Consider the following 72,089-nt stretch of genomic DNA (forward strand, 5'->3'; position numbering starts at 1 on the left):
TCATTCATTGCTTGTATGTCTATTCTAGCATCCTTAAAAATGTCTCAACCACCAAACCCCTACGCAGGTGGGATGCCAGGAAAGAGAACACCAGAGATGCCACCAAATCCATACCATGGGGGACATCCAGGTCAGAGGTCACCATGGGGTCATTCATCTCCACGGCACTTCAACCAATATTCCAATTCAAGGCAGGTCCACACATTAAATTTAATACGTACAGTATGTTTATCGGGTGGATGAGTTTAATTATTGAAATGTGAATGCGACAACCAGTGCACGTTTAATGATCTCAGTGGACTAAGAGTACCTAATAGTTCCAATTTAACTCTGTATGTGAAGTTATTCCACGTAAGTCTCCGAGGCAAGATTTGTAGTAATAATATTATTGGTTGCTTCTCCATGCAAAGCTGAAAAGTGATTCTAAATTTGCTGTGATTCTAACTGCCTGCTTTTTATTTTACAGACAGCATAGTCAGAGCATGCCAAGTAACCAGTGGGGATATTCCCCTCACCATTCTGGAGGAAGTCCTCACTTTACCCCACCACACAAGCCAAGTTACTCTCCTATCCCCATGCAGCCTTTCTCAACACCGTATTCCAACAACAGGGGTCAGAGAGGGCGACCTTCCATGGGTGCAGGTAATACACCGTATGGGGACAAAAGACAGGGACAGAAGACATTCCACAAAGACAGGAGGTTCTCAGGTGGCGGTGGTGGACGAGGAGGTCATAAGGTAGGGAAACAATGTTCTGCACTGTTTATGATGTTGCCTGTTAATAGGTTACATCGTAGAGATGTATGTAACATAATATATTAACTATAACTTAATTGTTATATTTTCCCCCACTTTCAGAGAGGATCAGATGCTCCCATTGAGCGATATGTAAAGGATGACATGTTGCAAAACCCCTGGGCTGAGCTGGAGAGAAGAGAGGGAAATCCCCCCGCTGCAACGTAGGTCGTCCGATACTTGAGGTTAGTCAACTATTTCTCCTTAAGTAGAAGAGAGAGACAGAGAAGAACAGAAAAGTCAAAATTAGCAAGCTAGTGCAACCATGATTCAGAACTAGATTTGTGCGTAAGAAATTTGACTGTTAACGAATGGTTTTCCCCAAAAAGAGTGAGAAACAGTTGTTATCGCCTGTTGTACTTACTGCTAAATCTCCTTTTTTATTTCTTTTATTTTTGCAGACACATAGTCAGAAATGTTCCTCAAGTGCTGAATTGTTAATAAATGTTAATTTTTAAAGAGTTCCAATACCGCCAGTTCTTATGAATCCTGGTGTAGTTCATACGAACCTGATGCTTCGTCAAGAATGTTTTCTCTAGATAGATATTTTGTTTTCACATGTCAGCTCTGCATATTCATAATCGAAGCTTCCTATCTTGTAAATTAATATCGTCTAGTTTAAAAGTGAGCATTTATAAGCATATTACTTGTATCCTCAGTTGTCAGAAAGGTGCAGAATGGGTTACGGCCAGATGCTCACATGTCTACACTGCTAGGTTACAATAAATGTGCATGAGAAAATGGAATGTATGTGGTTGTTGGGAGATTCGCTGTATCTATCCTAGTTGATACTTTACTTGAGTTAGCATACAGTATATGGTTTCAAGTTCTCAGGGTGGGTGGAAAATATTCTGCACTGGAAATTTATTGATATAGTTCACTCCTTGCTTACTTATCCTAACCTTAATACATATATGCACTCTGATCCTCCTAGCCCACCACAAAAACTGATAGCAGTTGTGCTCCCCCCTCCCCCCCCCCACCTAAATTGATCCACTTAAGGTCACTACCCACTTAAGTTCCTCTTCCTATCATCATGAAGACTGAAAACAACTTCCAAGTGCTCATATATTTGACAATTGCTTGAAGCCCGTTTGGGTTAGTGGTTTGGTTAAGATTCCTGATAACATTTTTCATCCCTCCATCAAGCACTCTGTGTGTGGAAATTAATGTAACTCTCTCTGTTAAACAATCCTCAAACAAAGATATAACAAATACATGAAACACATGTCTAATGTCAATTTTTATTATGATTACACAATCTTTCTGCACAGAGAATATGTATTAAGTTACTCTTTCTACTATATTAACTCCTTCAACACTTCTGTTAGTGCTTTAGTCAAGTCTTGCAACACCTTCCCAACAATTGTATCTATTCCTAGACTAATAAGATTCGTAGGATACGTATAAGATACAGGTCAATACTATGACAACCATTGGATCAAGCTGATCAGGCAACTGGATCAAGCTGATCAGGCAAGCACTTGATCTAGCTGATCAGGAAACCACTTGATCAGGCTGATCAGGTAACCACTGGATCAAGCTGATCAGGCAACTGGATCAAGCTGATCAGGCAACCACTGGATTAAGCTGATCAGGCAACTGGATCAAGCTGATCAGGAAACCACTTGATCAAGCAAGCACATGATCAGGCTTAGAAACTGCAAATAACATGTTTTGTGGCAGATAGTGATAGAGCCTTAAAGGGTAGGTATATGAAAGTCTAGGCACTTTAGTAAGCAAAATGTGAATTGATAGGAAACAAGCCAGCTGTTTGTTAAAGGTTAGTAATGAAGCACTGAAAGCTGAATTAATATAGTCAAATCAAGTAGAGTTATGATCTTTTCTGAAACAAAGAAAAGTTTGTGAAAGGACATTAGTGATGTTATCAGGTCTGAAAGATCTTAGTTATGAGTGAACTGGTACATGTTCTTGATATGGTCAATGTTCTGAATGCATCTTGACTTGGTACCTCAAGCTATTTAAAATGAAATTACGAGTAGGCCTACTAAATTTCTGTATACAAATATCTGATTTTTGTTAACTTTCTAGGAGACTTGCCCCTATGCATAGATGGAGCAGAACAGTTGAGGAAGATGCCATTGTTCATCACGGATGGATTTGAACCATCCACAGTCTAGCTGTGCCACCAGGGCGTGATATTATAGAGATGACACAAAGTCCTCAACAGTTCTATGGAAGGCCGAACGAGTCTTTTCTTGGATAGATCAGTTTGAGTTGGAGGCGATAATTCATGAAAGCTTGAGGTAAAACATCTTATTCAGCTAATTCTGATGTAATGAGATGGCATGTACACTGTGCTAAGTGGGATAAAAGAGTATGCTGAAATTTGGATATATGCACAAAACCTGGACAGTTCTATGGAAGGCCAAATGAGCATTGTGGGGATATTAGAACTTGAGATGATGACAAATTCAGAATGTGTTGACATAAAGTATCTCGTGCAAGCTTATTCTGATACATTGCAATGGGTTTCTCCATATGCACCAAGTGATACGAATGTTGTGTGGAAATCTGAGGAATCTACTTCCAAATCAGGCTTCCCAGCTTTGATTGAAATACATAGTTTGCTCAGTAAAACTAACGATGGTGTTTCTTGGGTTTTGTCGAGCAATCTATTGAATTGCTGATATTGTGGCTAAATTTAATAGATATTGGTTGGACATACTGTCCAGTATTCCCTACTGACTTTATGTTATCATTTAAGGGAAATATATTAATGAATTAAAGCTTTAATTTTTATTGCAAAGAATCTGTGAACAAAAATCTATTTCCAGAACCTGTTTATATGGCATGATAAGGAAAATGAATGTCATGTCCAACATTGAAAGGTGTGTACTTTTACTTGTTCTAAAACTAGTGGACAAAAGAAGAGATTTAGTTTTAGTGGGCTAAATATGTGTGGTTCTTGCACTTCACAGGAGGAAATTCATCTCAATTCAGAGAGTATTTTTAGAAATTATAGCACCTCCTGGACTAGCAATGACAACATTTCTTCTTCAAACATTTGTGATTTACAAATTTTGTCTAAAAGATCCTTTGCAAGTGCTGTGAACATGTTCTATTATGGTGCAGACATACTGGGTGTTTGACCTAATATTTATCCAAAACATTTCCTTGGGGGGGGGGGAGTGGGAGGGGTTTTGAAAGTTATGACTAGCCACTACAACATTTATAGCTGTCAATGTATTTAATTTTGAAGTGAAATGAACATATATATATGTAATTTGCTTCATTCACTATTTATAAGCTTAGTCTGACAGTTGTCAATTTTATTTTAGTCTTCCGTTTTGTCTGTACAGTTTAAACAGATGGCTTCGTTTACATTTTAACCAACTATCCTGTAATCAAACACTTGGCATGAAGTAAGACAAACACACATGTGGAAAAAGGATTTCACTACTCCCAATGAAAAAGTTTTTGTCCTACAAAATTGGAAGTTTCATTCATTTGCAAACCTGTTAAGTCCATGCCTAATTAAATCATTTTAAGATTCCTTTCAGTGGGCTTTTATAGTATTCTTTTTTAATTCTTGTAAATTTCCATCATAAGTTCAGTAGGCCTATAAGCAAAACCAAGTTGTGGCAAACGCAACATCAAAAAAATACATATTTTAACAAATTATCTCTGTGGATTCAGTGGATAACCTAAATGCTTAGCATGTTTAAGTTCTGAAATCTCACTGGATTGAGGGTTATGTTAGGTCCGTTTCCCCGGATATCTCCTCCTTTTTCCACCTAGTTTATCATAAACATGTAGCATGGTCCATTTACAAAATTCAACTTGACAACTAACGATAGACACAGAGGTACACAATATGGATGATTTAGTTTGCCTGGAGGACAGTATGTTTTTGTTGTCATCATGGGAATACCCTGATGATTTTAGTAATGTATGAATGTGGGTGAAATTAGTCTACATTATTTTCAACTTTTATTACTCTTCTATCATGGACCTACGAGATACTCATTACATAAACCTCATTTTGTTCTGCTGCATAACATTCTGCACAGCTTCTTAAGTTTGCGGTTGGATTAAACATTTGTGACAAAGCTATTTGTAACTAATAAATTCCACTATGATCACAGGGATTATATTAATTATAGTAATGTTTTGTTTTGATGTTCATCTTTTTAAAGGCTGTATCATGTAAATTGTTCTTGTTAGTTTGAATACATTTTAGCTTCCGTATATTTTATCACAATCTAGCAGTTATGTTGTAATTCTTTGCTATGTTGCATTAATACAGAGGCTCCCCATTTTTCATTATTGAATAATTCATGGTTTCTGATTGAATGATTCAAGAGTGTATTACATTCATTGGAGCAATATCATTGGACAGTGGATACCACTGAAATTAATCAAATATGTTAATAATCATGGATTGTCTTTCAAACCACATGAAATTGTTTCACTAGTGTGATATTTATATCCATTTACATATTTCTTTGGTAGAAAGGGTAGTCGAAAGGTGTTAAAATTGGAAAGGCAAACTGGAGAGCCAATAGGCTTTATGATTCGTTGCAACATTCTCTATGGGAAAAGCAAATGTAACACTGCATGCTAGATTTGACCTTTGAACTAACAGGTGACAACAAAGTACTGGTAATCACATATGTAAATTAAGAAAGATGTTACTATGAGCTTTACTTTGGAGTAAACTGTCTTTGCAAGGTTTTTAGACTTTGACCTCTAATGACACTTGACTTTAACAAAAGGTAACTACACTTCTCGACTCACTAAGCTATTACATGGATTTTATTGTAACTTCATTTGTAGTTCATGTGTACAAGGTTTTTTACTTTTACATCTGTTGGCACTAATGACCTGTGACCTTTAAGAAGCAGTCTCAAGGTGTTAAAGAAGAAAACAAGAAAGCCAACAGGCTTAGTGATTCCTTGCAACATTCTCTATGGGGAAGCTCAATGTAACACTGCATGCAAGATTTTAAGATTTTGACCTTAAATGACCTTTGCCCAACAGATAACAACTAAGTTTTGGTAATTACAAATCTAAATTAATTGATCTAAATTCCAGCTTTACTTTGGAGTAAAGAGTCCTTACAAGCTTTTTTGACTTCAAATGACCTTTGATTAGAACTAACAAGTTCTTGACTCACAAATTCTTATTGACATACCAGATATGAAGTTCATTCAAACTTTATTTTTAGCTACTGTTTACAAGGTTTGTTGGCCAGTAATGACCTGTGACCTTAGGAAAAACAATTTCTCTTATTCACAAAATAGGTTCCATATGCTAGGTATCAAGTTCACCCAAGTTTTTACTTTATGAATTTACCTTGTTTTACCAGTTTGACTTTTAACCTCTGGTGACCTCAAATGACCTTTGCACAAACAGTACGGTTTCATTTTAACAGGTTGTTTCAGATTCTCATTCCAAAACACCAACTATTCAGCAATGGTACATTGTCGTGATCAAACAGTCGCAATGGAAGAAGGGGACTGGGAGTGGATCAAATTAATTAAACCAAGGCTATATCTTGAGTGACCTTTCTTGTTTCTTAATTTGCTTGAAGTTGCATGTTTTGTGTACTAACAGACCCTTGGTATTAGACATTATTTGAAGTTTGCGGAAGGGGGACAGACTGAATTTGAATGTGGGTGGGGCAGGGAACGCATGTTTACACTAACGCCCCCCCCCCCTTATACATTGGAGGTTACAAATTAGAAATACCACATTAGAAGGCTATTGCACTCCTCTCTCAACTTCAGATGGAATATTTTGCTTTTAGCTACTCATACAGCAAATATTTTCATTGTTATTAAATACTGTTGCATACAAATCACAATTGGGCAAGCTTTATGTCTTTCACCTGTATCACTAAGTGTAGGAGATGGGCAGATGTTTTATACTATTAATCTACTATGTAGACAGGCCGTAGGTAACAAAGCCTTGATTTTCACTTTTAATTCTTGATAAAGTGCCAGTTAATGTTACTGATTGAGACATTTCCAAAATAGTGCAACTTAATACTGTTTTTTGTCTTCTTTTGACTGAGGGGGTGAGTTATTAGCAGTGCAGTTTTTCCTCAAACTTCATTTGTAGAAGTCTCGGTTTATCTTGTGTAAACTACTTTCTTTTCTAAACAAAACATTCTGCAAGAAATACTGAGAAAGCCAATCACTTTCACAAACACTGGAGTTTATATAACCTTTACATTAGCGATCACAAATTCCCAGTGTTTGTAGGGCAAGAACTGTGTGGGTTAGAGTTTGACACGAACCATGTGGGGCAGTTGTTGTACATACTGGTAAACCTGTAACAGACCCAACTTGGGACAATTAATGGGGCTCAACTCAAACAAGGCACAAGGAGAATGATTCAAATAACACAGAAAATGAATCATGGGCGGTACCCAGAAGCATACTTTGAAAGTAAAATGGTCGTTTCAAAACTTAGCAGTTCATAACAGTAGAATGTTTCATTTCCACAATTTTATGGGATTCTTGTCATTAACCTTTGTAAACTGATGGTTTCTCAATCCTTCATCTGAAATATTCTGCCATTTGAACTTAACTACATCTACAAAATCATTTTCACATCTTTTCCTTGATGTATCTCAAAGTCTATAATTGTCCTGAATGGTATTCCACTAAGCAATCAATCATAAAAAGTGGTATGCAGATATACCTTCAAATATTTGTTGCTTTTCCCTCATCAGATAAGCCAATGCATTCGAGTAGGTTCCACCATTGTCATTTGATTCTCTCACTCTGAAGGCCTAATAAAGGGACGGTCCTACGTCCTTAGAGGGCAAAATAATATATTCGGTCTCAAATTAAACACACTTTAAGGAAAAACAAACTATCAAAAATTAACTGGGTCAGAAGAAACAACTAAATTCAAACTCTTTTCTTGCATGTTCATAACATATGTTACAAAAATGATAATTCTGTGCTTCAAGTCACACTGTGAACACATAATTTTGTTAGGAAATAATTTGATTTGATACCTAAATAAGTCACTACAATGTGGATTGTTTGTCACATCTTTTTGAAGGAAGACAAGATCCATTTCAATCTTAGAGAACACTTTGATTTCCAAAGAATGCTTCTGTTTACACCCATTTATCTTATTAATTAGTTTACGACCCTACCTGTTGTCTCAGTTTTTTCCTCCATCTCAGTCCTCAAACCACACAAGACGAAAAAGATCCACTTTAAATAAAAGTCTTCTTTTATTTGACAATTAAACAAGATATTAATTCCAGAGTTCCATTTTAATGGCTTTTCTACATCCACATTCCATCCTGATCGTTGTTTCATCCGTGCCAGAGTCCACTTGAAGTGATAATAAACAGAGCCATTATCCCCCTTATCTGCCACCTCCGTCAGAAGGAACAACCTTGTGATGTCTTCAAATTTCCTCTTCAGACGAGTGGTTCAAAAACGGCATCCTCTCCTTGCCTCCTCTTAGCACAGCAAATCCTCAGAAATGTTGATAGTGTCTCGTTCAAAGCAGTATACACATGACAAATACATTCATCCTTTATAACATCCGCTTTCATATAGAAAAGTATACATTTAATTATCAGCAAAAGGAGAGCTTTGTACTCTTTAGAGGGGTTAGAAGGGAAATAACAGCTGATATCAATCATCAAAATGGGATAAATTTGACATGTTATTGGGAGATAAATACTAGCTAGGTTTAAAGGAACTTTGTGAGTCTGCTTAAACAGTCCCCCCCCCCCCCGCCCCTTCCTTTCCCTGCTTGTAATATTACAATTAAGCCTACAGATATTGTTAGCCAAATGAACAAACACTACAGATCCCAATTCTCAGTTTCGTTCCACGACAGCAAATTAAAATATAGCGATCAATTTGTTATCAATGCTCAGGTTTGTCAATGTTAATATTTCTTATCATATACAAGCAACATATTGCGATAAAGAGTTACATCATTTAGGAATAGCAAAGTCTGTGAAATGTATTAAGGCAAAAATTCCTACCATAGAATATAATAATAACAAAACTTAAGTTATGTACTTATAATAAAAGATTTTAATTTCGAATAATATTAATCAAGTTGACCACAGGAATATTCTTATACTTCACTTTTAGATCTAATAAACATGTTAATCAGGTGAAATTATTCTCATTAAACTTTGTTTGCATTAAAAACAGCTCACTGAAATCACCTGGACCTACAGTATGAGCAAATGTAATGTATTTCCACTTGATACAACCACAATTAGCGATAAGAACTTGACAATGTCAAAATAAATTAAAACACTATATCAGAATCATATAGTCCAATGGAACTCTACAATATCTTGTTATGAAGTAACTAAGCTATTAATCAGTTTAAATTTTCAGATCACAAAGATAATCCTACTGGCATCAAATTAGAAAGCCAATAAGCTTTGTGGTCCCTTGTCACATTATATATGAGAACACTCAACAATTTTTCAAGTTGATTATTGATTTCACAGGATATACAAGGTTTAATGGGGACCTGCAATGAGGATGGCCTAAAATTAGGCTCTACAAGCCTACAGTGGAGTCCACAATGATTTTAGACTTTGTTGACCTCAAATGACATTTGATTAATGTATGTCGTCCAGTTACAGAGTTGTTGACAATTAACAATTCATAATCATGGACGTTAAATATGAATGTAAGAGACTGACTTCGGTCAGCTTGCGGCTTTGATAAGCCAATGAGGCTTCTTCGCGAGTTCCTGCTTGCAGGAGGATCTAATATACATACATACATACATTTGCCATCCATAGGTAACAATAGGGTCCTTTGACTTCTCTAACAAAAAAAAACTAAAACTGCATCAGTGAAATCTATGCTTATAACAAGTGCTGACTAGTAGGCTGAAAGCCTCCGTTGTGGCAGCTGTTGTAAACATAGTTAGTCTCATGTATTAGAAGCTTTAAATACAACTATTACAAAACTGCAGTGTACATTGTGCACATAAGGTTCTCCTACTTAATTCCAATTATGAAGTTCATTAAAGCTTCACCTTTGCAACTATTACATGGTTTTCAGAATTAAACCAATGCAAACAATTGGATACTCCTGGTTTTTTTATCTTGTCGTTTGTTGACCTTTAATAACCTTTGACCTCTGCAGAATGCAATAGGGTGTTTTAAATTACCACGTAAATCAAAGGTTCACTTTTGGAGTTGTGTTTACAGTTTTCAGACTTTGACATCTGTTGACCTCAAATGATCTTTGACCTCCACAGACAAGACTAGTATTCAATAAGGTTGGTCAATATACCAAGTTAAAATTACATCCAGATATTTTTGAGCTCTCATGTTTACAAATTTTCAGATTTGACATCTGTTGACCTCAAATAACCTTGGTACAAATTGGTTTCATTCTGGACATCATATCAACCTAACAGGTAAACCTGTAACACTCCCCAGCCCTTTGTTTATACTATAACTTTGAAGTTAACTATCAATATTCCAGCACAGTTCATAAGTTATTTATCAGTCTGTAACACTGAAATAATGTACATACAGGGTAAGGTCTATCAGGAATTACATACTAAATGAGAATCAAAACTGTTTCGTTTTTTTCAATATTATTAAAGTTATATCCATAAAACTAAATGATATATATATATATATATATATCTAGGTCCTTTTAGTTTAAATTGACTATTATGTGCTTCCAACTATAACAATGTAAGAGTAACCTTCAATACATACACAATTCATGTAAGGGAACCGACAAAAAGTGCTTTTCAGTGAAACAAAGGAAACAAGACGCACACTTTTTTCTCTTGTATTTATCTTGATCATTACAAAGCTTTTTTAACACTGTTGCATCTTATGGTGTCAAGTCTGTCATGCTCAGCATGGGGGAAGTGCAGGGTGAAAAATGGGACAATGTTAAAGCATTTCCTAAGTTCAAAATTAAATCAACAAATCCATGTTACTAATTTTGACACCATTTCTTGGACAAACTGGACAGATTTGTGTCACTTTCAGTCCATCATTGCAACTTCAAGACTGATGTCAATCAGTCTAATTCATTCAAGCTTCCCCCAACCCACCCCCACCCCCAAAAAAAATTAATAATAATTTTAACATCTTAATTATATCATAACTTACTGAAATTTCCAAGAAGAGACAGATGTCATGTTGTCTTTTGTGAGAAACAACAAAACTAAGTTTGATAAATTCACTGCCACAATTTTTCCTTCTGACCTGTCCACATTATATATATATATATATATATATATATATATATATATACATGTACATATATATATATATATATATATAGCCAGCATTAAGCTACAAAGTATTTTTTTCCCGTCCCAAATGGTGCATGAGGCTGGTAAATTAGCATCATCACTCAATGACGTTTTGAAAATATCAAAAGTCTTGACTAAAACTGTTGCCTATTTGATTTCAGAGGGGAAAGGCCTCTTGTACCATATACAACATCTATTAAGACACAATGTTGTGACACAAATTCACAATGAAGTTTTGTGCAAATGTACCTGCTTGACAATTGTCACGTTGCAAACAAAACCAGCTGTTATAAACATCAACTTTAAAGAGAGAAAGCAAAAACAAGGGGGGGGGGGATGGGGATGTCAGAAAAAGGGCAAGAATTTACCAAATGCCTACAAAACTGACAAACATATTTTTTGATAATCAACCTGAAAAAAAAAAGTTATTTGATGCTTTGGTAACTCAAATGTGGATATATATAGAGGAAGGTATTACATCACATGGAAATCGCATCAGAAGAGTTCAGCTCATTTTAGATTTGTCTGTCAGGTATAGATTATGAAATATGGATCATGAAATATTGACTATAAAGAGAATATCATTCTCTAGGTGATTCTTGTAATAAATAGTTTCATTACATGTCTGATCAAATTTTTACTTTTGTAATGCATTTCAGAATAATAATCTATCAATATCTGTGTGCTACACTAAAAAATTTACCGTTGACACTGCTTCATGATCAACCATTTCTTTATAATCTCTTGAGAGGAAATAGCTGAAATAGACCAGGAGATCCATTTTGTTTTGTTCCATCAGGCACAGAAAATATACTTCCATTTGTAACTTATATCAAGAAGTACCTCACATGATATTTCCTCCAAGGTCTCAAACCTTGCAAAGTTTGCATTAGTACTTGCTTTCATGACATTAGAACCTAACACATTTCAAGACACTAAATATTGATCTTTTTTTGGAAGAGTTCTCACACTGTAGTCTGTAGCTATATGATCACAAATATCCTCTCTGGCCATGGTACTGCATAAATCATTTTCTACAGCTGGCAATACACAGAGAGCAAAATTGAAACATTTTCCCTTGTCGTCGAGAGTTAACCCTAGATGACATGATCTTCACATTTCTGAAAACCTTGTTCAAAATTCGTTTTTCCGTCAGCTCCAGTGTTCCTTTCAAGTATATTATATAAACACATCACTTTTAAATTGCTGACAGGTCACCTCCATCCTGTCCCGGGACCTGCCCCCAAGGATCGACCCCTCCCGTATTGTCTGGGCCCTACTGAACCCCTGCCAGCCATTCTACTATAGTTACCATCCATAACTGATCCTCCCCTCTCTGGCATTGACAACACTGGACCTCTATCCCTACTACTCATTGAAGACAGATCTGGTCTGCTGCCCCTGTCAGAATCATACCCATAATGCCTCTGCCTGTAACTAGAATCTTGTTCGGGCAAAGATCTCTCCCGGAAGGAGGAACTGTGGGAATTATCGTTAAAAGATTGTTCGGGTCTAGGGCCCCTTTCTTCACTGTCTATGGTGTTCCCCTCTTCCCTGTATGACGAAGATTGAGAAGGGGAGAGAGAGGCATCTTCTCCTAACCCGGACGGTTTACCCTGAAGCATTTGCATGAGGGCAGCTTTGACTCCAGGGGTAGCCAAGGAAAAGTCTGCCTCATGGGTAACGCCTGTACCCTGTTCGGGTGAATCTGGTGGAGGGGGTCCATCTGGGGTGGGGGGTTTCCACATACTACTACTACCTGATTGACTATACACCGAATCATCCCCCTCATCAATTCCTTCATACGTGTCTACCTGTTCGGACTGATTGGAATCGTAACTCATTTGAGTTTCGAATCCAGTGTTGGAGTGAGACCTCTGAAGGGAATCCTGTGACTCATCCTGTAGTACACTGCTTGTTCGGGACTCCTTATCACTATCAAGAAGAAACGGGATTGGGGCCTCTGTGGAACCAGCAGAATTCATTGGCTTACCAAATAGAGTGGAAACTGATTGTTGTAGGCTGCTCATGTTAGATCTCGAAGCTTCTTCTTTGGCGGAAGACGGGGCGTTGTCTGCCTTGGAGTGGGAACTCTTCTCAGCTTTGCCTGATGACTTGGAGGTTAGTATATCCATCAGATGAGCAGCTGCATTCGATTCAGCCTGCTTCTCTCCCTGCTTGCTGGCGGCAGCCGCTAAAATCAGCTGCATGTTCAAGTTTTTCAAGAGTTCAATGGTGGTGGGATCAACTTTGACATTCACTGCCTCTGCTAACTTGTTGATATCTAACGATGGCTGATCCTTGGACATGTTGATCAGGGTTAACAATTTGTCCTTGGTTGGTGGTTTCGCCTCAGAGCGAGGTTCCTTTTTGGAAACCGCAGCCTTCTGTGGCACGGGGGTCTCCTTAGTTTCCTCCACCGGCTTTGACTTTGAATGTGGCTGATCACCGCCACCACCAATCCCTGGTATCTCCACTTTATCATCGGTGGAGACCAACCCCAGCCCTGCTGCCTCTTTGCGAGCCTGCTTGGACAGGGTTGCCTCCGGCTGGCTACCTTGACCAGCTTGCTGTTGCTGCTGCTGCTGTTGCTGCTGCTGTTGTTGCTGTTGTCGCTCTTGGCGTCTACGTTTCTTGCTCCACATCTCATGACAATCCTGCCAATGTGGGAGGCTAGATAAGGGGATGCAAAGACATCAAGCAATAACAAAGAGAAACTTGGCAAGTTAAGGGGGGGGGGGATGAAGAAAAAAAGAGCATGTTACATCAATCTCATCATTATCATCCATCAAAATTTAATCAATAGTTATACAACTTTAAATTAATACTTACCACATGACAAGTCCTGCTCAGTGTACTGTACATGAGTCATTACAGAAGCTAGGATTCTCTTTTCTTTGGCTCTTTCAAAAGTACAATCAAAGGGGGCGTGAAAATATGACAACGGGTGTGATGTAAAACTCCATACAATCTATCCAGTCATATTTTGTTTACAGATATCAACATATACAACATAGACTTTAATAATCAGCAGTGGCTAGCCTGAAGTTCACCCCTTTTGTTAAAATGGAAGACCAACATAAAAAAACATAAAATATAAAAAATAGGGAAAAGTTTGTAACTCACTTTGGTGCTGGCATCTTGGTAACATCTACTCCTTTCAGCCATGAGCAATTCAATGCGTCGGTGGCCGTGATACGCTTCTCCGGATCCAGGACAAGCATCCGATCTAGTAAGTCCAGAGCCTGTTTTGGTAAACTACAAGAGGGCAGCAAATAGATAAAAATTTTAAATAAATATCAATACAACTACCATCCAAATGACCCATAATTTTACACAGTTCTGTACGTGTAGTTCTAAATTCAACTTCTATCAATCTCATAATGTAACCACTAACCATCAATACCAAAAGATGTCTTAATCTTAACATAACTAATTATCAAACAAATATTCTTTAAAATTGAATCACAAATCTTGCAAATTTTTTCATCTTGCAAATTTGTTGTTAATATCGGACAATATTGCTTGTTTGTGTGTGGAAACAGTGTAACAAACACATGCTCAACTAACTTAAAAGTCTCTCCAGTAATATCTCACAGATTGACATTTCTGTACATTAGGCTTGCAAAATCTTCATAATATAAATGTGCTTTGAGAAAAACCATCATGATATGTAGTCTATGAAGAGCAAATCCTCAAGAACCAACTTTTCATGACACAAATGGGAAATGTTAATGAAACCCACACATCATAAGTGACTTACAGACTAAATTCTTCTCTAAGTTTTCGTGTATAATTCTTCTTTGCCTTGAAGGTATGGAAGAGTGGAAGGTGGATGACATTCGGCCAGACAGCTGGTGTGGGGGAGCCACACAGCCGGCTGATTAACTCAAGCTGAGCCATCTCTTGCACTGCCTGTAAACAGTTAAAAAAGGACAAATGACATTTAACAACACCATGGAATAATGAGTGGATTTCTACCTCCAATACAGATCTTTCCCAGAACACTTCTGCACAGGACTACCTAACCTAATGGGCTTTTGTGCTGAAAAGTTGCCTTTATTAAAGCTTCATGTTGCATTATGGCATTAAAAGTTTACAAATAGCTTGAACTATTGCTGTCTGCTTCCATTTAAGACATAGAAGACTTTCTCAAACTTTCAGACACCTCTAGTGGCATTCTCATGAGAGGCAGCACCATTGTCACAGTTACAGTATACACCGACCAACAAAAGGTGGTCTCAGTGCTAAAACTTCACAAAGCATTTGAGATGGTCTTGGCACAAAGTGTGCAAGTCTAGCATACCACTTGTGCAACTAACCAATGGAGAATGAGATTGCACACATGGACTCGAAAGAGGATCAATAAAAACATGGATGATATTGGGGTGCTTTGTGACATACATTAATGTTGTTAGACTGTATGGGGAAGACATCTCCTGAACAACATTATCCATGTTAAGTAGTAAACACAGCTGTACAAAAAGGACTTACCTGAAAGATGGGTTTCCTGGTGAATAGTTCGCCCAGAATACACCCACAGCTCCACACATCTATCGCTGGGCCGTACCTCTCTTCTCCTAATAGTAACTCTGGCGGACGGTACCAGAGGGTTATGACCTTGTTCGTATAAGGCCTCGTTTTGTCATCTGCGTGATATAATCTGGCGAGTCCAAAATCTCCTAACTTGATCTGACCCTGTTTTGAAAAATCAAACAAGGTTCAAAGGTTGGCCGTATTCAAAACGACAAATTCATGTAGATGACATATATTTTGAGAGCGATACCACTCTGAAGAAGCTTCACTTCCTAACAAAATGGATCATCCAAATGTGAAAAAGAAATCTGCTATTTCAGGGAAATCAATACTACCAAAATCCCTACAAAGACAAACAGAAATTTAATTTAACCAACTACGAGGCACAAGATCATATATTCCAGGGTTACTCAGGATTTACAGGTTTTGTTTCCAAACTTTGAGAAATACTTTCAAAGAGAAAGTTATGATGGTTTATTTCAACCAGCTCCGCTTGTCAAATACCAGGTCTAACTTAAACAAGTTTCAGGCTGAGTTCAAATGTTTAAAAAGGCGGCTAAAAACAAAAACAATAGCTTACTCTATTGTTCAGAAGAATATTTGAGCACTTGATGTCTCTGTGTAGGAAATTCTTCTTATGGCAATAGCTGAGACCATCTAACAGCTGCTTCATGAAAGATTTGATGTTATCGTCTGAGAAGTTCACCAGACCAGATTCCAATATCCCCATCAAATCATGATCCATGTATTCAAATACTAAGTAAAAGGCACCTAAAACAAAGAACAAAACATGATTACACTCAGCGATTGTTGTGACAATCTTGTCAGATATTGTCAGAAATTATGCTCAAACTCTAGATCACAATTTGCATTCATTTGTGGGGAGTCTTGATATTACTATTAAAATTTGATAGCTAGCTGACTAGGCAAACTTCAATTCCAGACAAAATGCTAGGAATGTGAACATTTTCTGAATTTGCTGCAAGTGACTAATTACTACCATGAAAAAGGTGTCAGAATCAAAGGATTAATAGTAGGATTAATTAGCTTTAAGTTACATTCATTTGCTGGTACAGTCTGATTAAAGGCTACCATACTATACTTGTAGTTCAATGAATCCCATTCAACTATTAATAATGTTCGGTGACTTTCTCAAAACTGCCCAAAATTGGAGCAGCTGCTATTGTAAAGCTGTTATAGTTGCAATGTAAAGTCTATCGTCAAGGGTAGATGCAAAAGTACAAAAAACGTACTGTCACCTTGTTGTGGTATTAGTGTCAAAACAGATGCTTTCATATCTCTTCACTAAATATATCTGAAACTCTGTTTAGTGTCAAAATGATTTCAAGGTTGTTATTGTCATCCTAGTAGAGTCACTAACTGATTCCACTGTTACAACTCTAAGCAGTCAAACAAAATATACAAGCCTGTTCATTTCCCACTTAAAATGACTACAAACTACTGGTTTATTTGTAAAGGTAATTAATGACCATTAGCCACTGAGAACTAACTGTAGAAAACTATCATTTTTAATTCAAATTTCCACTTTAGGAATTTTGAAGATAACAAGGATGGCATGCAATCCTTAACTTCCAACTGTAAACCTGGTTTGTATTGTGTGCGTAATTACGTGTTATTTTTGTAATTTAGAAAGATCGACTGGAGTCGGTTGCGACGTCTAAAAGTTGGTCAAAAAGCTTAAATTATCAAGAAAAAACCAAACATACATACCTTTATCTTTCTTGAAATCCAATGCATCTTGTTTATCGGTAACTATCTCCTTAAGTTTCACTATGCTTGCATGATTTAATTGTCTAAGTATTTTGATTTCTCTGACTGCTGTAATTGGGAAACCTTCTTTCTCATTGTCCGTTCTCACTTTCTTTAAGGCAACTAATTCTCCTGGAAAACCAAATACAAACCAAAAGAGAAAAGTAAGTAAACAACTCCCTTTAATGAACAAACTGCATTAACTGGCAATATATCAATGGTATTATTAAAATACAATTGTATTTTGCTTTTCTAATACCCCTCCTCCCCCCCCCCCTCCCACCCAAAGAAAAAGAGTTCTTCAACAGCATTCTAGATCTAGTTTATCTAATTACCCTTAATTTCAAATGATCACAAATGGACAAGGAACAAACTATTCAAATTAATTAATGTTAATTATCCCTGTGACTTGAAACTATTTGACCTCTCCTGAGGTCAAATACAAACTCTCAACTCTGACAACTAAATCATATGCACTAGCATTTGTCCAGACCAGACAAGATGCTGCTGTCAACTGCTTGTTAACATTAGGGCAACGGTGGAGCTAAGGGGCAGGTATGTTGGCAAACATACCTCCCATCACGAACATAATGTTTTTCAATACACTGACACCCATTTTCGACAACACATAGTATCCCCTAATATTGATTCCCTCAAACACACGTCCCTACCCTTCCCCTGATCTTCAATATAAAGAGAAAGAAAAGGAGAAATTCTTACCAGTATCTTTGTCTCTTCCCTTATAGACCTGACCGTACGTGCCCTCTCCTACAGGGTTGATAATTTCGTACGTCTCCACCGATCTCTCACCCCACGACGCCGTGCTCCCGTACAGCTTTGCTCGTTTCTTGCGGATGGCCTCGCGCTTGACTCTGCCAACCTCAGATGTCTTGCCTTTTCCAAATGCCTTACCCCCCGGCGGTGTGGTCTGAGATGTCTGTTGAGGGGTCACCTTGGGGGAAGGGGTGGGCTTTTCTGATTTCACTCTTGGCGACTTTGTTGACTCAGACGGCTTCTTTTCTGCCACCGGTAAGGAAGGTGGCATCGGGAGGTCTGAAATCAAGGGCCTAGGTTTGGACTCTTCCTTCTTTAACTCCTTCTTGACCGGGGAATGGACGATAGGGGGCATCGGCAAATCAGAAATCAACTTCAGCGGAGAGTTGCTTCTCTTAATTACTGGTTTACTGTTCAGTGGTGACTGCTCCTTCTTCAGATCCTTCTTGATGATAAGGTTTGGCAACTTGTTCGAGGAGAGCGAGGACGATATGGGCTTTGGGGCTTCGGTGACAGTCCTTGCGGGAGACGATTCTATACTCGGTCCTTGGACCCGTTTCTTGGCTGCTGATGACTTGGTCATCTCCTTTAGTTGTTCTTCCAGCTGGAGATGTTGCTCGTCTTCCTCTTCTCCTGCCTCTTCTTCCTCCTCCTCCTCATCTTCCTCTTCCTCTTCTTCCTCATCGTCATCAACCTCCCCTTCTTCAGATTCATCGTCATCAATCACTTCCACCTCGTCACCGTTATCCTTGGCAAACTTTTGCTTTGCGCTGCTGGCCTTTGGAACGGGTACGGGAGAGGACTGAGCAGACTCGGACTTTTTCAACCGGGCCGTCTCTAGTCTCTCCCTGTGGTGCTTGCTCAATTCTGAAAACAGTCCCATGTGATACTTAGCACTGTCTAAATCTAGGCTACCACTACTGCCTCGTATATGGCGTGATCTAGGCTGCGGACTGTTCCGAGAGTTCGATCTAGATCGCGATTTGTTTCTCCTGGATACTTTGTGTTTGGAACTGCTAGATGACCTTGACCTTGACCTTCTCGATCTTTTTCTGAAAAAATGAAACATGAATTAAGAAATGAATGAGGTCACAATCATCAAGTCTGCTTAGTTTGGAAAGTTGGGCAATTTGCAAAAACTCAAAAAGTCACAATTAAACAGGCAAAAGTATTTGTAAATGCAATCACTATGACAGAAGCCCTGATTTCTCAAATTTAAAAATAGAATGAAAAATATGGTTCCGTGATAGAAACCATCAAAGTCTTCACAATTAGAGCAAAAGATCTGATATACAGAAAGTGAGTATGTTACCCAAATCCAAAGGCTTGGAGTGCTGAGTGAATATGTCTGTCATTTCTGGGTGGTTAGCTTATACATTCAAAGACTAACTATATCAATGAAGGTACAATATATGCACACCAAAATGTGCTCTGAAGGTCAGATCCCTCAATCCAAAACATGTTCCCTCCCTCTCCCTGTCACATACGTACATCATCAGTAAGCAATTACATTTGACAAAGCAAAGCAGTGAAAATTTCCACCAGAAAAGGAATTAATTAGTTTTACAACTACAAAATCAGTTAAAGACTGGGTAGTCACTGTCAACAATGCCTTCTCAAGTACGAAGTATGAAGAAAAAACATAGTCGTGCACTATTCACTCTGGTGGAATCATCCATGAACAGTGTGCTACCATGTAAGAGTGAATAATTTCTTCAGAATCACATCTGTGTTACTGTTGATAGCCAATTTGCAATTGATAAACCATGGGAGTGTTATCTTGACTATATCATGCATCAACCACATAGATCCTTGCCAGAATTATGTCATGACAAAGAAATTACATAAAGTTTAGAAACCTTGATGCTACCATGCAAAACTTGCTACTGGAATAACTATCATACGGAGCAAATGCTTTACTGCCAAGTAGGAATTTATCCAGTATCGCAGAGCAAAATTGACAAATTGATATACAACCTTGTACAAAGGTGTAAAGTAGCTGTTCAATGGGGACCACATGTAGTATTTTATAAGAAATATAGCTCAGAGGCTTCAAAACTGCTACACAAAATTTGAACACTCAATTATTCTGTGCATTACAACAAGTCCTTTGTTTTTATAATTTCGAGTACATTCATCATCTAGTGAAGAGAGGAAGTGAAGGAGATGACATCTTTAGCAACACACTTGGCAAAGCAAAAGCAAATTCTTTCACTTGCTTCCATAGCGTTACTTTACGTTACAAAAAACTATAATGTCAAATTCAAGTATTGCAGAAATTATTTTAAATATTGAGCTTCCTTTAACTACAGAGTGATTCCGTTATGAAGTGGAAAGAGGTGATTGCTGGATAATGGCCAAGCATCTCCCTTGTTTCAAACAAACAAACGAAAAAGCGATTGTCCTAACTTTGTGTTGTTTTAAATTTATGACAAACAATGGGTGTTTCCTTCTATGTCATTAAGGTGGAAAAGGCATTCATTGCTATAATTAAAAAAAAAACATTCTGTAATACTTTCTACAGAAATATATACTGTTGTGTCTGCACTTTTAAGGCACTTGGAGAAAAACAATTTTTTTTAACAAAGGCCTGCCAAATTCAATAAACTAATGTCATCATTAACTATGCTAAGACCAACGGGCTGTAAGAATTAACAAACAAAACAGCATACAAATAATGCAGCCTATGAAACATGACTACAACCAATGTTGTTCTTATGTCTGGGTGTGATTTTAAACCATTCAAAGGAATCTCTAGAACAGTTTACTAACATTGGTCAGTATTTCATATTTTTTATCAGGAAATTATGGCAAGATTTATTTTCATTAATGACTAGTCTACACTCATTTCAATAATGAATAGCAGATAATTAGGGAAAGTTCTGATTTGCTGTGAATTGCAGGTAATGAAGATATGGCATAACTTGTGTTATTTACAATCAAATAGAAAATCATTAATTTAATACTAAACAACATTTATAAATATGGTGAAAAAAATCATGGAAACTCAGTTTGATCAATAGCCATACTATTTCGCAAACAATATAGCAGCTCTAATGCATCATGATGATTTGCTAGCCAAACTAAGATAACAAACTTGTATAACAACAATGAATAGAATAAATTAATGGGTAGTTTGTTTTGCAGCAACGGATACAGATGTTAATGTTGCTCATCTCTGTGTCCAAGCAGTGATTGGTTTCCTTGATCAAACACAATGTGGCCAAGATATCTAACCGTCTGCAGAGTACTACAACCTTCATGGCAACATTAAGTGTCACTTGTTGCCTGCTAACTGAAGGTGACCAATAAAGCTAAATGATATTATCATAAACACATTTTCTAGTTAACTGAATTTAATTTGCATAATTAATTTTATTTTGCATAGCATGAAGAGCTGAATAACATGGTTCCTACAAAGAGCTGAGGACTAACTAAGCATGTCTTCATGATTTGTATAAAAAAAAATGAAATGGCAGTTAGCTACGATACCACAAAATGATTCCTTCATCAAACAAATATTTATACTACAGCGATTCAGCGAAGCTCAACACTGGACAGTGCCATTGTGTCGAGAAAGACCTGAGCCACGCAGCCTCGAACTGCCTATCACCAGGCAACATATTAGGTTATGTACACTTCACAATTTAATTTCGAAAATACAGGATGATGGGTTGCAATTGAAATATTCTCTCACAAAGCCTTGTAAAGGCACACATTCCACTAAAACAGAAAGCAAATTTTAATTCTGTTTTTACATATAGTTTGTGAAATGCATGTTCCCCCAACCTGATCTAGTCCCAATGGTACTCTTGTCAATGGAACTACCTTTCCCGAAATGCTCTTATACTGCAAAAGATTAGGTGGGTTATGAAATAAAATTTGTCAATGTTTTGGTATGCTGACCATTCTCCACTGTAGTGGTTGCCCCCTTTGGAGTATAAAAGTTGTTGAGAAAGTATGTGTTTAAAAGAGAGCAATTTATCTCTCATACGGTCATGCCCTACTGTAGCTGTAGTAGCAATTTGAAACATGTCTTTACCCTACAATGATAGCAAATTGTTCAAAGAAACACATCAATCAATACTGTAAGTTAGAGTTTATTTTTTAGCCTTTACTTAACAAAAGATACCTAGGTCTTTCTTCTTTTCAGGGGAGAGAAGGCCAGGAAAGGGACATGGGAAGGGATTATTTTGGATTACGGCTGCAAAATTTCACTTTCTGTGTAAAATGGTATAGTACGATGGTGAAGAGTCATCCAATTGCAATTGCTTTAATACTGTACTGTAGATAAAGCAAAATGGCTTTCCAGGTGTTGGGATGATTGTTACTTCATGTTGAGGCATAAGCTGTAACTGTATTGAATATGTTCTTGCTTATGATTTCTTACTGAAAAATACCTTTCGAGTGCAACACCTTGCCTACTATGCTGGGAGTTACAACCTCCCACCAGGTTACTGTACTCTAACAATGAGCCTACTGCAAACTTACAATTATAAAATCCATAGATTGAGGAAAGACATATAAAGCAAACAAGAAAACTGTCAAACTACTACTATGCACACAGTCTTGTGTTATTTCCAGATACTAACCTATGACTAGGGCTTCTGCTACTGGCATGCTTGCGTGATCTTCTGTACTCCGACCTACTGTCATAATAGTCTCCTTCTGGACTTGCACGCCTCTTGGGGCTCCGCTTGGGCATCAATTTAACAAGTTCTTGGGTCTTTTGTCTGTATGGCGAAGGAGATCGTGATCTCTTACGTTTACTACTTTTGCTTCGCTCGGGCTTATACTTAAAATCTGGATTGTCTGACATATCACGATATGCCTTTGGGGGTTCGGGACTAGGGCTTCGAGGGCGATAGGCCCTTGGGGGTGACCTGGCCCTGTGTCTTGACTTAGAGGAAGACCGGTGGGTGGAATGGGGGGAGTTGCGGACTGCCAGAGTTCGATACTGCTTTATGGCAGTTCCTGGCGACAAGCTGCGGACGTGTTTAATGACCTCTGGGTCAGGGGAGACCTGGTCAACGGACACTGGGCTCTCCGAATAGTCTTCTTCTTCGCTACTTATCGCATCGTACTCGACCAAAGGTTTCACTGGCACGTTCTCTCGCCGGGAGTCCAGGCGTGACTTCTCTCGCTTGTGCTTGTGTCTGGACTTTTTGTGTTTCCGTGGCTTCTCCGGCTGTGGACTCTCCATGCGATATGACCTGTGACCATGATGATGGTGCCCTGGTGATACTGGGCTATGCCTTCTGTGGGATGGCATCCTGTCCTTCAGTTCATAAGGTCAGATAACTGTAGAGACAAAGAAAGGGAAAAACCATGGGAATATTGCAGACAAATAAAACACTTACAAAGAAACATGATTTGACATATGAACTGTCTACTACACCATGTACTCAATACATCGATGTAATACGTAAAATATTACCATAAATGTAGTTTTTATTGATCAAGTATCATACCCTAATCTCTGGTGGGAGTAAGGCATCACATAATTAACTCGCAAGATTTGCATGTTAAACTTCAGTATTCTGCAGATCGTGCATATTTCAGCAAAATGCTTTCAATTGAGACCAAACATATCATTAAGTTACAGTACCATAGCTCACCTCATTCAAGTTTTTGTTTCACAGAAGAAATAGTGATTTTACTGAATTCTATGGAAACACCAAAATGGGTGACATAGGAACATTGGAGCCTTAATGCTTTTTATCAGACATTTTTCACCTTTCACTTGCAACAGCACCTTATTAACTTTCCTTCCTAACCATCTGACAATATCAGTTATCACTCAATTATTACAGAGTACTCTGTCCTTCTGTAACTATGTCAGAAAACAGATTCAGTTCAACATGTACAGCTCACAGAGGCATCATTTTAAGATTGAAAACCCCATTTTAAAGCCAACATTATTGATTGCATTTACAGTCACTTTCAGACAATTTACAGTTTTTTTTAGACCACTTTCATATGTTTATATGTTTCAGATGTGGACTTATTGATGTTGACTTTCAACTTATACTTATGTGACTTTTTGATGTTGACTTTTTGATGTTGACTTATCAGATGTTGACTTATAAAGCCAACCCCAATGGCGCTTCACTGTAGGTATTTTCATTCAAGTCAAACACCAATCTGTACAATTCACAAATCTAATCCCCACTAATTTCCTCTTCAGATTTTATGCAACTTTAGTATCTTTTCATTTTGGGCAGTGTTCATCATTAGGCAAGATCATATAGCCTTTAGTATATATATATAGCAAAATTTGATATCAACAAAGAACCCTCAATCAAATTTATTCCAAAGAATAGTTCCTTGATTGCACTTACATACAAGGCTATTACTGTAACCGATTGGGAAAATAACAATGCTACTTGAAGTCTTGTCGCGTTTTACGTGAAACTTCTTTGATGTAACAGTGCACACGCTTTTTGTTTTTCTACTATTAAATTAGTTTAAGCCATTATTCACTTCAGCAACATTGTTCATGCACTTTTGACCTACACAACAAGTCTAAAATTTAACCACTTTCCTTACAAGGTTTTCACCCTTTTAACCTCTGTTAACCTCAAATGCCCTTGACTTCCACAGATATCTTGTACTCAGTCTCACCAAGGTGGATCTACAGTACTGTACATTTGTGGTTCTGAACATTCTGAACATACTACTGAACATTTGTGGTTCATCCAAGCTTTATGTTTGGATTCAATGTGTAAACAATGTTCTCGCACTGTGACCTCTGGTTTTTCTAATTGAACTATGACCTTTACAGAAATCTTCTAGGGTTCCTGCAATTAGGTTGATCCACATACCAAGTATGACATTCATCCAAGCTTTTCTATTGGAGTGATCAAGGTTCAAGGACTTGACCTATGTTCACATCAAATGGTCTTTGAGTTTTGAGATGACAAAAACTATGTGGTTTCCAACTGACTTACTTGGATGACCATACCAACTATGAAGTTTAAAGCAGCACCACATTCAGAAATCTCGATTTACCAGGTATCAGACTTGAAACATTTTTACTTCAAATGAACTTTGACTCCATTAAAAACAATAGCCTTCTTCGACTTTGTAAGGTGGTTCTATTGTACATGACAAGTATGCAGTTTCATCCAAGCTATAGCCAGCTGTTAATTTTTTTGTGTTTATCAATTATCAAGCTTATTCATACTTATAAGCAAGTTCACAAGTTTAGTCTGATTCTGAGCTCTGCTGACTTCAAAAGTCCTTCAATTTCAACCAATTTCAGGAGGGTTCTTGTACTGAACATTGGGTGTGTATATCAAAGTAACACGTTCAGTTATCACGTATATACGTGGGCTTCACAAACACACATGCTATTATCATTGCTTCTTATATGGCACACAATCATAGCTTATTATCATGTATCTAATTATTTCAAGTGAATTTATTAGAAGTGAAGTGTTTATAAACTACTAAACAATTCGGTCCAATTCTGTTATGAGAAACATTTGGCTGCAAATTCCCATGAAATTTAGAAAATGGATCATCAGATCGAGTTCCCATTGTTACACACTGCAAACAAATCAGATCAGCTTAGCATACTGACACAATACAAACAGCATCAGGCATCTACTCAACTCACTCCATGCCCATGGTAACAATTTTGAATGATGCATTTCCTTCCTGTTACATTCTCATTACTAACAAAGCTGTTGTGATTCCCGGATGACGCACTATCTATTTTTGTCACATGCAAATTTGACTACTCATGTTGCATCACTTATACACAAAGGAAAAGTTGCTTCCTTCATCTGACCACTTCTTACCCCCCTTAGTCAGAAGTATTCACTTTGTTCAATGTATGGGCAACTCTACTTGTACCTAAAGTGTTATGTTTGCACTGGGATAACTTATGACTATGACCACAGGGATCAATGTTTATGCATAAATCTATATCCCTCGGTCTAAATAAAACTTTATGTGGTATGTACAACCATTTGTTTGATCCTAACCAGTCTTTAAATATTTACTTCAATAAACTGTAGAATTTTTATTCTACAGTTTACACAGATTCAATGTCATTTCAGTGGATTAAAATAAGAGAAAATGTTTTCACTCTTCAGGTTCAGGTCTTACTTTCCCTTACTGATAAAGTATGATGACTAGTGACAACACTAGACAACAACAAATTCAACTCAAAATGCAACTTTTAAAAGGTTCTTTCTCTACAGTATTGGGTAGTTTTCTTCAAGGTTACAAGTCTACAAGGTTATTGTCCCCAAATATATATGCTAGAAATTAAGTCAAATAATGGTTTCTAATGATTGTTGAACTCTGCCCGTTTTTGCCTGGGAATAATTTGATCTTTCAGAACTCACATAAGAGTTTTTTTGAAAATGTTATCATGCATTTGGTTAAATGATTCTGTGAACTTATACCAGCTCTTTATTTGCATACAAATTTCTAGCAATTTCACAATTTTATTTGAAGGTTATTCTAAAGGGAACTGGAATATGGGTATGAACGTTTAGACATATCGCTTCTCAATAAATGCTCAAGAAGTTGGTTGACTATGCTGTAAAGTGCTACAAGTCATTTTATCAGGCTTACAGGTTGATAACATTGTATAAAGTATAAAGAGAATGCACAATTTATCAATGAGCATCGTAAGAGGTTCGGTTTACTAGCACTGTGAGTCTTGAATGAATACAATAACACCACCAAACATCCTAGCTACAATTTGTGATTTTTCAATTACATCAAGATAACCACATCTCAAATCTTTGGAAAGTACCAGTATTTCATTTAGCTACCAAGGTTACAAGTATCCCCAAGTTTCATATAACTGTGCCAATTTTGTCTTGGATCTTTACATTTGCAAAATATTCTTTTATGAAGGAGTTAATAAAGAAAAGTGGGCATATGGCTATCATCACTAAAAACATGGAACGGTTAAACACGGAAATGCCCTCAAACTTCGGAGTAATTATAGAATACAGGGCCACTCGATGATACTATCTAAGCATCCGGATGCGCGGATGCTCAGTCTCACCCCAGTACGTATGTGAGTATAAAATGTCAGATCCCAGTTCTTTCTTTTTGTGTGGATGCGCGGATGCGCGGATGCGGAGTCAAAATGAAATACGTGATGGTATATCGTATATGGGTAAACTTTCGAAAATTATCTAAGTCCTTTCCTAGTACTCCCGGGGTGGATGCGCGGATGCGCGGATGCGGAGTCAAAATGAAATACGTGATGGAATTTTAGAGGGCGTCATACGTGTACAGACATGTACAGACACACCGCGCATCCGGATGCTGGGAAGAGTTAATGAATGGCCCTGTATTCTATAATTGTACCCAAACTTCCACATGTGTACAGGGTGGCAGAACCTCCCCTGATGTCAACTTAAGGGGATCAATACCATTTTCACCTTAAAGATGTTCACCTTAAATTAGGTATGATACAGAGAACTGGAAAAAGGTTGTATAAGTGCTATAAATTACCAAATCATAGCTACTTAAAGCAAATTTGACAACAAACCTTAATTTGCTAATAATAAGGCCAAGCTAGGCCAAGTGAAGATTACAAGCTGCTTACATTTTTATTGAAATATATTGACTACACTTACCAGGATCAGATACAGTGCAAAGAAATTTGGAATAACTTAACACAGACCTAAGGCCTTGGTTAGCTTATAGTGTTAATCAATCAGTTTTGCATATATTTAGTGTAGGCCTAGGCTATCTGTTTATTTTTTTCACTTAATTCCTCAGAATGAATACAGGTGGAACCTGCATGGAAGATGCTGAACGTAAGAAATGAACTGTTCAGTTACATAGATTGACTTGTAAGGTTGTACTTATACTAGTTTGCAGCAAAAGCTAATTTAACCACCCTTTATCTAAGAAGGAAGAAATCCCGCATATAATGGGCTAGAGACCGTGACAGGAGTAAGGCCTAACATTATTGAGCAGCTGGAACAGTGGTCCAGGCCCATGAAAACACTAAGAAATGTGACATTGCAAGTATATTTTTTGGAACTCTTGTAAGCCTTGGTTAGCTTTGGTCTAACGAATAATAGATAGCCTATAGGTTTAAAAAAAGAAGACCTAGGCCTAGCCTGCTGCCTGTACACTGTTGGTACTACTAACGGTCTTTCTTTTAAGTTTTAAGCTCAACATAAATTTGAACTCCACATATTAACTAAGTTAACTTGGCCCTATCTGAAAGTAATGATGCAACTATGCTCGAGTGATTACTGTTAGTGTTACTAGGACTAGCCTAGTACTACTACTAGTACTTTAGTAAGTTAAGTAGGCTAGGCCAACTTGTAAAAATGTAAGTTGCTTTTTTTGCTTAACATAGGATAGCCTGGGCATAGGCCTTGCTCTAGGAATTCAAGTTAGGACTCGGAGATTACTCTTTTTCATCTAGCCTAAACTAAAGCTGAGCTTCCAACCCAGACATGAAATTAAGCAGTTTATGACCACATGTCACACACAAAATTCTGAGAATTTATCGGGTAACTCATCCATGGATTGACACAACTAAATGGCTAATTTACATTAACCGAGGCATGAAATAGCAAAGACATGTTCCTTACACAAACGAAAAAATCCAGCGATATCCCGTCCACCATTCCTCCTTTTCAATCCTGTTAGACGATAAAGAAATCAGGTTTGGTTAAACCAGCTCCAGTTTGTGTTACTGTTAGAGTTCCTCTTGACAAACTTTTTGAGAAGTTCAATGACCTTGTCAGCGAGACTAGGTTCCAATCCGGGTAGGTATGGTTTTTATACACACTGTGTTAGGATGCAATTCCTTCCAATCCGTGATCTTGCAAAGAGTTGGCTCGGAGAAAAGCTAGGTCCGCTTTTAATGAATAAGAGATTCAAGAGTTCTCTCAAAGTCAGGATGGTTCCAAATTGCCTAGACGCAAACGTTAGTTAACGAAATGAGAGTTCCGAATCTATCAGTTTGTTAGCCTAAGTCTAATCCGTACTAACAACAGCTACGTACGTACGCCTCTGTTGACTGGGCGTTATGCAAAAGTTCCTTCTGAGCGAGATTCAATCTCGCAATATTTCAGGAATCCCCATTCTTTAACGTTTATTTTCCAAACCAAGCCAAACTTAATCGATTTATGCAGAACCCTAAATGTGTATGACTTATTTTCAACAAAAATTTAAGTGATTTCAGTGTTCGATTTCTCGTTTCCCATTCTTTTACTCAGCTCAATTTTGATGACGTGCTGTTACATGACACATTGCATTGTGGGAAGGTATAGCATATGGCCTAGCCTCAGCCGCCTAGGTCAATATTGGCAGCGCAGGGCAATGGAACGAGATTTTGTAGATTCGAATCGGACATGCATGGAATGCCAAAAGGGTAAAAAATATTTTGTTTTCTAATGTAAACAATTTGTTTGCTGCTTTCCAATTGTGTTCACGATGGATGATACTTTCTTCGGCGGTTAGTTGTTTTAAACACATTCGTTTGTCTTAATTCAAGTTGTTGGTTGATTTCGTTATTTGGTTTAATACTTTTCTCATGCAAATTTTGAATCTACATAAACATTTAAAACACAGTCCATCCCTTGCTTCTTTTAAAGCTCTCTCAAGACTCATCTGATGAAAACTGTGTAATTGTTCAATGTTGCCCATTTTTGCTTGCATTTTTGTCTTGTACTATGTTTTACTGTTTTATGTTTTGCTGTCGCACTGTTTGTGTCACTGCGCCATGAGCGTCTTTTTTGACGGATACCGGCGCATTATAAATGTCCATTCCTATTATGATTAAACACAATGTATTGTTGGTTATTTTAATACATTTGTTTCATTGTGCAGCACACTGTAGTGACAAGTTCCTTTTCCTATATATCTTCAGAAATCTCTAGTTGAATGCATATTTACATACCATTAAAGTCCACATGCAACGATGCTTATTCATTCATTAACTGTCTGCTAAATCTTAATTTATACCAATGGTTTATCTCTCTTTGCTTTCACAGTTGTGAGCGGACTGAGGGGCCAGGGTTTCCCATCATGCAATGTGGTGGCCGGCCCTGAAGGTCGAATGTTTGGAACGGTGAAGGAGTATAAACACACAAAGAATTCAACTGACAATTTGGACTGCTTTCTTTTAAATGAAATTTCTCTAAAGTTTGGTCCTGTATTTTGTCCTGAAGAAAATTCAGTTGAGGAGTTTGCAAAAACATTCGATATACTGTAGTTCTCGTTATTATTTAAAGTGTGATATATTTTGCCATATATAGTAAAATTAATTTGAATATGTTGCAGACCGTTAAAGGAAAAACACTTTAATTATTACGGCTTGTATATCTATAACCTTTTAATTGTTATGTTGTAGTTTATTTATTTTTGAGAAATGACGTACCCTTTGTAGTTTACGTGAAGCCTTAAAAGAGATTGTTTGATATCAGATTGGCAATACAAAAATAGATGAAAAATAATAAAAAAATATTACAACATAGAAATAACATATAGAACAAGCAAAAATCAAAATCAAAAGATTGTGGAATAGACTATATATAAATATATACTACTTTTACTTCCTATAAATGTGTATATGATAATTCTTAATTCTAAAAGAGAGGAAAATAAACTGGGCACGGAGGAAAACTACATGAGCTCGACCAGTGAACTTTGAATATGACGTTTAAGTGATTTTTTTTAATCTTTAAAATTGTTTGGAAGGGAATTCCAGAGAATAACGTATATATGACTGTAAATTTGCATTTGGTTTAGTTTTTTTTTCATTGAGTAAGCAATTAATATGAATAGGGTGTTTTTACGAGTATCGTACCTATGAAAGTCGCAAGTGTATGTGGAAAAATACGAATTAAGTTGCTAGTAAGAGTCCACTGATTTTATTTTATTTATTTATTTTTATTTATTTTGTAATTTTTAGGATGCAATATTTTTAGGCTGTAATAAGTTTTAAGCTGTAATCGTTTTAAGTTGTATTATTTTATGCGATTTTGTGAAGTGCTTTGAGATTATTCTTTGATGTAAAGCCATATATAAGAATAAAATTATTATTATTATTATTATTATTATTATTATTATTATTATCATTATTATTATTTTTATTATTATTATTATTATTATTATTATTATTATTATTATTATTATTATTATTATTATTATTATTATTATTATTATTATTATTATTATTATTATTATTATTATTATTATTATTATTATTATTATTATTATTATTATTATTATTATTATTATTATTATTATTATATTATGGTGGTATTTAATTTTCAAATTTGGTTTATCTTCGTCCTCAGTTGAGTAAGCAAAGTGAATAGAGTTTTTTGAACGAGTATAGCCTATATGAAAGTCGCAGTTGTATGTGCAAAAAAACGAATTATAAGTAGACTGGTAAAGAGTACGTTGGCATGTATAAAATTCAAATCCCAAGTTGATAACTGTAAAAGGTTGAAAATATGCAAGATGTTGGAGTTCTTAAACAGATTTAGGTGCACTATGAGTATTGTATGGAACAATGTGATTAATTCTGATAACCTTTTCTTGCAATTAAATGGTCTTGTGAGCGTTCGTCATTTAGTAATAGGCTTATGCTATAATTAAGATGGGAAACTGAGAATTGAAACATTATAACGCATTATGCATGAGCACATTCTTCAAGAGCTTGTCCTTGCTTTTTTAACTAATACCATTTGTACGGGCTATTGTTTTATTAATATGAGAAATATGCTCTTCCAATTCATATTGTTGTTCATGGGCGGGATTACGGGGGGGGGGGGCAAGAGGGGGCATTTGCCCCCCACTTTTTCCCAAACCTTAGTTCACTTTTTTTGTCGTTTTTGCAGACAAATTTGCACAACCCTAATCAAAATTATTCCCTATCAAATAGCCCTATTTGTTTCGAATCTAAGTCGAATTTGTGTTTAACATCGTAACATGTAGCATGAATAACTGAAGCTGAAGCTAGCACATGGTTCGCAGCACAGGTTACGAATCCTTGGAGCTAACACACTAGCGATTCAATTCTGCATGTGATGAATCCGCGGCATGTGCTACAGTGCTAGCTTCAGGAATTGATTTTCAACGTTGCTGCTCTACTAAATGCGTTGAATAACTAAATCCAGAGAAACGATTTACAAAAGCCAGAATTGCATATTGGTAATATCAATAATTAAATTCAATACACTGACACATGACACACCCCCACCCCCACTCCACCCCAGTGGTCTAGCCCTTCATTAACAGTAAGTAACATTCAAGTATTTATTATGAATTTCTATGTTGCCTGATAATCTGGCAATAGTTCAAACATAATGCTGGTACTGCCAGGTAATAATTTCATTTTCAAATCTCAGCCAGTACTATGAAATGACCCGTAAATATATTGCTCCATGTTGCACCTAGTCGCATTGTAAAATCCAAAAAGTCACCCCGCCTCGACTTCAGTGGCGACGGAACCGGTGGACTTGAGGGGCTTATCCCCCATGAAAAAAGTGTGTGGGGGGGGGGTAAAGGTATGTTCAGCCCCCAATATTTGCCAAGTTCTCCAAGAAGTGGGGACCGCGGGGAGAATTTCGAAGTGGGTGCTGAACATATTCTTGATCGGTCCAATGCACAATATACTAATAATTTTAGGGGGAAAGAAGTGTCTAGATGCGATTTATTGTTACCAGAGGTGTCATTTTTGCTGATCTAGGATTTCCTTTTTGCTTAAATTTCGACGCGGCGCGCCAACTGATGTTGGTGCACCATCTAAATAGTGACGTATAAGCTTCAGTTGTACATCACCATATAAGTTCTTTTATCCGTCCTCCCTTACTTTACACACGTTCATTAATTGTTTAGATGCAATTTAAAGCCTATATGGGCGTTAATTTTACCGATCTAAGGGTACCTTGCATCGAAAATTTTGACGCTCCTTGCCAACCGATGATGGTGCTCCTCTTAGATAGTGATGTATAACAAAAGTTGTACATCACCATCTGACCATATGTTCTACTATCAATCCTCTTCAAATTTTTAAACGATAATTAACTATCTAGATACAATTTCAGACATGAGATCCATATTTCAAGGATGGGTACATGCAGCTTAGAGCACTCGGGAAGTGCCTTTTCCGGCCATCTGGAGGGTTTGTAAAGCCAAAAAATTTCTTGTACGCTCCGCGCCAACCGATGGTGGCGCTTAGCTTAGATAGTCTTGCTGGCAGGCTTGCCCCCCCCCCCCCCACTTTCACAACTCAAATCCCGCCCCTGTTGTTGTTAATAATAAAGGAACCCCTCCCTTTATATATACCTCTCAAATTCTCAATAACACATTAACGAGCTTATAATCCTCATGCCATTCTGCAGTTCCTTCTCATTCCCCTTGTCCACAGGCCGTTTCTGCCCTGACTGACCCCGTTTATTATCATGATTTTGGCACACACTTTATCTGTGTTTCGTACGTACCACTGGGTATAGTATTAGGATTAAGACTTCAATTTCTATGGTCGAACTGCATCAGCTGTTTAGTACTGTACAGATTATGGCTTTGGTACACAGAAATTTCCGTGCTCTTGGTATCATATCAACGTTATCGTATGCGTGAAGCGAACGCCTAACCGATGTAAACAATATGGGCGGACTGAGAAAACAGTGGTACCGGTAGTAGTAATAGTGCTTTATCTCTAAGACCAGGCCAAGTAAGTATGCTTGAACATAATATTTGTTCCATAAATTGGTCAACCTCAACCAGCAAAACATTATATGTACATGAGTACATTCTATTAGTAATTGTAATTATTCGGTTCGCTTGCATCAGTCATTTACGTAGCCCAAGCTACACTACATTAAATGTTAGGCTAGTACTAGCAGTAGTACTGTACAGTGAACTGTAGCCTAGTTTACTAGTAATTATAGGCTCAAGCTGATTCAATAATGTGAGACTACATCTAACCAGCATTAGTTCATGGAATCACTATCAATATATTTGGCCTAACTTTAGAATCCGTACCAAATGAATGGGAAAGCTTACTTCGAATCAGCAGAATAAGGTAAGGGGTTAGAAAGTAGGTTTAAGGAGTAGGGTTAGGGGTTAGGAATTAGGGTTAGGAAGTAGGGAATATGGTAAGGGGTTAGGGAGTAGGGTAAGGAAGTAGGGAATAGGGTTAGGGGTTAGGAAGTAGGGTCAATTGGTACGGATTCTAAATTAGTACCATATATTTGATTAAGTATCGTCATAGACCTACATCAAACAGTCTGCAGAAGTTTTGAAAAACAGTAAAATATACCTGGCTTCATTGAAATTTTCCCCAGCTTTAGGCCTACTGTATGTTAGTATGTAATACTAATATTTCTTTCTGTGTAATAAAAAATGTGTTAGTTTTGTAATCCAACAATTCCTTTTTACCGTATTTTTCTGATCAGATTTGTAAAGGACCAAGTTAGCTTGGTTGAAATCTCTCCATGCCATGAATAAAAATTCATAATGCAATGGTGCAAGAAATTCCATACTGATATTGGGTCGCCTCAGATACCAAAAGCTTGATACAAATCACAGAGTTTTCTAAGTAAGACAGCTTATTCATAATTGGATTTTAGACGTCTTTATGCAATCAGAAACAACTCACTGTATGGTGGTGTCATGTATGAATAAGCTTCGCAAATATTTGAAATGCCATAAATTAACGTCAACCTTTGCAATAATATTATGCTGCACTTTCGTCATTCGCATTCTGATGAGTAATTTGGTCATCAAACTTTCGTTTCAAGCAAAGGAGCAAGACGTGTCTTTTATAAAATATTGTTCTCTTGTTTTGTTATCATTGCAGCACCCAAGACATGCCTCATGGGATGGCAAGGCAAGCCACGAGCAATGAGCAAAGACGAAGATGGAGATTGGATCTGCCTGCATCCTTATAACCATCAAGTAGGAGGCCACAGTGGAGTTTGTCTGTTAGACAAAACAACAGTGTGTAAGCCTCTGGTTCAGGAAGAGTATGGTATTTATGAGACAATGTCTCCAGCTCTGAAGCTCTTTGTTCCCAAATTGAAAGGTACAGCATCTCTCGTACTACACTATATAATCATTTCATTTGCTGTTATTATTACCAAGCTTTGATCAGCTTTGTAACCTTTGACTCTGTACTTATGGATAAGTTTCCCTTCAGTCATTCGTGGCATGACAGTTTGTGTTTCATAATATCAAGTGTCAGTTGAAGTGATATATCACATCACGGTAGAGTTTTACAGTTTGTTTCCTGGTTTTGCTTTCAGCAAAGTAATTATTTTTTTCCTGTTTTATTGGACTTACTTTCTCTTTGATCTAACAGGTTGTATAGATGTGAAGATTTGCAAGGACACCGATGACAATGTATTTCTGTTCACTTTAGCTAAAAAAAACAAAAATGGCACCTTGAACAACGACATTATATGTGAAGATTGCAGGCGTCCCTCTCGCAATCCACAAAAAGCCATTGATGGCAGCAGCAGCGAAATTCAACAGAAAGTTACAATGTGAGAATGAAATTAATTTCTTTGATTACACGATATTCTTATCATTTGGATGATTGCTTTCATTAGTAACATTAGATAACCTAATTACCGTCCCCCCACCTTTACACCCCCAACCTCTACCCTCCCCCGGACTCTTTTGGTTTTTTATGAGCAAGTGAATTATATAAATTTCCTTACAGGAATTTTCTTTGATGAAATTTGTACTAGTTAGTAGTAGGACACCCTGTGTTGATGTTTGTGTTGCTATTTGCAATTTCTTTCCATTTTCGTGTTGTTGTATCACATTGGTTGGTTCATAAGCTTTCAGATAAGGCAGTTTTGTTCAAGTTGTTACTACTCGTAGTGACACTATAACTCTCTCATAGGAGACGTGTTGTTTTGTAAACCCAAACTTTTTCCTTTCCTTCCTTTTGTTTGTTTGTTTGTTTGTATGCAGTCATTTCTTTCTTGTTAAAATTTCAAAAACTTTACTGCAAGTCTTCATTTTTTTTCTTTTAAACTTTCAGAAGTAATGGCAATAACAATTCAACTTGTGCCTTCCATACCACCTCATCTAACCTGAGGAAAGCTGATGAGAATTACGAGGTTGCCGACAATATATGTGAAGCTCTTAACAATCCTTGGAGCCTAAGATGTTGGAAACGGCAGCTTTGGACATTCGAGCAAAAGGGTGTAACCCAGAATTGTAGTAAGTATATTGTTTTCAGTAACATAAATGAAAATGCTGACATGATACACTCCTGATGTGAAATGTTACAATAAGTTGCCTGTAAATGGTTAGCAGTCATACAGAATTTGTCAGTTGTTGTTGCCTCCTTCAGTTGGCAAAGTTTTCATTTTGATTTTTATTTAATTAAGTTAGATTTGCAAATTACAACTCAGTATCCAACTTGAAAGAGAAAAAATCTAAATATAGAAAGGAATTTAAATTTTTTCAATGTCTAAGTCCTATTTAGCAATTCATTTAACAAAGTATATCTTGTCCTGTTTGTATTTGCGCATCCTTCCCGAAACAAAGGAGCAAAGAAAGAAAAAAGTGACCGATAATCTCTGCAACTGACCAGTCAAGCAAAGACTGCTGATAAAAAAAAAATTAAATATAATTTACATGGCATTCTTTTCCTTTACCTGACACTTTATTTCTCATTTTTGTTGACAGGATATATTCTTCTAGAGAACCTTGCCAGTAAATTCAAAAGACCGTCAATTTTAGATCTAAAGATTGGGACTCGTGGTTACGGGGATGATGTCACCGAGGAGAAACGGCTAGCTCACCTGGCCAAAGCCAAACTCTCAACTGCTGGCACTTTGGGAGTCAGGATTGGTGGCATGCAGGTCAGTAAAACACCTCTCCCAAACTAATGTTTTAATCGTCTACCCTGTCTTTGTTTTAGAGACAGCGTTATTTGACATGGTTTACACTGCTGTGAGGCTCATGTCCGCTGAATTTCCTTCCATAATAGAAGGAGCGGTATATGCTGGAAACCTGTAGACCAGGGGTGGGCAACCTACGGCCCGCAGGCCACATGCAGCCCGCCAGGGATTTTTTGGCGGACCGTGAGATGTCTCAAGAAAAAGAAAAAAAATCAATCTATTTTACACCATCACAAAAAACGAGCTAGCTGCTTAGAATTTATCTGCACTAATGATGCTGTCAGGTAGGCCTATTATCCCCATTAATTATCAACTGTACTGTATTGACATTATGTTGTTGTGAATACAGATTAAGTACACATGCACACCTATTGCTTGAAAGTCCTCGGAATCAAAGGTTTGAAATCAACAGCAGGTCGTTGGTTAGGTGCGGCCCAGTCAATTTTTCACCCCTTGGATCTGGCCCATTCATTCAAAAAGGTTGCCCACCCCTGCTGTAGACTCTCATCTCTTGGATGAAAATTTTAAGTTTTTACTCAAGTTGTTCTTCTGATGGAAAGGTATTTTGAGCTTTCCCAAAAGTGGGATGGAGACGCATAAATTAGTGCGGTACCTTAAGTTAAATTATCACTATACTTGACTATAAGATTGCCTGATTTAGGTTTAAAGACAAATAAATATGTCAGCTTGAAGTTCATAAGTTTGCTAACATTTTTTTGTTATCTGCTCCTCATCCTAGGTGTATCAGGTTGACAAGGATAGCTACCGTCGACTAACAAAGCATTATGGGAAGTCCATATCTGACTATGACACTTTGCTTGGCACCATCGAGGAATTCTTTCACGACGGTAATAGTATACGTAAAAGTATCTTATCCAAATTTATTAAGAGGTTGAAGACTTTAATAAATGTCATAACGAATGAGGAAGGATGTCGATTTTTCGGGTGCTCCCTTCTGATTTTGTACGAAGGGGACCTTTCCCAACGGTTGAGAACTTCTTCCCAAGATGGAGAAACATCAGACGTCGGAGACTCATGCCTACCATCCGTCGTGCCTTCGTCAGCTCAACACTTTTCTACGAATGTAGTGTCGCAGCGAGAGAAGGAAGTGTCTTGCGGAAATGTCGACACTGCGGAGGGTTCCTCGGAAGCGGTTCCACAGAAGAAACCGAGGCTGAGCGATAGTTCCATTCAATTTATAGAGAAAGATTCAGCCGTGTCGGTAAATGAGAAGAAAGGCAGTACTATTAATGCCCAGAGTCCTTCATCTGTTAGTGACCTGGTCCTGAAAGTCATAGACTTCCCGCACGTGGTATATCAGAACGAACTGACCTCTACCATCTACGAGGGACCCGACCAGGACTTTCTCTTCGGTCTGAATAATTTACGCCAAATTTTGGACAAAATTCACGATAAAGTTTGACTAAGAATTTTTTGATAGAGTATACGGTGATAGCAAATTATGACAATTCAAATATTTTCTTTCTGGGTCGACTTATTCCTCTGGAAATATTTCTGGGCTAGGATTAGTCAAAGAGGTAGGAGGAAGTTGAGGTTCTAATTTATTCAAATTGATTAGATTCAGGGGGAGGAGGGTTGTTTTTGGTAGCTTTATTACTATGAAAGAGTGAAGAATGTTTGTTGTTTGGATGAAAAATCCCATGGATTGAACATTTGATTCTATTAGAGTATTTATATTGGAGAGAAAGGTTCAATCATCCATTGTTGCTTACTAGTTTGCTAATGGTATAGTATGGCATTTAATATAAAACCCGCCAAGTTCATTCAAATTGAGGGGGGGCGGGATGAAATGGAAGATGTAGGGGAGCGTTCAGATCACAAGAGAAGTATTAGCGATCGATTATGCAACGTTAGGTCACGTGAAGAACTTTGTTGTTTACATAAAACTGAAATGTAACATTGTAATAAATGAAGAAAAACCCTCTGAAATGTGAAGTACATAAAGGACTTGATGATTTCATATATATATACTTACTCAAGTCTTTGGCCTTGTGTGTGAAGAAACATTAAAACTCTGGTATCTCCCAAATGGAATAAGACTTTCAGGCATGAGACTCTTCCGCGGAAACGCGGATTTCAGATTTTTTTTTTTGCATTTTCGCGTTTTTTCTCGTAATTCGCGTTTTTTATTATTTTTTTTATTTAATTTTTTTTTTTTTTTTTTTTTTGTGCCGAACATGCTGGACTGTGAAGGGAAGGAACACCGAATTTGACCAGTGGTGGAATCAAGTAGCACAAAGCAAGCAAAAAAGCCTTTTTTTGGTTCAAAAAAGCTAATGGATAAATTATACAAGCAGAAATTCCACAATTTTTTGGCGAGTTATGTGATGTGATAGATTCCATCTAGAGTCCACCATTTTGCATTTAAGCCCTCCTTACCTGACAAAAAGATTCTAAAGGGGAGGGGGACACCCCCTCCCCTTAAACCCCTCCCCCAGGACGGCAATCAATAAATTTCAGATTTTTTTTCCCCGGCTCAGTCTCATCCCTGGACTTTTCTTATTGGTTTGGGGAGTTATTCATCACAAGTCCTCTATTGCCATGACAAATAATGAAGTGATGTTGAGGTTGGCTTCTTCTCTTAGGTCAAATTGTGATCGGTGTTAGACAAACTTTCTCAGGCAAAATTTGTCATCAGATTTGTCAGAGGGACTACCAATTGTTTATACTAAAACATTTAATCATACCCTCTATTCCTGTTATCGTTTTTGGAGGACTGCCTGTTACTACTTTGATGAACTTCAAATGAAATTTAAGGTTTTCCAATACATTAAAATGTACCCTTTCATCGCACAAGGAAACTTTATAATCAATACTTTGTATTTTTTTTTCATTTTCTTTACATCTTATACATATAACGATATTATATCCATTTCTTATATAATAATATCATTCATGGAGCATGAATAATGTGATCTGTTAATTAACAAATCATAGCCAAACAATTCTATATGGTGGTTGAAAGTGATTTCATCGTGCCATCGTTAATGTTCTTCATTATAACCACACCCCTCATTATAAATATCACATAAGCATGTACTGATAATGTGTACAGGGGGGACCACCTTGAAATAGTTAATAAAGCAAAAGAAATATCAAATGAACTTTGCCCTCTGGTAGAACATTCAAGACACTGCAGATTTGCATTTTTTAATACATTTTGCATAGCAAACAGTAAGCCTGTGCACACAGAAGGATATGGTACCAATATTGCTAGAATTGAAGATTAGTATAGTAACATGATGATGATTGAGAGGATAAAGGCTTTGACGTCAGGATCAATGAAATCTAGAATCTGTGATGTCGTGGATACGAGCCCTGGCAGGCCAAAGCTAGGTGGGAGAAATCCACGGTTTTCTCATCTGAAATGGTCTTCCTAAGTTTAGAAACTTCCAAAATGAGTTTAAAATTGGAAAGGGGATAGCCTACCGCCATGAGGTGTAAGTAATAAGCTGTTTCGGCTGCTTCGTCATGCAATTGCTGCTGTTTAGGTTCATATGATGACCGGCTACCAGGCTGGTTATTGTTATATACCAGTAGTTCATCAAGAACAACTCCCAAGTCACAAAGAAAACACAAGCAAATTTGAAGTCTCCTGTGATATAACTATGACAATGAATAATGTCGTTTGGGTTGTGAAATTGATTGACGAGCTTACTTCTTCTTAATTAAGGTGGTTTCTTAAATTTAAATCAGCATGCCAGTCCGTTTGCCTATAAGCATAAATAGAATAGATACAGCAACATAAAGAGCAGTCAAACTGTTTCATTTTGTCGCACTATTGTATATCAGAACCTTTAAGTGTTGGCTCTTTGAATTGGACATAATTTACCCAAAAAATAACCAAAGGCTTCTCAGACACAACAAACCGTCCTCATGATCACAAGCAACATTTCACTTTCTTGATTTTTCCGCTGTAATCATTCTTATTCTAATCATATTTTATATGGTACAGTATGTAGCATCTTCATACATACTGTCTGGCCAAAGATTTGCTGTCAGGTGTCATCATTGTATTTCTTACGAAAGAAAGTTAATAATTGGGTGCAATACTGCAGAAGAAGATAAAACATCAAGTATTCACTTTTCACCTAGAAAATCCATTAGACCTCATTGTGGAAAATATCTTGCTTCAATTTACAATTGTTTGTGTCAGGCTGTTTTTGATTGGTTAATTTGCTAGTTAATTAATGTTGAGGTTGCACCATGGATTGTAAGACTACTGTAAATCATATTAATTGGTTGATTAATTAGGAGGCTGGGTCATCATAGATTGTGAGGCTGTGTTATTGATTGATTCATGGATTAATCAATTTCCTCTAGGTTATATAATATTGAGGCTGAACAGATTCTCTGCAGTCCAGTAGATGGATGGTTTTTTTCAGAATAATGAATTTCATCTCATTCTTTCATGCAATCATTCAGTATATTTCTTACTCAATGGGTGAGATGGTACTTTCTTTGTAGTTAACTCTTTTGATAAGGTCAATTAGTACATGCAGCTGTAAGCAGCTGCCAGTGCCAACATTTCATGGCACCAACACGATTGACATAAGTCGGTGACAAATTAATGCGAGTGGCAATCCTTGATAACCAGGATACCAGTCATTCATCAGAATATATGGCTGATACTTGGACAGTTTTCTTTAAGATCCCTTTGGTTATTTCACCAGTTTGTAATCATGATGTGTTATGAAGATATTACTTTTACGGTTATAAATTTGTGAAAAGTTTCAGAACATCAGCGCAAACAAGATTTTATTCCTCCAATTCTTTTTTTTCTTCTTTTGTCCCTTTTTGCTACTGCTAGTCTGAAGTTACATAAAAGATGAAAGAGGTAGCAATTTACACAAAGAGTATGTCGAAATAAAGACTATAATTAAAATGTCTGCCACAACACTGATGGGCTCTTAACTTTTCTGCTTATTTTATGTTAATTTTATCCTATTTATCCTAACTCTTTTAAAGGAATTTTTCAGTATCATGGGTCAAGAATTACTTTCACAGCAGATTATGTGGTAGAAGATGATATTGATATCAAGTCGCAATTAATATGATATAGAACATCCATTTGTAGATTGGATTAGTTTTAAACTACTCAGAGGCTTAATATAATGGCTTTTTCTAGAGGCTTTGTAGTTTCTTTCTTCTTACATTTATACTTTTTGTTTTATCCATTTATCCAAGTTTTATTATTTTACATATTTTGAAGAATTAATTTGATTTTTTTTGGGGGGGGGGGTTGGGGGTTTTCATGACATATACCATCACACTATGTATCAACTCTCTATGACTAAGACTTAAGCTTAATTCAACAATATGACAAATGTCAGACCACTTGTCAGTCAAAGATTTCTGCTAGTATAAGAGTATATATGACAATTGATTAAACATGTTGTTAGACAACATGGCTTTGATGACAGTTTCAAAGTTCCCCATCACTGGATTGTCCTGATCGGGTGTAAATTGTTAAAACACAGTTTCAGAGTGAAGTTCACAGCATGTGATAGCTATTTTAAGATCGTCAGTAATCAAGATGATATGCTAGACTGTCAAATAATGGTCACCCTTAGTCCAATTTTGAAAATATACATTTAGCTGTCACCCCAACTCTTAGAGGTATGTGTCCTCTCTGAACATTGAACTATCTGTTCAACGCTTTAGGAGGAGGGAGGGGGGAGTAGGCGGGGCAGGATATTTTTGAGGCAAGTCCCAGGAAAACCTTGTATTATGGATGCTGGGATATTTTTTTTATAATATTGGGGATTATGTGGGATTTTTTGACGTAACTTTTGTAAAGAGAATGGATTTATTTCAGAGCCAGAGAGGCTTGAACAAAATATATGCACAATATTCTGACTGCAACAAGCTTGTTATACTTTGTAACCTGGTATCTCTCCTGTGAGAAACATATACAAGTACATTGTTACTATTGGGTTTATATAACCAAATGTGTTATAACAAACATTCAATACTATGAGGAAGGCAAGGCACATTTTCTGAAAGAGGGAAATGTTTGGTGTTAACTCTGAAGACTTAGCACAGACCTAGACTGTTACTGATACTGAAATTAGGCCTTGCTTTATTTGCATATATGATAATGCAGATATGAATATGCATATCATATATGATTATGCATATATGATTATGCTACTAATATTGTATTGGTTGACGATTGATGATGAAAAAGTACCCAGTAATTGCACAGTATTTAAAGAAATAAAGTCAGAGGATTTGTTGGAAACAAAGCTGTAATTGTTTTATTGATCATAGTAGCAGATTTGGCAGGGAGGAATCTGAAGCAGTCTTTAAGTTAGCCATGAAATGAAGGTTGGCCTTTTTTATAAGGTCATTTTGATATGAAGAATCATGACTTTGTTTACTATTATCAAATCTCTTAACAATGAAACTCATCAGTTGTAGCTGACAGCACACTGCAAAATGTATCAAAACTCATAGCTGTAGATATTAAACCATGTCATCTAACTATTTAAAACAGAAAACATTGTTAGATATTAAATTCCGATGTGGGGTTCTAATAACAGGGGGGGGGGGGATGGGGGAGATAGGGTTTGTAAAACAACATGAATACAACTTATTGATCAATTGGGAAATTTTATATCAGTTTTATTTAAATAAAATTCAACTGCTGAGGATTAAACAATAGATTGCTTTATATAGCCTCTCACCTCTCTGTCTCTTTCATAGAGCTTAAAGAATTTACCTATTTACCAAATGGTTCAGTCCAATTTTTGTAGCCAGATTGGATGCTTACGCAAGCATCTACTCCTGTAACATACTGTCTTTACATTTGTGTACTGTTGACCCTTTAAAGTAGTCCTACCCCATCACCTCTGAACCAACCAATTCAATGCACACCATTTGTGTGGTTTTCCCGTAACAATGTCCCATTTGCAAGATTTTTTTCCAACATTGCTCAAATTTTGTAGCCATCAAATTCTAAGATTGCTGCCTATCAATATCTAGTCAAACAACTGCTGCTTATTTGCCTCCCCCCTATTCCCCACCCCCCTTAGACCCTTACCCCTTATAGGAAGGTTGGTAAGGTTAATACTTTTGCACCAAGTGTTCCTTAAAGTTTCAATATTCTTTCAGCATTAACTGGTAGACAAGAGTTTCCAATGATAGATGGAAACCCTTTTTTGCCTTATTTGAACATTTTGCGGCCATTTTAGTATATTGAGGGAATTACTCTTTTACCATAATCTCATATTTTTCTTTTCCATTCATGCATGATTGTTATTATTCCAATTGAAAACAGGGTTTTGATTTTGTCCCATATTTTAATCATAGATTTCTTTGTTGTTACTTTATGTCAGCATACATTTTCTAAGTTTCTAAGTATGAGTGGATTTATAACCGATATTTGCAGAAAAAGTCACTGGACGAATTCCTTCAGGTATTTTTTATGAGTAACAATTAGCATAATTAATTAGGAGTAGAATATTCATGGCGCATATCTTGAAATTGTTTTTGTACTGTTTTGCTTTCTTTATAATCAAACTTTAATACTCTTTAAAAATGGTGATCACTGCATGCAAACTAGAAAATAGAGAATCATTCAACAATGTGGAGTATTAAGTGCTGCAAGGCGGTGATTATTGATACGGTAAAAAGATTTGTGCCACAGTGGCCCCATTAGTGTTTTAGTGACAATATGGGTTATTAAGTGCTGCAAGGCAGTGATCATCGCTAAGATAAAAAGATTTGTGCCACAGTGGCCCCATTAGTGTTTTAGTGCCAATGTGGTGTACTAAGTGCTGCAATGCAGTGAGTTTTGCTAAGGTAAAAATATTACTGCCACAGTGGTCCCATTAGTGTTTTAGTGAAAATGTGGGGTATTAAGTGCTGCAAGGCAGTGATTATTGCTAAGGTAAAAAGATTACTGTCACAATGGCCCCACTAGTGTGTTTTAGTGACCTCTTCTCTTTTCTAAGGCAGGAAGTTAGAGGGTGACCGCAGGGAGTTTCCCATAATTACTCCCTGATGACTATATAATAGGCAGAATGTTAGTGTTGTAATACCATAGCCCAAGAATAAGAAGGGGAACAAAATTGAGGGCGGTATTGTTTCTAAGCTATTCAGGTTTTCAAGACATTGAGATTAAACATTGTCCAAGATCCCTGGAATGCTCGTGTAAGGCTTAACTAATGATGACATCAACTCCAATTAGTGCAGAAATAATGTTAATGTTAAACCATTGTTTGGCCCTTCCACGAGAACTGAGGTCACGACCGAAGGATTTATACTATTAACAGACCTCCCAGCAAAACCTTTATTCAAAAACAGCTCTTTATTTTTCAAAAATACTCTTTAAAACCTTTAAAAACCTTTCTGTTTATTTTAAGTTTAAAAAAAATTATTTTAAAGATTTAGTTTAGAGTAGAAATGTTGTATTCAGTCTTGCTAACCATTGGCCATTAAGTTTTTGTGGACAGCCAGGCATGATTCATGCAGTGATACAAAACAGACAGACACAAGTCAGGTATTTTAAATAAGGGCCACAGATGTAAAACTCTGCATAGATGGTGAGTATGTTACAAATTAACTTCATTTTGGACCTTTAGAAACCTTTAGTTTCATGTTTGAAGCCGCCTTTATCAACCTTACTTCTTCATTTACAACCTTTAAAAAAAACCTTTATTTTGTTGAAGAGCTGCTGGGAGCTTGAGGTCTTTATTAATGAAATTTGTCTGCTGGGTGGCAAAAATGTCTTAAATGAATGTGAACTGCTGCTCAGACATGTTCTTGTCATGTTGAGTGACATATTTACAATAGTATAACCCTCCCCGCCGCTCCCCCCCCCCTCCCTCAGTGGCGGAGCTAGGGGTATTGGTCAGGGGGGCGAGAATGGTCTGTAGGGGCGCTTTCGACACTATCTAAGCGGAGCGCCACCACAGGTTGGCGCAGAGCGTACAGAAATGTTTTGAGTAAAGATACTCCCTAGATCTCCGGAAATGACCCTTTCCGGGCCTTGCTAATTTGCAGATAAACGAAGAATAAATAGGTGTCATCGCCATTTTGTCAGAAAGTTACACCAACAAAATGTGACAAATGTCAATAGGTATTTGAGTGCGCAATAAAAAAGTCAATAGTCGCGAATAAGTTGAAAGTGGTAAAAAGCTGAAAAGGGCGCCAGCAGTCCTTTTGAGTCCGTCAGGAGGGGCTTCTGCCCCCTCTGACTGTATGGACGCTCCGCCACTGCCCTCCCTCCTGCCCCTCCCAAACACACACATCACTGATATTTAAATCAAAATTTGTCTAAACCAGATGTGAGATGCCATTAATGGCAATTGCCACAATATTTTTAGAAGTATTGTTTTTCAGCACCTTCATTTGCAATTTCAAAAAAAAAAAAATAGTTGATAATTTTAGAATGGTTGTATGTATAGTAGAATCGATATATATCTGAAGTATATGAATTAATCCCTATATTTAGTTTATTTTCTTTTTTCTTTTCTTTTTTTTTGTACTAAATTCCATCGTTATGTAATATTAAAGAATGGTAAATTAAAGTACTTTTTCAACTCGAAATACATTTTTTTGTGGGGGGGGGGGGGGGTATTAGCCTGAAAGGCTATCAATTGATACAATGAAATCACATTTAACAGATTTTCTGCTCGTCGTTTGTTGTTTATGATATATAACTATTTTCCTTGCATAATTTAAGGAAATAATGATAATTTAAGGATATATGGAGAACCAGAAATCTAGTTGGCACTATGTGTCCAAGTTTTGTTCAGACCTATACTGATGTTATAAACTTGCAACAGAAAACAACCCTTAACCAAAATTAAAAGAAAATACTGGTGTTGTGTTTTTACTTCATCAATTTATCTAATAAATTGCAGCTGGGAAACCACACATTCAGTTCATGCTATGTGAGACATTCTTGCATTCTATAATTAGCTCGAGGTAGGAACAACATATTGCAATGTGTTCTTTTTTTTTTGTTTCGTCTACGTATTTCATATCGATGAAACAATACACAGACTTGACATAGATTTGCTTTCATTGTGCATTCCTTTCGGTGCCCCATCAGTTGCCGGGCAGGACCCTGGGCAGGACCCTGGATCTGCCAAACGATAGATGTTTAAATATATAGCCTGTCTCCCTGCCTTACGTCATCTCTGGTCTTAAATTACCTTGACGTATCAGCAGTCTATATGTAAACGTTACCGCTTGAAGGAGATACCCCTTACAAAATCATTAACGGATGTTTGGACGTACAAAACGTTCCACGACATCGATGCCGTCTTGCCAAGTTATTTGCCAGTTTAATAGGATCTGTATGTCAGTGTGAAATTGATGTTATTGTTGGAACATGAATGTAATGCCTGGATGTGAATGTTCATCAGCATGATGCTTCATGTATTTGTTGTGTGACATACCTAAGTCGTCTTTAATCAAAGTTGGTGTTTATATGCGAATATAAACAAACCTTAATGGTTACCTCACCGGCTATCAATACTACCAGTTATTTATATCAAATCCTATTAGCATTGGAAGTTTTGTATTTATGAGCCATCAGTATACTGGCCATTTAATATGCTAGACAGTCCCATAATGGTCTCAAGTCTTGCTCATGCATATTTATATCCATCATACAATATTTTTCTCTCTTTGCTCTTCTTCTCTAGACATTTCATCATTTTATCAAAGTCTATAAAGCATTTGCCAGTAGTGTCAATTCCTTCAGAAAATTTCAGTTGGAGACTTTCTGTTCTGGTAATTTTAGAATATGAAGCTATGGCACTGATGTTGATTTACACCACCAAAGTGAAATTTCGGAAAAGGTTCATGGCAAAGTTTACCTCCAATTTGTATGATTGAAATCTTGGATAAAATCCAGAATAGAAAGAAACTCCTTCAACTGCCCGTCACCCGCCCTGTACCCTCACTCTCCTCCCCCCCCCCCTGCCCAAATACCGATGTCCCTCTCTTCACACCAATCCCATCTAAGAGCATAAGAAATTATCATGTATAGTGGAGATGCACGTCATATAGGATATATCCTTACAATTAAGTTTAAACTGTGGTAATTGGTATAACAGACGATACATATTCAACTATCGTGCCCCAAGCAATTCGATCATAAACAACATTCCTACTTGAATAAATCCGAGACCTCCCTTCCAGGTGGTACCCTGCTCACTTGATTGTAGATATAAGCATAATTCATGATTATATTTTGCACTACTGTCAGCAACAACCTTGGTTGTCAGCAGTACAAATTGTCAAGTATTGTGCCAAGGAATATTTTATCTGTTGAGAAATTGAGGGCTGTGATGAATAGCGCCCTCGCTAAAAATTCGACCGCTGCAGTGGTGTTCTGTTTCAGGGAAGTTAAGCCTGCCAAAAAATGGAGACTGCCGGGTTAGCAAAAATGGGATTTGATTTTTGTGGCTTGGATGTTGAAAAGCATGAACGGAACAACCATGCACTTCCACTTGGACCACCTTACTCCGACGGTATAGTGTTGTAAGTCAAAAAGGATAATGTCAAGATATATGCAACCCCATCTACTCTTGCTGAATTAGGTATCAACCTAGTAATCTGATTGGTTGAGAGGGGTATGTGATAAAAGCTATACGTTAAGCCTGGAATATTTTGAGCAACATTTGCATCCTCGTTCTATGTAGCTGATTGTACGTCAACAGATATATTCATATGTCGTACAACCGAAGCCCTTAAAGTTTCCTATAGTACTTAGTAGGTTCATTACTAGTTCATCATTACTAGTTCATTAGTATAGTTCATTACTACTAACCCAAATCTCAGTCAAATAATTCTTTGACCCAATCAATTATGTGCTTCTTTGTTGTCCCGGTTTTCAGATTACATTTTAGATGTGATTCTTCAAGGCTCCTCGATTCGAAGTCCAAGGTAATTTTATGAATTCAAATAACAAAAATCTTCTAACTTCCCGTACAGCAGAAAATAAAATTTCCATCACCATTTTTCCAATTGAGGAATCGAGTATTAATACGTTGTAAACATGTTATTCAAGAGATATGAGGTTCTTGTTTTCGTTTTGGCCTCTGTGCCTGTATGCGAGCTGACAACCTTTGGAGTGGTTTATAAACGGTGTTGGTGAGCTGTTGTACTATAAGGTAATGATTCTATAAATGTTAAAAGTGGATTTATACACATGCAATGGTTTTCAGTAATGGTGTATTCAATTATCAGAATTAATGTTGTGCTGATAGCTATAATCCTACTTAATCATCCACTCATTATCCCGGAATGTGACGTCTGATGGCTCACCGACACGTGCTGCACGTGACATGAACATCAAATGTCATCCGTAGCCGCGTGTGGGCCCTAGTGGGCTATACACATACTGGATAAATCGTATGCATGAATATAATACATGTAATCAAGTACACACTATCTAATCTTACCATCCAACAGTTTACTGCATGCATTTACGTTCAATCACCCTGCTTCAATCTCGGACCGGACCGGGCTTTAACGTTAATATAGGTTCGAACAGAGATACAACCAAGCTAGATATGAAAGCGGTATGCGTATACAGATTCTAAGTAGCACTGCAACCCAGCTTATGTTGTCTATTTTGGAGAGCCTTGATTTATCAAAATTAAAAAAAAAAATATTCGAGGTGAACCGTCCAACAGCTGGGTTTTTTTACCGATCGGAAAGTGTATATAACCGAACCTGGCCATAGACTACGTAGGCTATATCAACAATACAGTATTTTAAGAATGTTGCATGCATAGATTAATCATATGTATATTTTTATAAATCATTATGTTTTACCTAAGCTTGCACGTCAGTTCGCCAGGGCTGCTCATTGTGTTAACTTCAGAAAGCATTAAAACCAACTCTCAAAGCGCGGCTGACATATTATTGTCTAATTTATCACATGTCAGGTGAATATTTTACAGGATGTGACCCTACACAAACCGGGAATGTTTTTAGCAAATGCTGTTGACCCTCAACCCCATCTTCCTGGTTAACATAATCTTGTTGTTATATAAAACATTGTACGTGGTCAATTTGCAGCCTTCCTTTTCGCGCGCTTGCGACACAGTACAATCGCTATGAACATTCAAGCGTATCGGGTTGATGTATTTTAAGATGTCTATTAAAATGTTGTACAAAATGCCTCTTCTTCTTTTCCTTATGTACGTCATAGCTGTTGTGTCTTCATGAGTTAAATGTGGAATCACAAATGATTTTCGAGTTGGTTAAACATCATGTTTGATCTCTAGAGTAGGGCAAAATATGTCACCAAAAACAGGAAAATCCAGAACAGTGAAAAAACTTCCAGCCTCCACCGGGATTCGCACCCGGGCCTCCCGCTTTGTACGCGGACACCCTACCAACTAGGCTATGGACGCTGATTGTATGTCCAGAGGTTCGAAACCGGTAAGGAAGGTCGTAATTTCACTGTAGGCGTTTGACACCTGTATCGAACAATACTAGTTCTGTTTTTGGTGACATATTTTGCCTTACTCTAGAGATCAAACAACTCATTACGATTTCAACTCATTACGATTTCAATTATATATATTCATTTGCCTTTGTCGTTCACCTCCATTTCATTAACATAAACTCTGTTCAAAGTATCTCTTTCGAGATCCGGCTTTAGGAATCACAAATGATTTCGAGTTGGTTAGCATCAACTTAGGTCTTCTTTAGATCCTGGTATGTTGCAGTGTAGTTGTATAACACCCTGGAAAATTGAGGACATGCGAGGACACATAATGTTCACCTAGGCTGCTCAATGTTTAGAGTTGGAATTTATTAACAGGATCGTATTGACGTCACCAGATGAGCCGGGTAATGAAAAGCACTGCAGGAGACAATCAAATGTCATTTAAGTTGTTCACCAGTACACTCGATTCATTCACATCGAACGAAACAACACGCAACAAGATCTATTTAGATGTATACCTTGCAACACACGATGTGTTTTAGAATATGTCCCGGGACAATGAACTGCTGATGTGAGCCTGTAAACAAGCTGACCTCGACTTGTTCAGGGACGGTAGAGTTATTTCCACTATGCCGGAGTCGGTACAATCATGGAGCTATTACCGAAATAGCTCCATGGTACAATATACCATCAAGTGCAGCAAGCTACGTTTATGAAAGAGGAATAATGTTGTGTTCCGTTTAAACCTCCTCAATATGTACGTTAAATATAGTTGTACAGTAATTAGATATCAGTGAAACAATTAAAAGCCACACCATTCAAACTAAGTATATAGCGCTGTCGACACACACACGTCAGGATGCAATTGTTCATAGAATTAACCCCCCCCCTCCAATATCCAGGGGCCCCAAGGAATTTGCTCCAACTAAACAGTCTTTGGCGCCAACGGACCACAAAAGAGTCGTAATGTTTTTGTGTGAATACTAATAGTGAGTGAGAATATGCCTTTGCTTGTCCCATTGCACTCATATACACTGTTTTGCCTTATATCTTACAGTAGACATTTTTTTAACTGTCGTTGGTTTTACTCAAATATTTCCATCCGACCTGCTTCAGTTTACAATCCCTCAACCGGTCTGAACAAGCTTTCCCTCAATGTCAAGAAAATATATATGCAAATATAATTAATGGATTCGTTTTTATCTTTTTCGATATCATGTACTATGAAAAAATATTATAAAAACACTACATCTTCATTACAGTCAAATTATTGCTAACTTTGTGTCACGTTCCGTTGTTGTGAACGTGTGCAGCAGGTGCATGACGCTGTGGATGTTTGAATGGTAAAGTTATAAACTAAGTAATCAATTAACGGAGGTGGGGGAGGTAATACTCTAATACGAAAATTGAGCAGAATTCCACACATAAACGGTCACTTTCGCGCGCGGAACAGAATGATGTAGTTCAAATAATGATCGCTATTTACTGTCCCCTAAGTATATCCTCACAAGCCCTGGTGACAGCTTTTTCGACCAAACTTCACAGATATTCGGCAAATTCCAGAAGGCGCAGTCTACGCTAAAGAGTATATGATCACTAATTTCATGCGCGGGAAACTGGGCCAAAACTTTGCTGTGGGAAATCGCAGAATCGGCAGAAAATTGCGCGCTGAACAAGGGCTTCTACAACGCGATTTCACCCGATTTGATGTATCAGTTTATATTTGTCATTATGGTATCGTGTTAAACGCAGCTTAAATGAAGTAAAGGTAAAAGGCCACATCTCTAACACTTGAACCGAAGCCGATATGGAATCCCATCTATGGTGATGGCATGTCTATCAAACGGATAGCGCGCCTCTCCACTATGGAACGCCGAAATGGTTAACAGGCTATATTACTGACGAAACGTAAAATTGTTGCTGGTGTTTTTCTTATTTAGTTTGGGTTTTTTTTTTTTTTTGCGAGATTGTGTTGTCTTCTGCAAGAGCATCATGTTTTCCCTTTTGCGTTCCATAATCAATGACCTCATTTTGGGGGTTGACCCACTGACCTCTAACCCCAGGTCAGTGGGTTGACCATGCATCTGTGGGAAGCGGAAATTGTAACAATTGTAAGTTATAAATCGTACCTGGTATCGGTAAATCTGACTAGGCTGAAAGAGTCTCTGACGTAAAAGGCGTAATTAAATGTTATTAGACGACCACAAAAAAAGGAAAGTAAAATTAATATCAAAGAAAAACATTAAGCTGTTTATTTCAATTGATTTTCAGATAAAAGTCCCTCAGAAAATAAATCAAATAAGGCTTACGTTATCAAACGAAATGCTGTGGGGAGCCTAAGTATGTATAACATTATAAACCCATATTGTGATCTATACCTGAAGTGTTCATTCTAAATCACGTTTAGTTGCACGGTCCAGATTTGTAGCCTCGTCTGGTTCGTGGTGTAAGAACGGAGTAAACCTCATTTCGAACGTAGAAGCCTTATTTTAGCAGAAGAAAAATATGTATATGCGAAATTCGTCATAAATACTTTGAAAAGTAAATATATCAGCCCTAATATATTAGCCTATACTGTACGATTTAATTTTTGTTATGTGTGACTATACCAGAATACTATTTATAAATTCTACAAGGATTTGTGTCCACTATCCTCTCATTCAATGGTGTTACCTTGAGGAGAGGGATTGCGAGGGACATGGGAGAGGGGAGGAGAAGAGAGGAGAGAGGACCTGTAACTATGACATTTGTGTGCAGGATCTATCTTTACTCCGCCATCCCAAGCATGAGGATTGATAACAGAAAAGGAGGATACGGTGTCATAACCACATATCAAGGCACACTGATCCAAAATCAAAGCATCAAAATACATCTTTAATAAAAATATGTATAATATTCCACCCATCTCACAAATCAATTACGTGAGGTAACACTGAGTGCGAACTTGAGAAACAAATTTATCTTCTGCATGATCACTTTTACTAACTTATAATGGAAGGCAAAGGGCTTATGTTATACTCTTCACCCAATTGCGGCAATTTTACGCTCAATTTTGAATAAACATAACTAAGAACTGATACGTTGCGTAATGAATAAACATAACTAATTTGCATATCAATTGTATCATGAGGTAGCACAGTGATAAGTTTGTTTACATGATAATGGATGGTCAATGGTTTGCCTGACAGATACATTCAGTACTGAATAAATACAGCCCACAACTGATACGCCGAGTGCTGAATAAACATAACTAATTTACATATTAACTACAGAACAAGGTGAAACAGTGAGAAGAAATCACGTCAGATTAATCAATATTAATCAAGATCAATGGTTCATCCCACTGATAGTTGGGTACTGCATAAACAATACCTGCTATACGATATGTACTGATTAAACATATCTCATTTACATATCAATTACAACACTAGGTGACGCAGTGGCTAAGAGGCAAACACATCTTGCTCATGATTGCTTGATGTTATCTGATGATAGAAGATCAATGGTTGGGTACTGCATAAACAATACCTGATATACGATATGTAGTGAATTAACATATCTCATTAACATATCGACCACAACAGTAGGTGACGCAGTAAGAGGCAAACACATTTTACACATGATTGCTTGATGTTATCTGACAATAGAAGATCAATGGTTCAACCCACTGATAGTTGGGTACTGCATAAACATACCTGATATACGATACGTACTGAATAAACATATCTCATTTACATATCAATTACAACACTAGGTGACGCAGTGGCTAAGAGGCAAACACATCTTGCTCATGATTGCTTGATGTTATCTGATGATAGAAGATCAATGGTTGGGTACTGCATAAACAATACCTGATATACGATATGTAGTGAATAAACATATCTCATTAACATATCAATCACAACAGTAGGTGACGCAGTAAGAGGCAAACACATCTTGCTCATGATTGCTTGATGTTATCTGACAATAGAAGATCAATGGTTCAACCCACTGATAGTTGGGTACTGCATAAACATACCTGATATACGATATGTACTGAATAAACATATCTCATTTACATATCAATTACAACACTAGGTGATGCAGAAAGAGGCAAACACATTTTACACATGAATGCTTAATGTTATCTGATAATTAAGATCAAGCGGATCAGGGTTAATTATGAGTATATTAAATTTGGTTACATCAGTGATTCCAAATTGATTCCGTTTATCCCGAAATGATGGTTTCTTTCCCTTTCTTGCCATTAATATTCATTATATGAGCACCAAAATCAAATAGGGTTTATCTAATCATTATGGACCACCCACCCACCAAGTATGTTATTGATCAATCATTTCCTTGTCTAGTGCATACAAACTTATTACAAAAATAACGCTCAGCACGCCTCCTCGTAAATATGCATGATATCAATTACAAGACACATCAGCATGGTCTACCATTATCACCACAATACCAAGTTTCAAGAAAAGTCCCAACTTATGGTTGCCAAGTTATTGCAATTTGAAGATTTTGACGTTTGACCTTGTGACCTCATTAATATTCATATGAGCACCAAAATTATCAACTCATTATGGACCACCCACCCACCAAGTATGGCATTGATCAATCATTCCCTTGTTTCGTTATCGTGCATACAAACTTAAGTGTCAGTTGTGTCACACACACACACACACACACACACACACACACACACACGCCGACCTGTCTTCAGCAAGGAACCAAAACGGATATCACCTGTATCTTTTTAAGCAAGTTCTATAACCTTCATATCAAACGAATGCTTTAATGTAATAAAACGTACCCCGGTACGCAATGGAAGAAAATGTAATAATAAACTCTTTAATATCTTTCAGCTTTCCTTTTTAAGTAGTATTCCTGTAAAACATTAATAGTATACAAAAATAAAAATATCTCAATAAACAGAGTTGAAGAATAATGATGATAAACAGTTGGATTTTCCTGATATCGGTGGAGTGTATATAGACGGGGCGGTAAAATAAACATTGCATATTATAATTGCAGAGTTTCTCTAGTGTAAATTTCATGTATACGTATTAATGAATATTCATGCTACAAGAACAATAATATACCCTATATAATAATGGTTTGAAAAAGTTTGAAATATGAACCAATCAGATTGGAAACAATATTTCTCAAAAAACAGTGGTCTTCCGGATATCGCAAATGTCACCGTGACGAACACCTAATTACAATCGAGAATTTGTTTTTCAAACCGAAAAGAAGACTAATGTAATAAATCAATTAACATATTATTGATTACATAAGTAACATATCCTTTTAACAAAGTACTACTACACACACATACAGACTGACAGATAATGTACTTACATAACTGTATATTGACTTTATATAATTGAGCTGCAGGCTGGTTTTTATTGGCAAACAAAAAGAAGGAAAGAAAAAGAATTGATTTACTTGCGACAAAAGTAGAATACCCCCCCCCACCCCATATTTGAGCATAACGTTAGATTTAAAACATTTTGAGTTGATTTTGGTATAAGTTTGATACAAACAATTCCATCAGAGGTAACTATGAGAGGTCACTACTGATTTTAAATAAGTTGTAATCTGGGTTTCATTGGCACTAATAATAATTGCACTAATAATAGGACAGTTGTGTATGACTCCAATATGGAAGGATTGAACATGTTTATGTGCTACTGTTGTTAGTTACTAATATTTTTGTTGTTATTTTTGTCCGGGCCAACCATTAGTGATGAATAAATGTTGATATCATTTCTACGACTTAGCCAAATATGTCGCAGACATTTTACAGAACACTAGGACAACACCGATTACAGGTACCCGACCATGCTTGAGTTAAACGGCAACTATATACTTATCATCTGTTGTACAATATATATGATACATGCTTTAAGCATTTACAAAACAAACGTTGTTATACAGCTTTCTTGCAATGGCCATCCAAAATTACATGTTTCAAATATGTTTCAAATGCGTATCAATTGTGAATAAAGTGAACTGTTAACTTTACATTAAAACATGTAGCAGTTTGTCAAACTTTATAGATACATCACAGAAGCAGTCAATTCGTATATCTTTGTAATCAGCGCATGCGCAGAGAATGTACACTAAACTTCCAAATCGAAACAACCACATCCTTGCTGCATGTATCGGCTATCAACGGTGAATTCCGAAAAGTTGATTTTTCAAGTCCTTATAAAGGACAGTATCTTCATCGCATCCACTTTTCTAAACTGCCTGCAAAGAAAAAATGATAGAAAACGGTATGAATTATAATAAACAAAATAGTAATGCACACATAAAAGAAAATGTACAACCAAGAGTTGCAATGCGGTGATGTTGTAAAAAAATAAACAGGGTGGAGACCGGATGGGCTCTCGTTTGTTAAGAATTTTAATCTTGATAGACTATAGACTGAGGCGCAAAGCACAAAGCGTATATCAATTTCAAATATTGACAAATCTTAAAATAACGTTTAAGAGTTACACCATGCAGGGCGCTGGGATCACGTTCCTCTGTTGCATACACAGCGCGCAACACGGGTGTACCCCAAAGATCTGCTTTATTGGCTCCAATTATAGCATGCTATAGCTAGGAAAGTGATTATGAAATCGACCTGCCACGGTCGTAAATCGACCTCAAGCACAACGATTAGCCTGCATAGCTTCTTAACACTTTTAGGCTCTTGTGTAAACACTTTGTGGAAATATGTTCATGACTACAGCGAAGTTTATCATACAGCGTTCACACAAAGACCCTCATACAAGAAAAAATATGTGGCAGGTGTTGCAGACTAATTGGTAAAAAGAGGTCATTTTACGACCAAGGCAGGTCGATTACGTAATCTCAAGAAACTTTTCCATGATAGCGTGAAATAGTTGGGGTCTACTCTATACAGAAGACCTTCAATATGTGATTTGACTAAGTCTCAAGACTCAAACCCCTTTGAGACTGTTATTTTGCTGCTAAGTCTATATGGAAATTTTGGGTAACTTCACAAGCTTTCCATGTAGATAACCCTCTCGCAATGTATTCACACGCATCCGTTACCCAGCTCGTTATTCCAGTGAAGAATATATCTGGTGTGGCCAAGAAAACTGCTATGCAAAATATACACGTTACTGCATAAATGGGAAGATGTATTGCATTTTGTACATATTTCCTGTGCCAACAGTTTATGTACAAAAAGTCAATTGGGAAGGCTAACCGTCCGCTACATAAAACGGAAACAAACAATATTTTCCTGTATACATACACCTCCAAACATTGGCAGATCGTGACGTGAACAAAATTTACCAAGCTTTGATTTGAATTTTGATATGAAACTTGCTACAAGGGTGAGACTTCCATGTATGCTAGCAGGCTGTTCTTATTCCATAACAACTCCCCGATGCTATATAGCCTCTGTAGGTTGCAGTAGAAAAGCTTACACCCCCTTCTTGAAGCAATTTACTAACTAATACCACCAACATATCCTCTGTATCTTATATATAAACAAAACACGTTACGACAAGTGACCCATTACGCTCTTTTGTTCATAAAAACCCGGCTTGATTTAACTCGATCGCTTACGTAAGACTATGTAATGACCGGCCATTTGTGATGCAAATCTTACGAGAAGTGGGTGTAAATCCCATTCCGCGATGGTTTTCTGAAAGTATCCTGATTAGATGTTCGGTAATAAATGTAAACAATTCTTATCAAACAAAAAATCTACTGTACTGTTGTTATACGATAAGCTGTTTATATTATTAAGTATCGGTATTTGCATTGAGACGATGGCTTTGTGTAAACGCAACTTTACGTAATAAAGCAACAAACCGGGGTTTGGGAGTGCCGGGTCGTTAGAAAAATAGGTAAGTTATAAACATTCTTCTTAGTTACCCATAAGCTTATATTTAGAAAATAAAATTTACCTGTGTTTGCAAATAACTTTTCATGCGATTGGTCAAAAATTTCTGAAAGCCAAAAATATGAAGAAAAACGTCTCCTTACATATTAATCATGATAGCTTTGCAGGTAAGTTATACCAGATTTTGTAATCTGTGCTAATTTACATTTCTTTTAAATTACAAAACTGAAATGAAAAAAGAAACCCGCGGATACTTCCTTTCACCAAAAGGGGCATTTATTGAAGTATACATGTAAAAGTGTTTTGCCACGGTTTGTATTGACGCCCTCAAACAAAGAATACACGAGTTGCTTCCTGTTGGCCATTTTGTCTTGCTGTTTGCCCATATTATCCTAAAGATATAACACTTATCTCTTCTTTCTTTGGGGGGGGGGGGGTAACAGTATCGTAATCTTTATTTATTTTTCGAGGGGGAAGAGGCCGGGTTGGCTGAGGTGGCCTGCAATGTTTTCTTTTTTATGAAGCAAAATTAAAATCTTACCCAACCTCCATTCTCCTCAATCCAGGATTGTACATTATCTTTCTCCATAATCATTGAAGTCCAAGATAACAAACTTTCGACCATGTTAGGAAGTTCTCGGTCCACACACATGACAGCCATTTGAGCTGAACAATCGACTAAAGTCACTATTTTCCACCAAGATACATCATCATCTTCAAATAGAGTATCAGCTATATAAAGAAATGTTTCCAATAAAGTATGTTTTGAGATATGTAAATTAGTTAATGTGTCAAGTAAATCCAATTCCACAAGGATCGCTCTAACCATAGCATCTTTCTCTGTACTATACAACGTCGTATGATAAGGGCAAATTTCAGAGCCAACACTACTTGCTGCATGTATATTTAATCCGAGACGATCGGGCCTATCCACGCCAAAGTCCGCCAGTTTTAAAACCATATAGGCTTCAATGAAATTCCCGGTGATGTTTTCCGTCATGTTGTCTAGATTGGTTTCTCCTTGTAACATTGCACACAGTGGTATATTCCTTGGGAACACGTTATCACAATAAAATGGCCGCCTTCTTCTGGATTCGTATGTTGCATACTTCGGCGTGATGAGATCGTGGCTGTTCTGTTTTATCCCCATGGAAGTTAAATTCTTTAAGTTCCTATTTCGTCCTTTGCAATTTGTTAAAGTTGCTCTCTAGATATCTGAGATATTTTCGAGCAATTCAATAAGCTGTAGTGTAAAGCAATGTGACTGTATGCCTACAGCGCGAAAGTGACACACTAAAATCCGTATTATGTATCTCTCCGAAAACACGGTCGTGGCTTGTGAATCACATCTGTAATTTTCCAAGATTGTTAAACCGCAGCGTCCTTTGTAATTTGTAAAAGTTGCTCTCTATAGATATCTGTGATATTTTCGAGCGATTCCATAAGCTATAACGAAATGTGACAGTAGGACTACAACGCGAAAGGAACACACTAAATCCGTAATATTTATTTTCCAGGAAGACTTAGTCTAGTAGCCGCTTGTGATGTGACATATGAATCACGTCTGTCTGTAATTTTCCAACATTGTTAAACAGCTGTAGCACGCGTTATGAGGGTGTCGCAACATGATAGCACCAATCAAAATAGATCTTAGAAAAGCTTTGGGGTGTCAGCCAATCGCTGCCAAGCACCCTTAATCAACATGTCTGCTCCCATGGATGAAAACATATTCAATGAATCTGTGTACTGTGTACATTATCATATATGTGCTGCCCACGACGTTCAGTGAAAAGAGTAGTGCAGTGGAAGAGAATGGCGACTTCCAGCCCGACTCCAAGCGTGTATAGCTGAGTTGAAGAAGCATTTTTCACACTCAGTAAACAGAGAAATGGCGAGTTTTCGTATCGGGCCCATGTCCGAATTTCGATATAGCCTACCTAGCATAGTAGTACTAGTAGTAGGTTAGTAATGATATAGTAAAGCCTAAAGGCTTCACAATTGAAGCACCTTCGTAATTGACGCACCTTCAAATATTATTAGCAACGATACAGCTGGCAACCTAAACTTTTTGCAACCAAGCAGAGTTACATATTGGATGAGTATTAATCCATTTCATGTATATGCAGATCAGATTGTTTTTTTTTTTTAAGTTTTAACACCCTCCCCCCACCCCCTACCCCCTCAGTTTTGCCCATTTTTGGGGTATTTGGAAATCTTACTCCCTAAACATAACCAATATTACCTCAGTATGATATCACCACTCTCTGGGACCAACCTGTCTGAGCTTAGGGGCTCAGAGCATAGCAAACAGCATCCAAAGGCAATGAATGTATTTCTTAGGCCTATATAAGTACAGTTAGCTTATCGACGAATGTGTCAATTTAGGGATATGAAAGAACTTGACACGGCAGACATTTTGTAGTCAAATTCAGCTCAAGTTTACGTTACGTAGGCACAGAACAATAAATATATTGAGAATATTATATTTATGAGGAACTGCACATATAAAAAAGGTACAGTTGAGTGAATTGGATTTTTTGTTGATAGACATCGTTAATCAAATCCTGAAGTGCGTCAATTATGAGCCCACCATGCTACTAGCATTTGTTTGTTGCCATCATGATAAATTACAGTATGTCCATGGTGGGTGCTTAGCATGAACCAAGATATTTGGAGCAAATATGTTGTTATTCCACCATTAGCAATCTTTGACTTTCTTTGTGTATTATTTTGTACGCTGTTGTTTCATACACATTATGGTCACAATTGCAACCACAAGCTTTCCTCTGGCAAGTAAAAATGTTAATCCTCTCAGTTTGGTCACTGCATGGACCGGTGTTTGTTCAATCATCTGTTGGCAACATTTTCAGACATTATATGAGAAGTAATGGAATAATTCCCCCTATGACAGTGACCAAAACTACATAGGATCAAGCAAATGATCACAATAACTTTGAAAAGCAACTCAATGTGTATTGCAATTCAAGTCACTTGAGAAAGCACAGTATGCAAGCAGAATAACAATTCACACCTTGGTTGTTCAATGTTGATGAAGAAAAGGGGAGGGGGAGGGGTATGGCAGAAAAGGTTTGTAGATATTTTTGCTCATGCTGCTGTCATTAATTATCATATTCTGCCACCTAATCATACAGTTAATCAAGAGGAAGCTTGATACTAGTGACTAATAAATTTTAAGCAACATTAAAATAAATAACCTATCTTAAAATGAAAATGCTATATATATGCCTGTTGCAAATCACAGGTGCTGTATGTTCTGTACATTTATTGATCCATTTAGTCTAAAAAGGGTTTTTTTCACTGTGAAAAGGTATTTGTTGTGGCATAAAATAGTTATCAAATATCTATCTTCTGAACATTGCAGTAAATGAACTCAACCATTGTATGTTAAACATTCTGTGGTTTCAATGAGTCTTGAATGTCAATTAACATTTTCCTTTCTGTCAAGTCAGTATACAAAGACCTGTTTTGTTTAATTAACAAGAAATATGTTGCATGGTGTCTGGATCAAAACACAACAGCAAACCTCAAATTTATGTGCATTTCGTGTATCGCATTTTGTAGTTTTTGACAGTACTTTGCCATGACAAATGTATCTTGGAAATACTATAGCTGGTTGTGTTTCAGTTTGACAAAATCCTTTGCATGTAAATTCTCATTTCCTTTTCATATGTTAATAAGTATGTGTGCTTGCTTACTTCTACTGCAATCTAGTTGCTGGCAAAAACAGAGATGTATTTTGTTATTGTAGTGATATCACAGCCTATTAGTGGTAAATAAATGCAATACTTGAATCTGGTAACATTGCAGCAAGAGGACTTTACTTGGTGCTTTCAATAAACTCAAGTCGCAATTTATAATGGCATTTGATTGTTTATTTCATTGACTATTTTTCACAGATGAATGGAAATCTCCTTTCATGACATGATCTTTATTAGTGAAGAGACTGAAAACTTGTCATGGTGATGCTATCACATAATTTGATGTTGTTACAACTATGTCACAAAGCTATTGCATTCTTCGGACACGGTAACCAACAAACCATGATGCTATCACATTGAATATTCAGATAAGGTGATGAACAATTCAAACTCTCGATTGATTGGGGGATGGGGGGGGGGGGGCATTGCAACCACCCTTTACACAGTAACTCTGTCAGCATTTTACCGCAAATACTGAGCAAAAAATTGTGGGTATGTCTCCTCCCCCCACCTACACCTTCAACAGCCTTCCTCATGCCAAACAAGGCGCAACCATGAAAGTTAAAAAAAGGAAATGCTCAGGCAAACTCTTCTATGCACCAAACATCAGTATACTACTGGGAAAGGGGGTGGGGTGAGGTCAACCTTTCAGAATTTGGTCTGGTAGGATAAAACATTTCAATAGCTAAGGCTTAGAAAAAGGCAAGGTTATGCATGTTACATTAAAGCAAGCAAAGAGGTATAAAGATTTCTCTGAAATTCTGAATGTAAATAGAGTGTAAAGAAATTCTAAATTTAAACAAACAAGGTTGCCCTCTGTTAAATGTAAAATTAAATTGTGCCACATTTGCATGCCATTTGAACCAGGCAAAGACTATAAACAATAGTGAGTCCCATCTGTGGTCTTGTAGCAACAACAAAAGTTCAATGTCAACCATGATTTTGAAATTCTTAAGACTCATTTTTCATAAACAAGGGCCAGTGCCCAGTTCTAGAAGATGCACAATCACCGTATACATTGAATTTAAGGATATTAGCATGTTGAGAGTGGGGAGAATGAGTCGGCTTGTTAGGGGGAGATGAGATCACACAAATATTGAGGTGTTTGCCAATGAAGGGTTTTCCAAGTTGGCAAAAGAATTTTGTAGTTGTTTCTTTGTTAAATTTCCTCATGTTAAGAATCACTCTAGCTGCGCTATTTTGGACAACCTGTAGCTTGTTTATTAAACGTTTGGGGAGACCAGCTAAGACAGCATGACAACATTCTAGACGAGATGTGACAAAGGCATGAGACGGTGGTTCAGCAGTTCTGGTATCAAGTGACTTCCTTATGGCATTGATGTTGTGCAAGCGATGGTAAAGTATGCTGCCCTACAGATTGATGTTTAAGATAAAGTCAAGAATGATACCGAGGTCACGTACTGATGATGAGGATTCAACAACGCCACCCCCACTTGGATTTGTGTGGGGAAGTTACAAGTAGATCAGTCTTGTCATCATTCAGTTTGAGGTGGTGAACTTTCATCCATAAATGTAAGTCTGGTGGAGGTCAAAGGTCATTTGGGGTTCTTTTGGAAAGTGTTTGGCTGTATGATATCTGTTGATGGAATTGAACCACCTGCTGAATGAATTCTGCATCACCAGAACAGATTATATAATTGCCTAACAATTTCCAAAAGAAAGAAATCAATTTAGTTTATGTTACTGTCACCTTGAATTTACAACTGAAGTCCTATTTTGGAGTCTAATGTCATAAAACCAAATTGTCCCTGGATACAATTGCTGCACACAGCACATAGGGAATGAAACTTTGGAGAACCATTAGCAGAGGATTGAATGTATGAATATGATGCATCAGTCATGGTTGTGGAGTAAATCTCCACTTTTTGGAATATACATTGCATCCAACACAAGCCCACAGAGTTTGAGAAGACTATCAGGAGAAGAATAATCTTGTGCAGACAATGTTATTCATGGCCAATCACAAATTTCAACGAATATTATTTATAACATGAAGGACTAGACTATGCAATTTCAATGAGTTTACACAGGTGGGTACCAATACATTTCAACATCTCAAACAAACCCTAGGCCCTAATGTTAGTATTCAACCTACCATATTTTTTAAATATCCTGGGAAAATATAGGATGTAGGAATAATTACTATCCTCTTGTTTGAACAAACTTGAAAGAAAAAAAATTACATAGCCTAGGCCTACCTGCATGGAAGATGATCCAGACGAATCTTCAATTGATCCTGCATCATGAGTTTCTTTTTCAGATAATTAGGCCCTATAAATGTTATAGTGGTCTGCGTAGGCACCTAACAAGCTCTCTAAACGCTTACATTCAGTGTTAGGCCTAGAGCCTACTCCAGTCTCTGTCTTGAACTTGAAGTCACATGGACAAGTTGTGTACTTAACGCACTAACTTAGGCCGACATTGATTATACTGTGTAAATCTTCTGCTTGTCACATCACTAAAATTGGGACGGGTCGACATAAGTTCACATGGGCGCAGACATGTTGTGTATCCAGGAAATGCTTGTGATTGACTGAAACCCCAAGCTTTCATAAGATCTGTTTTGATTGGTGCTAACATTATGTGACCCCATCGTGCTGGTTGTGATCACTGACCTCTCCAGTGGTTGTGATCGGTCAATGACAAAATTCCCATAGAAATTGAAAGTAGGAAGAATGACGTGATACGACATACAATGAAGCCACTCATCTAACTAATGCCGCTTTGTTTGTTCCGCATATACATAGAGATACAAAAACAGTGCAGTAATGGTATATACAGGATACTAGAAAAAAAACATGAAATGTTTATCAAAGCTAGTAACCCTAAAGAAAAAGAAAGAAAATAACAGAACAAAGTATGAAAGAAAAACAAAATGTACAAAACAAAATTGACAATAATATCAATCACGGTACTTGGAAGTTAGATAACTCTTTAGTTTATACCTAAATGGAGCAAATGATTTCGAAAGTCTAATACCAGTTTGGAGATTATTCCATATTTTATAATAGTAATTATATAGCAGAAACTTTCCATGTTTAGAGCGGTGTCTAGTGACAGAGAATAGCAGTGCTGCCAAGTCACCCGCTTTGGGCGGGTGTCACCCGCACTTTCGGGTCGTCACCCGCCCACCTGTCCGAATCTCCCGCATTTTCCAAAAAACGCCCACAGTTTTTCCTGTGAACGTGTATCATTACTAGCGTGAAATTCATTTCATCACACCAAAATGCGAATTATCTCAGAACCGCCAGGATCGGAAATTACTCAAAGCCGATCGTGCTAAATATGCCCGGCTGAAAGCAACGTTACCTATACGATTGAGACAGTATAGATTCAGCTTAGATGACCCGGGAAGTGATGTTTCCGGCCATCTGAGGGGCCGTAAGATCCCAAAATTTTCTTGTACGCTTCGCGCCAACCCATGGTGGCGCTCCGCTTAGATGGTGTACGTAAGCAACAGCACCAGACAATTTTCACCCGCCTAAAAAACATCTGACCTTGGCATCTCTGGAATAGTACATTTGTTCTCGTGACGTTTGGGATATCTGACCCAAATCTTGGGTGTACAATATTTCGAAAGACACGAGGCAGTGCAAGTATTTGTAAGGAAAAGTACACATTTCGTGCCCAGCTGACCCACTTCCTGTCTCCACTTCCCACCTCTCCTGCCTTTCGTTATGGAAGAAACTACTTGAGTTTCCCCGTGCCAATAAACCCATTGACGGGCCATTGCCTGCTGACCTTGGGTAGGCTATTGTTCACATGAACCTCACCAACGCCCATCCAGGGACGTAACCAGGGGGAGCAATGGGAGGGGTCGCCCCCCCCCCTTGAGTACCCCGTAGCTCTTTCCCACCTTTGTTTTCTCCACACCTTTCTGTCTTTGTCCTTCTCTAATTTATTCTCTTCCCTTAATCCTCTCTTTGTCCCTGTACAGTTAATCTCCTATTCCCCTGTTGGTTTCTTTCTTTCTTCTCTTCATCCCTTGTCCACTAATCATCTTACATCTATCTCTTTGTGTTCACCATATTCATTAACCTGTCTGTTTTCTGTGCGTCTTTGTCCCTTCTGTTATACTCTTACTTGTCATTTAGCATCTGAAGGTCTTGCTTGGATCGAAACATCAGACCATCTTACTTTTACAAATTCCCTTACACAGGCTTTTTAGAGGATAATTAGCTAATTGTTAACAGTTTTGTTTTATTTTGGTTATCATATATCGAAAGTTTACCAAAAATATGCAAATACAAAATGCAGTTCCATACTTTCTTTTTACGGTCGAATCTTTTCATTGATATTGAAACGATAGTATCCAGACCTACTTAATATTCTGCTTGGTATGCTGTGAGGGGAGATGAATACTAATGTTGCTAAGCATAGTAACCATGACATTTAATAAGATACGGAAATTTTCCACCTCATTATCTCGAGATGGAAATTTCCGTTACCTATTAAAATGTCATGGTTAACATCATGAATATTAATTTCAAACTAAGGAATCGCACCTAGTTTGGACAATTTTTTTCTATACTGTAGTGTTATGTTCCGCTTCAGAGCACTCGAGTTGTCAGTACGAGCAGTATCAGGTCAAGATTATAGGGACTGTTTGTACTGACACTACCAGTCAGTGGCGTAGGAAGGTACTTTTGGGTGGGGGGGGGCTGAAGACTGATGGCCGGCCTGGGGGAGGGGTCTGAGGGGAGGGGGTGTCCCCCTCCCCTTTGGAATTATTTTGCATTTCCAGGTGGCCTCAGATGCAATTTGGTGCAATATAGCACACTTCAAAACCCACTCTATTTTGTAAATAATTTTGCATTTTCACCTGGCCTTAAATGCAATTTGGTGCTCCAAATGAGATTTTTTTTCTCATTTGGAAATGAAAAAGGGGTTTTCTGACCTGCGGAGCGGGGGGGGGGCGGAATGATACTTCCGCCCCACCATATTTTTCACTGGGGGGCTGGCGCCCCCCAGCCCCCCGGTTCCTACGCCCTTGCTACCAGTGCTTTAAGAGCATGCTATTGGAGTACAGTTTAGAGAGGCATTAGCATTAGGAAATTGTCCCAACTGGCTGGGAAACGGCAAACGTAGACTTTTGATATCATTATTTAACGAAGCGATCGATCCTATAATGGAGTTAGAAGAGAACTCCATGATCCTATAGAGCAGTGTGGTAGCAAGTACTTTGATCCATGGGCGGCGATCATGGGGGGCGGGGGTGGGGGGACATGTCCCCCATTATATTAGGTGGGGAATATAGTATCTAATATCCCCCAATATTTGGTGGCATAGGTTTTTTGTGTGGCTAATAATGCGTGAGATTATTTATCCAAATCATATTTGGCGGTGGCTTAAACTTCATCCAACACATACTGCATGAGGTAAATGACTCTTCGTGGTCGTTTCTGTGACCTGTGACCAAGTTGTCATTCATGATTATTATCATAATGTCTGTACATCTCTTGTGTATGAGTGTGAGTACGTACAATCATATATATATGATCCACATCGATATGGGTTCACTGGGTTTCCATTAGGCCTGTTTCCTACAATATTATTAACCGCAGGCGCGCAGCCAAGGTAGCGGTCGCCCCCTTCACCCCCCCCCCCCCCCCTTGAGCATATTTTTGGTATTTTTTATGATATCGCTAGTAATTTCAAATAAGAAAATGCCTAGATGCAACTTACAAGGCCTGGGAAGTGCCATTTCCAGCGATCTGGGAGGCATTTTCGACCGAAATTTTCTTTTACGCTTCGCGCCAACTTATGGTGGCGCTACGCTTAGATAGTTTGCCTAAAAGATTCGCCCCTCCCTTGGCAAATTCCTCGCTACGCGCCTGTCTTACCGTGTCACAATTGGTTACTAAATATCACCAAAAAACGTCACAGAGTTTTATACAAAATATCACGAAGTGCGCGAACAATTTTGGGGATGAAAGTTGCTACGCGCCTGCACTCAAGCAAATGTCCCCCCCCCCCCTCAATATTTGAAACAAATCGCCGCCCCTGCTTTGATCCGAGTACTTCCGAAAACTTGAGGTCCCGAGTAGTTAGTATACCATTGTCCGAGTACTGCTTTTAATGATCCGAGTACCAGTGTACGAGTGCAACTGTTTAACACCGAGTACAGAGTACAAGAACGTTCTCATCTGAGTACTTTTGATTTAGGGAATACACAAGAACCGTTCGCTTATTACTTCTCTTTGATGATCACGGAACAGTTGAATGTTATGTAATTGCTCGGATTTTGTTACTGTTTGGCAACTTTGTGAAAATGTCTCAATATCATCAGAAATTTTCTGATATTGGAATGACAACAAATTGAAAGTCCTGAGCAAGCAAATTCCTGTCGTGTACACACGTTTCACACCATTTGTACGTTGATTGAAAAAAACAAAAAACAATGATAGTGATTGAAAATATCCCAAACAAGCATTGTATTACATTGTATTAGTTCAAATTATGACTTTTTGTAATGGTTAGCCTTACGAGCGGATGTAAGGTTAACTGTAATTGTGGTATATAGTACCTCATACTACGTTAGCAACATACACCACTCACGGTGGCATACTCCTATTAGAGCCTATATATCAGCCCGGATGTTCTCCTATCTCGGGAAAAGTGCCAAAATACAGAAGGAAAACATCTTTTTTGATACGTTATCAATCATGATCTGATTTCTTGTGGATTGCATCTTTAAGAGCATTAAAGGAAGAACATGTGGTTCAAAAATTGGGTCAATTGAGGCAATTTTAGGCCTCCCAGGAGCAGCGTACGATATTGTTTAGTATTGAGTGAAGAGGGTTGTTTACAAATGACGAAAATTTCCGGCTCGGATAGCAAAAAATCTGCATGGTTATGTTACGGAAAATTGATGGTGCCATGAAAGGCCAACTTGTCAGCTATCCGGTGGATGGGTAGCGTTCAGCTAGTGTGAACTTCTATCAAGACTTAGAGACCACATTACTTTTGTTATTTAGTGTGTAAGTCAATGGGTCTTTTAATGGGCGCATGCTACCTCACGCATTATTCATCTGCGTACAGCCTATAAGCACGTGGTGATACACAAGCCTACATGTATGATATACTGCTGATGTAGGCTATAGACGTACTTTATGGGTATAGTAATGGGTATAGTAATATATAGCGTAATACAATAGCATGCCAAAACGACGAAAAATGATTCGATTTCCTGTCTTGAGGTCAGTTTTACATAACATATCTATATTGTGAGTACTCGTCATGAGCGAGTACTAAGTACTTTAATTCGGGTACACGACCGAGTACTTTCAGCATCTGAGTCAATGACCAATGAATGACGAGTACCAAGTACTTTATCATCCGAGTACTTAGCAGCGAGAGCGATCATTTTCAGAAAGGTACCCGAGTACTACTTCGGTACAGAGTACTAGAACACTGCTATAGAGGAACAAGTTTTGATGTTCTGCATGCTGCACAGTATAGGCCTTGTACGGTTCAGGCATTCTGATCTAGAGTGAAATGAAGGTCAAAAAAGTTGTGCGTGTGCGTTCTTGTACGTATACAGGCTTCTATTTCATTTTACTACTAAGGAAATCTTAATGAGTGATTGTTGAATTTAATTTGAATCACAAAAGTCTTAATATTTCAAAATGTTTGGGAAAACTCATCCTTAAATTGTTCTATCACTGTAAGAACACATCGATCCATTCACCACCCCCCCCCCACCCCGCATACCGTTCCTTTATGACAAGAACAAACAGTCACTATCACTCCTTGCCCGTTCAAAATGGGGGGGGGGGGGCTTGGGAGAGGGGGAAATGAAGAAAACCCGCTTTTGCAGATTTTAGAGAAAGAAAAGACAAACGTTGAGAATAACCGGAAATGAATAAATAATATATAGACACGAAGACCGTGAGAGGTGATCAAATGTCCCGTTTATTACTTCATCCTTTCCAAAGAGAGAGAGATTGTCAGAGTGACATATAAGTTTATTACTCACACACACACACACACACACACACACACACAGAAAGATACATTGAATTAACGAATGTTGCATAAGCCCATAAGTAATTCATACTGCACTCCCATAATAAGACTGGTCTGAAGACTGTTATCACAATAAAGTTGAAAATAGGTTGTTGTAACGGGGTCAAAGGTCACTATAACACGCTCTGTGCAGGGAGCGTGATTTTTTTTTCCCAGGATGGTTGTGGGTAATTAACATAAAGGAGGCGTGTCTCAATCAGTGCTAATGTGCAGTAGGCCTACTTTAGGAAAGTTTGGTATGACCATATGCACTGTACTATACTGCTATTGTTACAAATACCGTACCATCACACAACAACTTGGATATCGCGCGCATGCACTGTACTAGCCTAGCCTTTATGACGTATTATAAGGCTAGTGCGAATCACACGTACGTCGACTGGATATGGGCATCGGTTTTTGTTAGTTCCTAGTCCTAGTTCGCTCACTTACTCACCCTCGTAAAAGTTACAAACTAGTAATAGGCCAGTAGTAATACTGTAGTCTATAGGTGGTACCAAATTTCGTGACCCCTACAAGACACACGTACGGCAGACCATATCATCTACGTATTACGGACTTGTGCACAGAATCAATACACCCACGCAGGGCCAAGGCCAGGGAGTTTGGTCCTCTCAAGCTTGTGCCATGGATATCCCTACCTGTACAAGACACACGTACGGCAGACCACATCATCTACGTGATACTATACTTAAATGCGATCAAACCATGCCTGCTCCAAACCCTGTCTGGTTTGTATACACTGTACAGGAATGCATTGAACACGCCTACTTTATGTTAATTACCCACAACCATCCTGGGGAAAAAAATCACGCGTGCAGGGAGGGGTCGCGAAGCCTTCAACCCTCTATGAACAGGGTCACTCTGAATAAACTACAGGTGGAGCTACATTGATCACCCTTTATGCTGAAACAGACAGAAAATTGTTAGTATAAGTTTCACAGCTGTTCAATATAGGTTGTTTTTGGGGGGGGGGGGAATTAACCGTCTAGTTCGACCATCTTCGATATCTGGGATTAGTTGGCAGGGCAAATCTTGAAGTAATACTGAAAGCCTGATGACTTTGTCTATTTTAAATATTATGTAATATTTACAGTTATAAAACAGATAATCATTAAACACGAGCATGTTCAGAGTAGTTGCATGTGTTTTACATAACGTGTCAGGAAATGGAAACCTATGTGGCTAACCTTGATAGCTCGTATGACAATGAAATCCATACGTCAATAAAGTGTGAAGTTCGTGCAGCTTATAGGCTATAACACGCCTGCGCAGAAATATCCGGTACATTGAATACAGTAACATGTCATGCTTAGCAGTCGTGCATCCAAAGAGACAATCTAAGGTCGCTATGGCTGAACCAAATATTGCAACCTGGTTGGGAAGGGTATATAGTTTAGAGGATCGCATGCACTACCGTCGTATTCAAGAGAGCTATCCACACAGTAGTCTTCTGAAAGTTCTGTACCTGCCAACGTGTTTGTTTAATGTTTCTCTGAAAAACCTATGACCTTACAACTTGAAGTGTAAGTTAATCTGTTGGCCAGGTTTGGCTTCAGTGTAAGAAAGCGGTTCCTCCTCCAGACTTCTGCCTATACTTCTGGGAATAAGCATATCACGACTGACATAGTTTAATCTCAACTTGTCTCATGATTTATTTTCTAGGTGGATGGAGGGGAATGGGAGGGGGTAGGTACTGTCTAGGGACGGTTATGGGAGGGGAAGGGGTGTATATGACAAGTTTAAGGCCTAGTCATATTTCAGCATACTTCACACACTTGCTATTTCCTGGAACTCTGCTTAGTTTTACTGCTTAGTTCACAATGCCTTAATTGAAGTCCCTAAATTTATTATTATTTATATTTAGAAACTGAAAGATAAACCTTGCTAAATGTCAACAAAAGACGAAAGGATGTAATTTAAAGAACTAATGCAAGAAGCATTGCCTTCAGAAAACATACAACATTTCCCTATAAACCATATTACCAGTGTATGATTCCAGCACTGGGA

The 72,089-nt window shown here is 37.6% G+C and overlaps 4 protein-coding genes across 5 annotated transcripts in view; 2 read left to right on the plus strand and 2 right to left on the minus strand.

Moving 5' to 3' along the window:
- LOC139958500 (uncharacterized) overlaps positions 1 to 6,806 on the plus strand; it is an 8,321-nt gene extending 1,515 nt beyond the window's left edge. The window contains exons 2-5 of the mRNA XM_071955602.1: positions 29 to 195; positions 471 to 737; positions 858 to 979; positions 2,847 to 6,806. Coding sequence (XP_071811703.1) covers positions 40 to 195; positions 471 to 737; positions 858 to 962 — 528 coding nt within the window. The 5' untranslated portion in view covers positions 29 to 39 and the 3' untranslated portion in view covers positions 963 to 979; positions 2,847 to 6,806. The remainder of the gene's footprint in view (positions 1 to 28; positions 196 to 470; positions 738 to 857; positions 980 to 2,846) is intronic.
- A 4,337-nt stretch (positions 6,807 to 11,143) lies between these two features.
- Positions 11,144 to 29,358, minus strand: LOC139958495 (uncharacterized). Its single transcript, XM_071955592.1, has 9 exons — positions 28,721 to 29,358; positions 22,727 to 23,435; positions 18,081 to 19,186; positions 17,322 to 17,492; positions 16,171 to 16,361; positions 15,549 to 15,752; positions 14,818 to 14,969; positions 14,181 to 14,312; positions 11,144 to 13,727 (listed from the first exon to the last, which is right to left on the minus strand). The coding sequence occupies exons 2-9, from the start codon at positions 23,404 to 23,406 to the stop codon at positions 12,269 to 12,271; spliced, it is 4,095 nt and encodes a 1,364-aa protein (XP_071811693.1). The 5' UTR covers positions 23,407 to 23,435; positions 28,721 to 29,358; the 3' UTR covers positions 11,144 to 12,268.
- Positions 29,359 to 33,654: 4,296 nt separating this feature from the next.
- On the plus strand, positions 33,655 to 47,052 carry LOC139958497 (inositol hexakisphosphate kinase 3-like). 2 transcript variants are annotated; one of them, XM_071955599.1, is made up of 6 exons: positions 33,655 to 33,819; positions 34,948 to 35,172; positions 35,449 to 35,632; positions 36,142 to 36,320; positions 36,792 to 36,967; positions 37,746 to 47,052. In XM_071955599.1, the coding sequence occupies exons 2-6, from the start codon at positions 34,965 to 34,967 to the stop codon at positions 38,427 to 38,429; spliced, it is 1,431 nt and encodes a 476-aa protein (XP_071811700.1). In that variant the 5' UTR covers positions 33,655 to 33,819; positions 34,948 to 34,964; the 3' UTR covers positions 38,430 to 47,052. The 2 variants fall into 2 exon arrangements, with proteins under 2 accessions (XP_071811700.1, XP_071811699.1); XM_071955598.1 differs by having other exon boundaries at positions 33,660 to 33,819; positions 36,139 to 36,320.
- Positions 47,053 to 52,679: 5,627 nt separating this feature from the next.
- LOC139958499 (uncharacterized) lies at positions 52,680 to 59,909 on the minus strand. The gene is made up of 3 exons (XM_071955601.1): positions 58,853 to 59,909; positions 58,376 to 58,417; positions 52,680 to 56,696 (listed from the first exon to the last, which is right to left on the minus strand). The coding sequence occupies exons 1-3, from the start codon at positions 59,459 to 59,461 to the stop codon at positions 56,688 to 56,690; spliced, it is 660 nt and encodes a 219-aa protein (XP_071811702.1). The 5' UTR covers positions 59,462 to 59,909; the 3' UTR covers positions 52,680 to 56,687.
- Between the last annotated feature and the right edge of the window lie 12,180 nt (positions 59,910 to 72,089).

This window comes from Apostichopus japonicus, chromosome 18 (genome assembly GCF_037975245.1).
Source record: "Apostichopus japonicus isolate 1M-3 chromosome 18, ASM3797524v1, whole genome shotgun sequence".
Lineage (NCBI taxonomy): Eukaryota > Metazoa > Echinodermata > Holothuroidea > Aspidochirotida > Stichopodidae > Apostichopus > Apostichopus japonicus.

Bases quoted from the DNA above. Each gene is read 5' to 3' on its own strand.
- LOC139958499 (XM_071955601.1), bottom strand. From the start codon at position 59,461: ATGGGGATAAAACAGAACAGCCACGATCTCATCACGCCGAAGTATGCA. The intron at 58,418-58,852 runs GTAAGATTTTAA...TTTGGCTTTCAG, and splicing joins TTGAGGAGAATGGAGGTTGG to AAATTTTTGACCAATCGCAT.
- LOC139958497 (XM_071955598.1), top strand. From the start codon at position 34,965: ATGGGATGGCAAGGCAAGCCACGAGCAATGAGCAAAGACGAAGATGGA. The intron at 35,633-36,138 runs GTGAGAATGAAA...TTAAACTTTCAG, and splicing joins ATTCAACAGAAAGTTACAAT to AAGTAATGGCAATAACAATT. The intron at 36,321-36,791 runs GTAAGTATATTG...TTTTGTTGACAG, and splicing joins GGGTGTAACCCAGAATTGTA to GATATATTCTTCTAGAGAAC.
- LOC139958495 (XM_071955592.1), bottom strand. From the start codon at position 23,406: ATGCCATCCCACAGAAGGCATAGCCCAGTATCACCAGGGCACCATCAT. The intron at 17,493-18,080 runs GTAAGAATTTCT...TTGGTTTTCCAG, and splicing joins GGGAAGAGACAAAGATACTG to GAGAATTAGTTGCCTTAAAG. The intron at 14,970-15,548 runs GTAAGTCCTTTT...AACTGTTTACAG, and splicing joins CCAGGAAACCCATCTTTCAG to GCAGTGCAAGAGATGGCTCA.